Consider the following 72,089-nt stretch of genomic DNA (forward strand, 5'->3'; position numbering starts at 1 on the left):
ACTGAGAGTTGGAATTAAGTATTACAATCGTTTTTAGTTTTAAATCAGGCTGACTGCTGTGTTTTTAGAGGAAGGAGACTTACAATGACTGCATATTGGTCTTGGTGAGGTTGAATATCCAATCTGTAACATCCTTCTCCAGATCTGTCACCTTCTTGCTTTCTATGGATACCGACAGCCTGGGGAAACATCAAAAGTTAGCACCTAACGTTACAAGTGTCCAATACCCACACACACACACACGCACAAACAGAGATCATAGTGACTGAAAATTTATGATTTTTGTGATTTGGGAAAAAGGAAACTTAAACTTATATATAGCAGTATATTGCACATTCTATGGTCATGATATCATTTTAACAAACTTCTAATAACCACTCCGCTGCTTTTACGTGAATTCATTTTGTTGCACACATAAGAATTCTTCACCATTAGTGTAGTTTATCAATAATTTCCTCTTATGGTATTTTACCCAAGTTTTATACCCAAGTTATCACCCAATTTATATACCCAAGTTTATTATACCGAAGTTAATATCGACATGCATGACATATGGCTGACTTTCACACATTCAACAAGGACCCAGCTATATCTGTTGATACCACCATCAAACATGAGTAAATAGCCACAAAAATAAAGAGAATTTAGCTTGATTAAAAACCTCACCCATTCTGTTCATATTTCTTGAATGGTGGCGCCAAGCTCTCCATCGGATCATCAAGTTGATTGGCTGCATCGACAAGAACCCTTGCTGCGGCAAACTTGGCTTGCTCCTAATGTGACCAAGAGAAATCACATTATGATTAGGCATGCCTTGGTACACACCGGGTACCATTTGCTTTAGTCACGTGACGTTAGTCTAATGTATCTTTGGAAAAGTACATGTGTAGGCAAACATCAACAGTTTGTTGATGATATGGAACACTTATTTTTATTGATTGCAGTTTAATATACTGATGGGCAGTGTCTGAACGGATGCAGGGGCAAATCCAGGAATTCTGTGAAGGGGAGGCACCTTTACAAAATTGGGGGGGGGGGAATAAATGTGCCCCCCATGATTTTTCTCTTTATTTCTTTTGTTTTAACCCATTGAGGCACAGTCCCAAGTATACTTGGGCAGGAGTCTATGGGAAATGCGTCTTGTAGAAAAATCAAACCGTTCTCGATGGGTTAATGAAAAATAAAGAGGGGATGCTTGCCCAGTGCCCCCCCCCCCCCCGATCCGCCACTGTGGATGGGTACTGTCAAACGAAACCCCAAGGGATAACATGCATTGTAATTTCATGAATTTTACAAGAGCCAAGATTTGCAAAAGTGTATGCAAAAGTTCTTGTCTGCACTATACGCACTGAATGGCATTGAGTGGCAATTCACAAAACTTTCATGCCATGAAAAAGGCCATTGACTCCAATTCATGAAAATTTCACGCTGCAAAAATATCTTGCTTTACAGCATATGAAATAGAGAAATAAGTTTTTAAAAAATTGGTGCATTAAAACACTTATTCAATTTGGTGACTTGCATTAATATTCATGCATGGAACTAGCTCCATGGTTGATGAATTCCTTCCATTAGCCACTTGAAGAAAAGTCCGGTGTATACTAGCACAATGTACTCAAAGTCTCAGGCAGGTGTCTATGGGAAATGTCTGTTATAGCAATGTCTTTATGAGGTTATAACAAGCCTAAAAAGAAGGATCCAGATTTTCTTTATCTTACCTCTTTCCGCTTCTGCTTCCTCTCCTTGCCCTTTGCACTTTTACGCTGAATTTCAATAAGAAAAAAAAGAAGAAAAACAGACCACTTGATAAAAAATGATGGCTTTCTATTATTAAATGATACTGGCTGTGGGTTATATTTTGCAGGTCTCTATCTATCTAATCACCAGACAGCAAAGAAGTTATTTTTCATCATTTGAACATACATATAGGCCTATAGTCTCACCCAATGTCGGAAAAGATTAAATTTTTTACGTCACTCCAGCTTAATTTTGCCATTCCACGCTACACTACCCCATTCTTGTGTTAGCGTACGCAGGGATGCACACTGTCCAAAAGAATTGCCAAATATGTGTGCGTGTGCGCATCAGATTTGCCTAACAAGGTAAGGTTGTGTACAGTGGTATGGCAAAATTATATAGTGGATGACATATAAGAGAGTCTTTCCCAGTCAAGATTTACGATCACTGTGAGAATTAAACGAATTGAGTGGCTGTCTAATGTGTAAAGAACAAAATAAATTCTAAGTGGTTGACCCATGCCTTGTTCTTAATTTGCATCCATTCCAATACTACCATAACTGGCAAAAAACTGGCATCATTATCATGGAATCAGTTTCTCTTTTTTTTTTTTCTAGGACACTTAATATAGAAGAGAGACTGGCTGAAAGAAAGGTGGCATACTAATGAGGTTAATATTAGGCCTACTGTAGACGAAGGAATTTTTTGCAGTACTGGTACATTAATTTTTGGCAATTTGCGTATTTTGCACTAATTCTGGCCAGCACAAATGAAAAAACCCATGAAAATATCTGCACATTCTGAATGGGTTGACAATTAGCTCAGCATAACTTGCATGTTCCCTCACCATGTCTTTTGTTAATGTTAGTCACATTAATATCACAGAAACATGCAAGTTATGCTGAGTCGAGAGGAAGGTGCATTCCAATGTCTTTTGTTAAACATTTCAGTACTTTAGCAATGATTGACAGATTGACAGACATCTCAAGAATATTATTGGTTTAGAAGGATTTTTTTGTGGGCATTCCAAAGTAATCTGAAGAAAAATAGAAGAAAAAATTGTTAAAAATATATGGAATGTTTCTCGATGAAATTTATTCGTTTCACCATAAAAGTGATGTTGAGGGTATCATAATTAAATCAACACAAATCAACATACATTTGGATTTCAGGGCCCCTTTAATGCTTGCTTTCACCTACCCAAAGTGCTAACGAACTGCTGGCTCATGTGATGTGCTGTGTGAACTATACACAGCCCAGTCGCTGTATGTAGCAACACAGCGTAAATTTATTAACAGCGTCTGGTCGGGCTAGTGGCTGTAGTGCTGTGACTGTGTGACTGTGAGATATGATTTAGATTAGATTTGAATCAAATTTAAAATTTATTGTGGTTACAAAGAGGATTTCGACTACCCTAGTATACGTAATGTAACCTAGCCCTCTACTACTAACTGGTTAGGTTGATCTCTCGCTTCTCGGACTGCCGGTCTCTCAAGGCAGTCAAGCTAACCCATGATTGCTAAATTTGTTACACAATGTTGTGGTTACAAAGAGGATTTCGACTACCCTAGTATACGTAATGTAACCTAGCCCTCTACTACTAACTGGTTAGGTTGATCTCTCGCTTCTCGGACTGCCGGTCTCTCAAGGCAGTCAAGCTAACCCATGATTGCTAAATTTGTTACACAATGTTGTTAGTGAACGTCCTGGCCTGGTCGTCATTCAGCAGTCATGCACTCATGGTCATATTCATAAAAAGAGAGGAGTCGACTGGCTGTAGCAGTACTCTAACCTAGGTTAAAATTAGAGTTTTAATTCATACTTACTCCCATGTTTGATTCTTTACAGATTCGCTTCCACCTTCAGTACTACTGGAGAGAAACTGGCTCGTATCGAGTGAAAGGCGACTTCTGACTTTTTGATGTGTCTACCTCTTGTAAACTCGGACTCTGAACGCATACGTAGACGCTGGTAATGCGTGGCGACGACCCCGGCGGCGTGGCGTGGATGTATGATACGAGCTGAATATTTCCCGCAACTTGCCATTGAGTTTGACTTGAAAGAGCGCGAGAACATTATATTTATCTGGTCGTTAGATGGCAGCATTCTATCTTTGGTAGAATTTTGTGATCTACACGCTACCACCAGACCGCTGCCCACTGGAGTTTCCGGCGATCTAGACGGTGTCTTTCATTGTTTTGCTTCCTGCGTTAAGAATAAAAGTTAAATATGGTAAGTGGCAATCCCAGAGTTTACGTTTACGTGACAACTACTAGTAGTCCAATCCGACTCTATATCATAAAGTGACCTCAGAGCGAGAGTCCAGTTGTTTCCACTGGGTGCTAGTTGATGCGCTAACGCTAACAGCTGCAGTCCCATATACAGAGATTGCTGTTTGTTGATATGATCATGGCATTCATCCGATCCCGATCCCCGCATTTAGCCGCCCATGGCACGCGCATGTGGCGTGATGTGACAAATGCGAGCTGGAACAGAAGGAAATAAAGCTATGCAGTCAGTCCGCAGCACGTATGCTAGTGAGCCGATCCGGCAAGATTTATTCAGCACTCTCGTTGACGATCTTTGCGTTCTGAAGGTGTCTCTTGAGTGCGAGATTTTGCGTGAGTTTGACAGGGCTTTGGATTGGTTTTCACGGTGCGTGGATGCAGCGACATTTACATGCATTCATTATGGTTACAACTTACAAGTCACAATAAGTTGTTCCTTAGACTTTGATTTTTATTTTGATACCAAATTTGCGTATAATATCGGTTCTTGTCATGACGTTATAATCAGTTGAATTTACGTAAATTTCACCTGCTTTTCACAGAAAATGTTGTTATCTAAAGTTCATTTTTGGTTGCTGACCGGATTGAGAAACGGTTGTTTCTAATTTTGGCTTTTTGGTAGAGAGGAAACTTAGATGCTCATTATATATTGAAGTCAAGGAGATGCATCCGTTTTGAAATGTCTGTAAAATTCACTCCTAAGCCGGAAGTATGCTCCACACAAAGTGTACAGTGGCGCGAAAGAGCTCTCTCATTGGACAGCGCTTGCATTCGCGCGCGCTGTACCAAGCTTCTACCTCTAGCTTCTAAGTTCTACCTAGCTTCTGTCCGAAGCACAGAAATCTACACGCGTGCCTATGCAAGCATGCGCTCTGCAAGCATGCGCTCTGCACGCACGTGGCATGAAACCGTAGCAGCGTAATGACGTGATGCAAGCACTGAATGCAAGCGCTGTCCAATGAGAGAGCTTACTCTTGAGATTGCACAGTTTCAAGCTGACCAGCACTGACATCGATGTATATTTTACTGGTTCCTGACCGGATTAAGCAACAAATTGTCAAGATATTTACATGGATACAAAGATTAAGAGATGGGCTACCAAATAATGCATTTTCATTAAGACGCAAGGTGAATTTGGTATTCTTTTGATGTCTTGAACGTGTACTAGACTACACGAATTACTTTTTTCATCATTTTTCAAGCTCAAATTACGCTATGATATTTTTCATTTACAATAATTTGAGTAACATGTGACGATAGCTTACATATTTTCCTTGGATTTGATTCCAAATTTGTGAATATAAGGTGCATTTTTGTTGCCGAAAGCCCAAGGACAAAATCCCCTTCCGCAGCTCATTATGTATGCAAGCCTAGAGCAGGCTTGCATACGAGCTGAATAAATACGAGCGAATTATCGCGTGCTGACTGTTGATTCTATGCTCTAGATATGTGATATTCTAGGATTTGCAAGCAAAGATTAATGTCTGTAGGCCGTTAGATGCTGTAAAATTTAGTGTCTCCTTATAAGTGAAAATCACATGAAAATTACATATAAAATTTATTTACACTTCCCTACAGTAAAATTATGGTAGCTTTACTAGTATTTGTAATTGTACTAGTACTAAATGTATAATTACACATCGACCACCCTTTTTGAAACCGACCACGTTGTTTTGGCGCACAGAACACTTAGTACGCACTGCACTGCGCGCACAGCACATAAAAATGTATTGGCTTTGACCGTTGATGAGGATGTGTAGGAAAAAACGCGAAAATTCATTGTTCATTAATGGATTAATCAAGAACAAAATTTAAAATGAATATTTTTAATCGAATCGTAATGTAATGACAATGTCAATGCATTTTCATACAACACGGTGCTCAATACAACTCGGTTTGTGTGCATTGTCAATGCAGAAACAGCGGTCGATCTAAAAAGGCAAAGGAGCAGCACCGCGGGAAGCTGAAAAGAGGCCACTCAAGTTCAACAGCGATATTTTTGCACTGAAACTTCGAAGTGAAAAGGGAACAACAGCATTTGATAATGCTGAATTTTCTCAATCATGTACTAGGTCAAGTTTTTACGTGAATTTCAGTGTTAAATATTCTTATCAATCAAATAAAAATCAGGCGGTCGATGAGTAGTAGGTCCAACCATACACTACAGCCCAGGTTCAAGTAGGCCCTATAGTACACCTTTTCCTGTTAACAAGTGTTTGAATTTTTCAGTTTAGTATGATTTATTCTAGTTGATGTACGGGTAGTACAAAATTGACCAAGTTTCAAGTTTATTTAACCAATTCATTAAACATTTGACATTTTACAAAAGGATACAGCATTAAGAATAATGAATGGTTTGGGACCCCAAAAGAAGCAGAGCTTGTAAAAAAGGGGTCCCGGATAAACTTGTTTATTGAAATTATTTTTGTTTTTGTTTTTTCTTTGTAGTTGCTCAGTTCAAATCTGAAAATAAAAAGTTAAGCATCTTATTACTACTTTATTAGCAAATATCCTTTTCTTCCTCTTTCCATATTTTATGCAGGAGGAACTCAAACAAGGTGAGTTTACAGCCAGCCATCTGTGCTCTTTCAGTGTCATTCACTTTTTCCCCCTTTATATTTATTGATTTCATTCAAATCATTCATAAATCAATCCATTCTGGGTGTAACGCGAACAAAAATGGTACAAATGCAATTCAAAACACAAACAAATCCATTTGTCAATTTATACTGCAAATAGTCTCTCTCCAACAACATAGACACCAGTAACTTATTTATAAATCAACCCTACTCACAATTTCTTCACCAGAAAGTAATTGACGTACTACCAAACCTATATCCCTTGAATATATTGAATCACGTAACTCATTCTCACCTACAAGGGCATATCGGATACATCGGATCAAACTTACATTGTAACTCTTTTATATTAAGCAAGGAAATGAAATCCGCTTTTTGTCCCCGCCGAACGAGTTCGAGCAGGGGACTATGAAACGGGCTCCGTACGTGTGTGTGTCCGTCCGTGTGTCCGTGTGTCCGTGTGTCCGTCCGTGTGTCCGTCCGTGTGTGCGTCCGTGTGTGATCAAAATGTTCAAAATGCTACTCCTTCGCCATTTCTAACCCGATTTTGATTCTGTTTGCTTTATATGATAGCACTACATGGGAGCTTTGAAACTTCTATACAGAATTTCAATTGTGACCTTTGACCTTGACCTTTGACCTATATTGTACATTTTGCTTCAAAATGCTACTCCTTTGCCATTTCTAACCCGATTTTGATTCCGTTTGCTTTATATGATGGCACTAGGTGAGGGCTTCAAAACTTCTACACAGAATTTTGACCTTTGACTTCTTTGACCTTTGACCTTGATTTTTGACCTATATTGTACATTTTCCTACAAAATGCTACTCCTTCGCCATTTGTAACCCGATTTCAATTCCGTTTGCTTTAAGTGATGGCACTAGGTGAGGGCTTCAAAACTTCTACACAGAATTTTGACCTTTGACTTCTTTGACCTTTGACCTTGATTTTTGACCTATATTGTACATTGGCTACAAAATGCTACTCCTTCGCCATTTCTAACCCGATTTTGATTCCGTTTGCTTGATGTGATGGCACTAGGTGAGGGCTTCAAAACTTCTACACAGAATTTTGACCTTTGACTTCTTTGACCTTTGACCTTGATTTTTGACCTATATTGTACATTTTGCTACAAAATGCTACTCCTTTGCCATTTGTAACCCAATTTCAATTCCGTTTGCTTTAAGTGATGGCACTAGGTGAGGGCTTCAAAACTTCTACACAGAATTTTGACCTTTGACCTTGATTTTTTTACCTATATTGTACATTGGCTACAAAATGCTACTCCTTCGCCATTTCTAACCCGATTTCGATTCCGTTTGCTTTATGTGATGGCACTAGGTGAGGGCTTCAAAACTTCTACATAGAATTTTGACCTTTGACTTCTTTGACCTTTGACCTTCATCTTTTTACCTATATTGTACATTTTGCTACTAAATGCTACTTCCGGCGGGGACATATATTACGCACCACGTAATTTCTACTTTTCCTTGTTGTTTTTTTAAACACACATTATATTCTTGCAGAATGCCTGCAAAGCGGGGACATGATATATAATTTGCTCAAAACAAACGGGGCATATCCATTGCTTCTCAAAGGAAAAAAGAAATCAAGGCCATTTGCGAGAAAACACTCACGCACATGCACACACACATCCACACACACCAAATGCCAACATGCACCCCATCCGCCCATATGCCTTCAGCCCTCGGGTTTCAGATTTTAATCACATTTGAATAACTCTGACATGTAAAATTCACACACACACACATACAGTGTACACACACACACACACACATACACATGCACACACAGTATCAGTGATTTCATTGGTTCGTGTTGATTTTAAGTCCATGTAGCTTTGAAGTTGATACATTATTTTTCATGTCTTTGATCCATGGCCTGTTGGCATTATCCTGGTCACTAATGTTTCCCCTTTGTATGTTGATACTGAATTTCTTGCATGGCGATGCCTCTACATTTGTGTATGTCTAGAAGATGATGTTCATTGTGTTTCTCTGTCTGGTACTGTGTACAGAAATTTCACACCCTACGATCTACATTATGAATGCACTAAGGTGACCTTGGATTTCACTATCTTAGTGAAGAATGATGTAGAAAATAATTAAGACTATTTGATTTGTTTTGTAGGTATTTACCTCCACTAAGTTTATTTGTAACATTTCATGTTATTTTTCAGATTTATCTGAAATACCCTTTGCTGAACTGCAAAAGATTCAAGAGAGAGTTGGATCCAAAGTGTAAGTGCTAGATCTATTCTTTTTTAGTTTTGTTCACATTTAATGTCCAGCCAAATCTGTATTAGAGATTTGTTATTGTTGCTCTAGTTTCTAGGCATGTCTTTTATTTGGAAGGGGGCACTTGATGTTCAACTTATGTTCGTTTATTGTTTCCTGAAATGGGAAAATCCATTGTCTTTCAAAATAATGATGATACAGGTCATAAAGTGTTCATCTTATGACTGTGATTCTATTAAGTTGTATATGAAGGAGTAATTTGGGCATTGTTACATTTTATATAACATACAATTGCAGATTTCATTTCAAGGAATTAGAAGTAAAGGACAAAGGACACCAGACTGCCCAAGTATGATGTATTCAAACTCTAGTTTGGTATATTTCAGACAGAAGAAGAAGAAAAAAGGTACTGATGACTGAATTCACCATTACTTTTTTGTGTGTCCTAATTTCAGAATGCATGATAATACTGATTACTTAAAGATGTCATAGCCCAGTTTATATGTTCAGTTGGCATATTTGTAAAAGCATTGAAACAAACTACATATATGATGTTACTGTCACCCTGTAAGACAATGTCTTAACACAAACCAGACATCCAATGTTGAAACAGGAATGATATCAACATTTTTTTTTTCTGCACAGGTACAATGAAGCCTTGTTTGGTGCAAAACGACAGTCATCCCAAGCTACTCAGAAGCAGTTTAAACGTGCAAATAAGAACAGGTCAGTGCTTATGATGTGTGTCCATAGTAGTTAAGTTAGATCATGAATGCCTGCAGGCATGCTTTTGTGAGCACTACAATTTGTCATTTGTGGTGGTAATGATATTGAAAGATCAGCACCACACTCTATCAAGAAGTCATCTCTTGTGTAAAATAGATTGTGTGTTTTATAACGTCCAATATTCGTGTGACATATGAATTATGTAAATTAATATATATTTTGTTTTGTAATGCTACATGGTCATCATGGACTGTGTCACTGTTTTCAAATAGCATTGATGATTACGTGCATAAATTACAGTGTATACCAATAATTTTCCTGTAAATGTGACGAGTGTGGCAAAAAATAGAAATAAAAAAAAGGTATATGATGTAAATCTTTGATTTGTCATAAAACATTGCAAAACTCTCTTTTACTTGTGTTGCAGATCCTGTCATTAAACAAGAGTGGAACCATTCTGAATTGTTGTGAATTTAAACTATCTGTCAAAATGTGATATCCATTGGCCATCTAATGTATATATTTATTTATCTATCTATCTATCTGTTTATATATCTATCTGTCTATCTGTCTGTCTGTCTGTCTATGTATTTATTTTTTGCCATTTATGGTTTTACTTTAACACACAACCAACCTCAGATAAGGTTCTTGATTTACACACCAGTGACAAGTATCATTGTCCATCTGTACAGCCAAATGCAAGTTACAAATTGAGTTTTCATGGAAATGAAATTACCATTTCACATGAGACTACCTTGTGCACTTCCCTGAGAAAATTGGAAGTCATGTGTATTGTCTAATTGGTTTGCAGCCTCAGAAAGGTTTGAAATAAGGAAATCACATTGTTTTTTCTTTCAGGATTGTTATCAATAGTATTATAGTCACCATTCTCAAGTATTCTCTTAAGATTTATGTGGTGAGAAGCTCAGACTCCAATGATTTGCAGTTAACCATGGACCAGGTGTCATTTTTAGATTGTGCTCATCACAGTGGTAACAATCATGCTGTATACTGTATACGCCATATATTTCGCGAGTCTAAATTTTCACGAATCGAGACTTCCCGACGATTTCTTGAGTGGTTAGATTCGTGATCGTGGAGTCTTGTACTGAACGAAGAAATGTTTACGTGTATGTCACATTCATATCAGGTTCAGAGTCAATATTTTCGCGTGTTTTTAATTTCACGAATAGCAGCTGACTTGCAAAATTCACGAAATAAAAACCTCACGAAATATTAGGTCTATACAGTATCAAATCATTGTATCTTTACCATCATGTGTAGCTTTCATTTTGTCATCATTATCATCATCATCATCATCATCATCATCATCACCATCATCATCATCATCGTCATCAAGATCAATGGTGATGAAGGATGAAAAATTTGTGCTTCCATGTTCCTCTGTAGACCTCAAGAGGTGTCATCTAAGATCCAGGTGTCGAGGTTCAGAGAAGTCGTTCCAGTCCAGAAACCGGTATGTTATTGCCACCTGCCAAGCAGAAGATCTGTGAGTCTTGTGTGCTCGAAAAATCACAAAAATTATGGTTACATCATATGACAGAGCTTTCTAAACTGTCAGATTATCTCAAAGACCGAAATGTGATTTTGCAGTCAAAACTTCACACTTGCAGTCAAAACTTCTTCTACTGGGCAGGCAACATCAATATGACATTGTGTTAAATAAGGGTTGGTTTTTTTCTCCAAATCCATAACAATTACCCTAGAAATAAGGTTATCTGTAGACAAATTTTGACTGTAGAATACGTATGGAATTTCTGATATACAAACAACTAACAAGCAAAACAAGGAATTAGTTTTATCATATAAAGAACATGAGAATATATTCAGAAATGTTCTGGTCAAAATTATATGAATGATTTGTTTCATCTTTTACAAGCTGGCTTATGTATACACCTGTACTCCAGGGGTTATGGACAAATGTTTAATACAGCACAGTAGCTGACATGGATTAGTACTCTTTACTGCATTATGTATGAAATGAATTATATTGTCATTAGCTTTGAAATTTAGGAAAGAGCTGTTGCTAATTGGATGGATAAAAGCTCATTCACGTTTGCTTGGATAAATTTCTTCTTTTTTTGTGGTAGTCTTGTGACTTGAATGAAAAATATAAAGTGTGGTTTTATCTCTTTTTAGGGTTTATTATCTGTGTTTTTATCAAGTGATGCTTGTCTGAATTATTGTTGCAAAAATTGTTTGTATTGTCCTCGCCTTACTGGTTTCCATAAAATTTTTATTCGAGTTATGATTAACCAAAGCTCATTTTCTTCTTTCTTACTTTACATATTTTCTATAGATGTCAAGAGATCCACGTTTTGATGACCTGTCAGGGAAATTCAGAGAGAAATTGTTCGACAAGAACTACAAGTTTATTGAGGATATCAGGGAGAGAGAAAAGCAGGTACGACCAAAAGCTATATGGACATGACATTGAAAACACTGCTGAATGTGCACCAACTGTCTACAAACTATTGGATATTTATAACATTGTCCCTGCAGAACCATACATTAGGGATTACTTTTGTCAGATGTGCAGTGATATTCTGTGTCATTTCACAAAGGCAGTCCACAATTTGATTATGCTAATTTTTATAAAACTACCAAATGTGATAACTGCCTAAATGTGGAGTTTGAAAATAACTTGAGTTTCTCTATGGGACTACCTCAGTATGACAGCAGATTTGATGATTTCACAGAAAATTACAATTGCAGGGTAGCATTTATGAAGAAAAGATTTTGTCGCAATCAGCAATAATAAAGAAGGCAATGTTGAGTGTGTTATTTTCTGTGGAAGGAAAGTGTGTAATCTTAAAGGCAACTTTTCACTGTCAACCTATTAAAGATCCAGTTTACCTTTGGAAGCAGTCATTTGAAAAATGTTCAGGATATCGCCTTTCATGCATATGTGTAGATCTGTTGTACCACAAAACACCCTCCCATATAAAAGTTTTGCAATAAAGCCTAAGATATAAGGAGATGTCAGTATTTTTCTCAATAAACCGTCTCAGCAGTATACGGTTTAGTCTGGAAACATGTTTATTATAGCTATTGTTCACATTTTCTATATTTAACAATACTTGGCATCCATTGTACTGATTCAAATTTTCACAGTGGTTGTTTCTACCCCTAACTCACATTTTAGAACTATTTTAAAGCTCTAATGCTGGGTTTTTGTTTCATCTGCAAATGGTAAAATATGCCTGTAAGTTCCCTGTCAAGTTTAAACTTCACACCTGATATGACAGCATTGGAGGTATAAAGCAATTGCCAGATGAGTCATAATCCTTCAGGAACTATCAATATAGGTCATGAAAATATGAAAAGTGTTTCTAACAGTTATCTACATGAGGGCTCTGTATGTTTTATTCTTCTCATATGCAGTTATTTCTGCTTTTGTGGCTGACCAGGTTTTACTTTTTGTGAAATAAGACTCACGAGATGTGTTTCCAGACATGTTTGATTGTGCTCCTTGTGTCATTTTGAGTGTACTGTATGCATACAACATTTTGCGCTACAAAAATTCATCCAGCACTGCAACACAGGCATCTTTGATAACAAATGAAATGCTTGCTGTGATTGTGGAAGTTGAATATTAATACTTTGTTGTTATTTTCTTGTTTTTCATGTTCTTATTCAGGAACTTGAGAAGGCTGTGAAGAAAACAAAGGATTCGCAGAAGCAGCATAAGATTCAGAAGCTACTAACCAAAATGGTGAGAATATTGCCTCTTTGTTTATATATGTAAGACATGAGGACAAGATGCTGTGCCTCAGCAGTTTACCTATACCTTCCGGGGTGCGTGGGCAATTTAGCAGCTTCTTCCTTGAGGTACACATTTGACATGAGGTTGGTGTTACCCTCGAATAGATCCTTGAAAATGTCTAGCGTCATCTGCCATGTCATAGAATGTCCATGACAGGCTTTTTAATGGGGAAAATCCGGTCCAAATATAAGTTAATCTGGTAAGAAAGAGTAAAATATTACGAGTTCAGCGATGTAATTTCGATCAAATCGGATGAAAAATAAGGAAGTTATGACATTTTGAAGTTTCATTATTTTTTCGGGAAACAGTTCTTGATTGCTAAAAATGAATATATGCAAATGCAAAGTGAGCATGTCATCCCCTCGCAACTTACCGTTATGTACGTTGTACATAAAATTGGGAAATTTCCAGTTTTTCATTGAAACGCAATTATGCCTGAGGCTCAAATCCTCGTATATGTCTAACTGATTACTAAATTGTATTCTGAAGTTATTCAACCAGGAATAACATCATGTTTCAGACTTCAATGACAGAACCACTGAATTTTCATCATTTATTTTGTACACAATCAATGGAAAAATGTGAGATTATGACATGGTTAGCTCACTCATTTGCATATTCATATCCACTCTACAAGAATTGTTTTGCAGAAATCAGCAAAACTTCAAAATGTCATAACTTCCTTATTTTTTCATCCGATTCCAGTCAAATTTTTACCTTTGAACTCGTAAGATTTTACTCTTTTTTATCAGACTAACTTATTTTTGGACTGGATTTCCTCTTTAATGTTCAGACCCATGAATCCTGGTGTCTCAGTGATGCCCTTCTACTTCTGTTCTGAGTGTAAGGCATTTTGTGATCCCTCCTTCCTTCTCTCTCATTTCACGCCATTTGAGTATCTTCCTGAAAACCATGACTGTAAAATGATTCGTATGTCAAATTGAAAAAAATCATATGGCTTAAAATCTACTATTACCTCGGGGGACAATAGGACAAAAATATGTTAAATAAGTTAGTGCATCTTTACATGTTTTGACAGTTCATTGCTAAACCAACAAAAAGTTGCACAGCCCAATTTCATGTGAGGACTCAAAATAGGTGAAATGGGTCAACCTTGTCCATCTTGAGTTTTCTATATGTTCTTAATGGGCGATTCTTGTTTATGTAATTCTAGAGTGTGGAATCATGAAAAGAATGGAAAATAGTGGGGGTGGGGTTACAGCTTTTCTAGAAAACTTTATTTTGTTAGATAGTGTGAGTATGTATGTCCTGGAGGTCCTTTTTTCTTTTTAAAATTCCTTTGAATACTCTTCACTTTCAACTCTAATCATCTTTGAAGGGATAATGCTACTGCTATGAAAGTTAATACAAGTAGTAGTCATGAATAGAATGTTCTGATAGAGTTTGCCAAATTTCTGCTTAATCAGATAATCCCTTCATTGTGGTGACTCTGGAGTTTTACATTATGTTTTTGTTCCATTCATTGCACAGAGCACAGCTTAGTGAGATTAAGTACTTGAATAGACCCTAAACTTCAAAGCCTCTTCTCAGTAAATACTTTTGCAGAGTGTGTACCTTCTTTCTATTATTAAGATAGGCTAGGAAAGTCCATATGTATTGAGTTGTGGATCATTATTAAGCTTAGAGTCTGATCTTTCAGAATCTGCCCTTTACTAAAAATCCATGTCTGGGGACTGTTTGTTGGTTTGTGATGCAGGGTCACATATCTTTGTTAAATGCCCTATTTGTTGTCATATAAGTTGCAGCAAATTTGTAGTTCTCCATGAAGATGATTCAGTTTGCGAAATGCAGTAGTTAGAACAAACATGTGAACAAACGAAAAACCTCTGTCAGCATTATCTAACTGCATACATGGAGATTTGGTTATCTTTGTTATATTTTGATGTATACTTGTTGTGTATTAAATTGCTGTGCACAGAATCTAACTTATCAACAATGAATATTTGAATGGTTTAGTGCAGTGTTTGATGTCACTCAAAGAGGTCAGTACTGTTGGACAGATATATGCAAGTGCAAAGCATTTTAAATGTTATCTCCATCAACAATGATAGAAGGTACTGGCACAGATTTGTCACAAATATACCGAGTTAACAGACATGTTTGTTGCTTGTTTGCTTGCATAGTCATCTTTTGCTTGTTTTGCAGGAACAAGAAGAGAAGGCCAAAAATAAGAAGCAGAAAGTCAGGGACATAGAAAAGAAACTTGTCAAGAAAGAGAAAGATCTGGTGAAAGAAGGGAAGAAACCCTTCTTTCTTAAGAAATGTGAGTCCTAACTTTTGTTTTCTCTGTAAAGAATCAAGCCCAAAGTGGCATGTACTGACTGTGCAATTTTTTCTTTTTTTTTCAGAATCACCACGCTGAATTGTAGTGCATACTCTACTGTCTGTTGTCATATAACATTGAGAATCCTCTACTTGTTTTGGAGTGATACGTAACAGTATTCAGTCAGTCATGGGTACAGTGATGTCTCAGAGAAAAAAAAAAATTATTATTGTCCCTGAATCGTGAGTGGTGTAAGTATGTGATTATGATTACAAGTTCAAAGCCTTACGCGACCTTCCGTTTAGAATTCGTCGGGTGCCCGTGCATTGGCCGCTAACGCAATACAATTTGTATTGTGTTAGCGGCCAATGCACGGGCACCCGACGAATTGCAGTGCTAATTTGGCATTTACTGTCTTCATTTTTCAGTACTGTTTTTTTAGTGTCTAACAATGTTTGATAGTTAACTATACACGCAGCAATTTGATCTATCTTGGCAGAAGCTCATCGGGTGCCAAATGTGCTACAAACTATTCAGAGTAGTTAAGGTTTGTGGATTTTAGCATGAACATACAGGTGCTTATGTTTGTGAGTTTGATATAAATCTGAATTTTCTAAGTCACAAGCCTTTGCTTAAGGGCAGAAATCAATGAGGGATATTTTGCAATATTTTGTTGGTCTTTATGTCTTGTGTATGCAGCTGATAAGCGCAAGCTTGAGCTTGCCGAGAAGTTCCGAGCACTGAAGAGCAGTGGGAAGATGGAGAGATACCTGGCAAAGAGGCGGAAGAAAAATGCGCAGAAGGCCAGGCGGAAACTTCCCTCAGCCAGCCAGGTTGACGGCTGAAATTGGGCTTGGTGGAAATGCAGAAGTCAGAAGATCTATGGTAACCATGGACATGGAATGCTGCCCCCTCTTGTGCGTGGGTAACCAGTGTTTAGAAGCTGTGAAAGCACGACTTTGTGAACAGTGCTGCTGAGTTCTGCTGTCCTGCAGATCAATGATAATGTTGTGCGTTTCATGGATAAAGTGGTTGCCTCTTCGTAATTGATTAGCTGGACTGATTACCTCTCTGGATCATCTAGATCCCTGGACTGGCCGAATGCATTGGGAAGATGGATTATCCCAGAGGGGAAAAAAAAAACCTAGAGCATGCCAAATGACAGCATATTTTCAGCAGGTCTGGAAAATTTGTTCACTGATTAACAAGTTTAATTTCCCAATCCTTATGACACAAGGCAACAAATTTAATCTAACACTTGTTTATGTTTTACATTATTTATCTTCCCTTTTTTTTCCTCGAGTACCCAGTATGAGTTTAAAGGGGATGGCTAGTAACTGATCAGTGGGAATCAGTGGGAATGCTGGGGGATGATTGTTCCAATCCTTGTGGGATTCATTTAAAGGGGATGGCTAGTAACTGATCAGTGGGAATCAGTGGGAATGCTGAGGGATGATTGTTCCCATTTTTGTTGGATTCTTTTAAGAGAACATCATATATCTATTGTTGTGTGAAGATTACTTGTTTCAGAACGGCCTCATATTCAAGTAATGTGCAGATGAATGCCCCGTCACTGTACAGGCATGCTAATCTGGAAACATTAAACTGCACTTTACTTGAATATGAGACCATTCTGAAGCAAATAATTTTCACACAACAATAGATATATATAATGTACTCTTGAATTAATCCCAAAAGGATTGGAACAATCATCCCCCAGCATTCCCACTGATGAGTTACTAGCCATCCCCTTTAACTATTCGGTTCAACATCAGAGTTGATATCTATATTGCGAGCTGGAAACAGATGGCATGCGTTCAGCAAACAAGATAGATTTGTTTCATGATGTGAGTGGTTGGCTCTATCACATTTCCTTGTTTAAACATTAATATTTCGATTCGAGCATAGTGAAATGTCATCTGTCTACAAAACAGTCTGTCACTGTATGTGTTGAGAAAACAGTTCATATTAAAAACCATAGTTCAGTGTACTCTTGACTCCAGTGCAGATGCTTATAATTTAGAGAGTGCCATATGTTTATCCAGTGTGTGTGTGTATGTGTGTTTTAGTTCGCAATGTGCACATACAAGAACGCAATGTACTAAAGAGTTGACTTGCCGAACATATGATTGAAAATGATGATTCCAAATCCATTCCCTGAAAATAGACTGAACCCCATCTATAGAAAAAAGAATGTATTGAAAGGGGTCAGAAATAAGGTTGCCATGGTTATGCATACATTATTACAAGTGTAGTTGTTGATAGCATGAAACATATGCTTTGCCAGAATGACCTGCTCTTTTTTTTTTTTTTTTAAGAAAAAGTCCATCATGATAGTATGTTGATTTGAATGAAACCACGAAAATTAGAAGTAGGTCAAGGAAAACAAAAAGATAACATGTACCAACTGTTTAAGTTAAAAGAGCAAGACACATTGGCAAGTCTGTGTGATGTTGGTGGTGAGCAACTCTCCATTGGGTTTGTACAAAAAAAAATACCATGTTGTGTTGATTTTTCTCCCATGAAAATTTTTCTTCCATCCTTTGCTTAGTACACCTATGCCATACATTATAAGTATTATGTTTTTTGATGTCCTCCTCAGTGGGTACGTTCTGTCTCTCCCAAAACATGTATTTGAGAAAAGGTAATGAAATGTTGTGTACAAAACAAATGGAAAACTGCTCAACACAAGATTACAGATAGATGCCAATTTGCGTTTTTCTATAATGTCTGCAATTGATTTTTTTTTTTCTGTGTCTGATTTCCCCCAAAATTTTCACTGATTTACTTTTCTGATTTCTTTGTTTTCGTACAAAGCAGCATAATTTCAGAATAGAATTTTCCTCTCAATGAAGGAACTTTCAGTATACACAATTTAACTTCATGTACTCTATGTGTACATTATGTCATTGCACAGATAACCACATAGAGTTTTCATTATGCAGCTCACTCTTGCACTAATTGAACATGTTACTGAGTATACCTTCTCAACAAGAACTGTGATGGCACAATATATTTTCTTTTGCCAGCTCCATCAAAGACAATAGATAGTCACTGATACGATAAAGTCTTCCTTGTTTACATGCTCTAATGCACGTGTTTGATAGTCCGTGGATAAGAAGTCAGGGTCAATGAAATTTTCATGACCATCTATTGTGGAAATGGTCTTTGGCATTGTATTTTCTAACATGACCTATACAGTGTACGTGCACAATGCTGTACGTAGATCTGATCAGGTCCTGACCATTACCATGTCCACTCATACAAAACACTCCTTTGGACCAATGACGCAAGTTGTTTTCGGGAGACCTTGATTTACGGTATACAGTAACGGCGTTGACGGAGATGCAGCTGACGTAGAATCTTACATAACAGATGTTTTCCAATTTTCCAAAGATTTGAGATTCATAATGAACAACCTTACCAAACATAGGCATAAATTTATATATATATATATATATATATATATATATATATATATATATTTATATATATATATATATATATATATGTGTGTGTGTATATATATATATTTGTATATAATATAATATATATGCATATTTGTATATAATATATATACATATATCGTATATGATACATATATATACATACATTAAAACAGAACATTTCTTCACTGACGGATATGATTTACATTGATGTATCGACAAAAATGTACACATAAAATTGAATGTATTATTTTCAATTTGTTTTCAAACTTCAAAAAGATTCTGTTTTGGCAATACATGATACGAAGTCATTATGAGTACATATAGTGTCATTACTGTGCCTATTTCATAATGTTTTTAATTATTATACAATTAAAAACGTCTACCTGAGCAAGAGCTGTCACGTTCAGTTGACTAAAATTTGACGCAGTTGACGCAGTACATGAACGTGGTTATTGCAACTTGCTAATTACTGCAAGCTTCCTTTCAAAAATAGCCTCTGATATAATGTATGCAAAACTACAGTCTCTCTACCTATAACAGCATAAGGGTGTGTGTGTGTGTGTGTGTGTGTGTTTGTGTGTGTGTGAAACTTGCTCAATATGGGTCAGAAGTGATGATAATTAGTACTATAGGTCACTGTGTCCATCTCTGTTTTGGCACCTGAAAGGAGTCTTTTTGTTTGCAATTACATAATCGGAAATTTTCTTTCAGGAGAAGAAAGTGATCAATCAATATTTGCATCAAGTGTAAAATCCAAGCTCCGCCTGTCCAAAACAGCAATATGTATTATGAAATGTTTTCACGAGACCTCCCCGCACCTTCATCCTGAAAGGATAAAAAAAAGGAACGCATCTCAGCGTTTCAATCTCTTTCTCGAGGTCGTTTTAATTCTCTTCTTCACGCCTGGTGGTGATCCTCTCTTCATAGAATCCATTGTTGGTCTGAATTATACAGTTACAGTTATCACATCTTAGATACGAATCGCTACAGATACGCCTTAAAGTCATGTCATGTGTTAACGTTCCCACCCTCTTTTATACACACATGAGAGCATTCAAGCATCTGGTAAACCTAAGTGCTTACGACGTAGCAAAAATGTAAGTGGTTGTGCAAACGTTGTATTCTCCGAAGATTAACCAAAGGATAATCCAAGTCACGGACTATACACACCTTGTGCTCGGCCTATAAATAGAGAGAATTCTGGATACGAAAGACAGAGAGAAAAAAACGCTAGCCAACTAAGATGAAATTCTCACTGTGTCTTCTCGTGGTGGTCGCCGTCTCCTTCGGCCATGCCAGCCCGGTCCAACACGACCAGGACCAGGCACTGAAACCCCTTGGCCCGCTGTTCCGTGCTAAACTCCTCGATTCGGACCCCCTGCGAGCGAAGCGAGCAGCGAGAAACAACGGTTTGAGCGAGCAAGACCAGCAGACGATACTTGCCACCCACAATGGTCACCGCGGTGACGTGAGCCCTTCTGCTGCCAATATGGTTCCTCTCGTAAGTGTATGGCACTCTTGCCGCCTGCCAGAAATAATGCGTATACTCGTTATTTTGTTTGTCAAATGGTAATTTCGAAAGATATTTAGTACATTTGTTTTGAATATTTCAAGTCTTATCCACTTGTAATCATGCCGACCTTTTACATTTATGTATATCAGGGGCGTCACCAGCTTTTTTTCAAGGGGGGTGCGTTTTGACAGTAAATGTAACGATATTTTTTGTGGACAAACATTTGGAATATACGAAACTCTCAATCCCTATATTATACACTTTTACTATTTTTTGAGGGAAACTTACACTGATGTCATGAACGCGACCGAGCCCGAGCACGCGGAACGAGCAAGGAGGGAGGTTGTGGGAGGGGGTTGTCCCCTCCCCCCCCCCCATAAATGGATTATGGAATGACGGTGTGAAACGAAAAATTACTGGCAGCAATATCAGGAGAATGGCATAACAATTACATGCGAGCGAGCGGAGCGAGCGAGCTCGAAAATTTTGACATTTTGCAGTCCAGAAACTGCCGTTTGTAGCCGTATTTTTTTGCTTTGGAAATTAAGGGGGGGGGGGCGCACCGGGCGCAACTGCTGGCAATTACTGGCAGCTGAACATCAGATGAATGGCATAACAATTAAATGCGAGCGAGCGAAGAGAGCGAGCTCGAAAATTTTGACATTTTACAGTCCAAAAACTGCCATCTGGAGCCTTATTTTTTTGCTTTGGAAATAAAGGGGGGTAGGGGGCGCACCGGGCGCAACTGCCGGCAATTACTGACAGCAACATCAGGAGAATGGCGTTACAATTAAATACGAGCGAGCGCAGCGAGCGAGCTTGAAAATTTTGACATTTTACAGTAAAAAAAAAAATGCCGTTTGTATACTGTAACTATATTTTTTCGCTTTGGAATTTAAGGGGGCGCATCGGGCGCAACTGCTGGCAATTACTGGCAGCAATATCAGGAGAGCATAACGATTACATGCGAGCGGGCGGAGCGAGCGAGCTTGAAATTTTTACATTTTACAGGCCAAAAACTGCCGTTCTTAGCCTTAGTTTTTCGCTTTGGAAATTAATGGGGGGGGGGGGGGACGCACCGGGCGCAACTGCTGGCAATTACTGGCAGCAACATCAGGTGAATTGCATAGCGATTCAATGCGAGCGAGCGAAGAGAGCGAGCTTGAAAATTTTACAGTTTACAGTCCCAAAACTACCCTTCTTAGCCATAGTTTTTCGCTTTGGAAATCATAAGGGGGCGTACCGGGCGCAACTGCTGGCAATTACTGGCAGCAACATCAGGTGAATTGCATAAATATTCAATGCGAGCGAGCGAAGAGAGCGAGCTTGAAAATTTTGACATTTTACAGACCAAAAACTGCCGTTTGAAGCTATATCTTTTTTGCTTTCGAAATCAAGGGGGCGCACCGGGCACAACTGCTGACAATTACTAGCAGCAATATCAGGAGAATTTAAATGTGAGCGAGCGCAGCGAGCGAGCTTGAAAATTGTGACATTTTACAGTCCAAAAACTGCCGTTTGTATCTATATTTTTTCGCTTTGGAAATTAAGGGGGCGCACCGGGCGCAACTGCCGGCAATTACTGGCAGCAACTTCAGGAGAATGGCATTACGACTAAATGCCAGCGAGCGGAGCAAGCAAGCTTGAAAATTTTGACATTTTACAGTCCAAAAACTGCCGTTTGAAGCTATACTTTTTCGCTTTGGAAATTAAGGGGGGGGGGGGACGCCCGGTGCACCCCTCCCCCTGGATCCGCTACTGGTAGTCAAGGGTGTCGGTTTATGTTCATGACTGGGGGAGGTATGACCAGCGAGGTGGCGTCGAAGTGACCAAGCGGGGGAAGGATGTCCAAAATCTGCACTTCAGAGCATCCCCTAATTGTGCGTGTTTGTTTGTGTGTGTGTACTATATACATGGAACAGTTAGGAATTAGCCCAGGTCAAGTCTTTTTATTGGCAATGCAAGACATTTCTATATAGACTAGTATGTAAAGCAACACTGCAAAATCAATGATCTAGCTTTGATATAACGAAGCGTAAGGTACAAAGGTGTACATTCTACATCACATTGCGCAACATTGCATCGACTCTTTTTGCCGTTCGGATGTTCTGAGTACACTGCGTACATCCTGCTTATATGCAGAATGCCAACCAGGAATCACGTTGAATCACAATTATTTGTCAGCTCCGGGCTCTTTGAACAATGTTTCACACTATATACCTATTTAATTATGGTTAAAAGAAATCATAGAAAAATATCTTATTTCTTGATCACCCTTTCATTTAAAAGCAGTTTACTAACCCTCGAATTACTATTTTGGTAAGTCTTTTTTTTTTTTTTTAACCAGCGGATTTTTTTTTGGGGGGGGGGGCACCCCCCCCCCCCCTCCGTGGTTACGCCACTGCTTTTGGGTGAAATAATTGGACAGATTTCTAACAACAAAGCAAGAAAATCTTATGATTATGTGGGGTGGGGCAAATGATGCGCTTGCCTTCCACTATCTTTATGGGGGCAACATTTTTGTTTTCTTTCAAAAGCAAGAAAATCTCATTTCGGGAATTATTAATTATGGGGGGGGGCAAAATTATAATATGCTTGCCCCTCCAATATTTTTATGGGGCAACTTTTTTTTTTCTGTCCAAAAAAAAAGGTAAGAAAATCTTCTCGTCTCTGGAATTATGGAGGGGGGAGGGGTGGGCACAATGATATGCTTGCCCCTCCATCTTTTTTTTTTTTTTTAATGAGGCTAAGGCTCGCACTTGGGCTTGCAATATGGATTGGTCAGAAGTAACGTATAATAGACCCATACTTGAAAGTAGCACATGTACATGCAAACGTGTACGTGCTCCGCAAACCGTACGGATGTACAGTACGGTCGATAAATAGTAAACACTGTATAGAATACTAGTAGATATGTATAAAAGCAGTGCTGCCAGAACCAGGGGAGAGAATTGTTTTTGCACACGATTTTCTTTTTTTTTTTTTTTTTGTCCCTGGAGTAAAATAAAAGAATAACAAATAGAAAAGAATGATTATTTAGCGTCCGGCGTTGAGATCGCTCGCAGACTGAACGTTTTTTTTTTTTTTTTTTAAGGATCTGAAGGGGGGTACGTTCGCACCCAACGCACCCCCCCTGGTGACGCCCATGTATATTTAGGGCGAGGTTGATTACATTTGGTTCGCACAAATGATAGAACAAACGATACACCGTTTTCAAGATGTACGTTCTATGTACTTACAGATTTTCTTTTCCATGTTTAACGAATTTCAGTTGAGATGCAACATGATTTTTTTTAATGATATACATGTAGCTACAAACGCGAAAGTTTACGTGTTCTCGCTAATTCCTCTAGGTTATCTTGTTTTATGATGGAGGGCTTATAAATGGGAAAATGAAAAGGATTTCAAAATCTAGATTGGATCAAAAATAAAATACACGTAATAAACGTCTATATTCACGGAACATACAAAGATACGTGTTTACATCAATGTAAAAGAAATGACGAAATACATATAAGGCTAAGAAACGTGAGAAGCAAATCAGTTTTTAACTTTGAACTGATGGAGGCTCTTGAAGATCATAAATTTCACTCTTCGAAACACGCACTCACAGGCAGACACTCGCCCACGCATATGAATCAAAAACCGAGGGGCGACCACAACCCCAAGATTACGTATCTATTTTTTTTTTATTGTTCATAGGGGCCTGTTTTATCGGGTATCTTTGGGCACCTAGGTTTGCCGCATTTTAGGTATAAAAAGGCCGTTCATAATAATCATCCGACGTACGTAGATAAATTCATTATATAATGCACTCCCGTTATAACGAACACGACTTTAACTAAATTCCGATTACAACGAAGTAAAAATTCAGGCTGCAACATTGTCCACTCTTTGTAGTTTTATTATAGTTTTTCCCGGCCAATTTTGCACGTGTGTCAGTCCAATTCCTAATTGCTGAATTCAATTTAGCAAAATTTAGCGTAGATATATGTTCGGTATTTCAATTTCATGATCTCTTCATTCAAATTCATTTTGGAGCATTCAAATTACCTTTAGTCTCATTCTAATTAACCCTTTTTCGATTGAAATTCGTAAAACAAGCACAATTTCGTTATTCGTTCGTTCAATTTAGAATGATATAGTCACGTGATCACGAACACAGTGGTGGATCCAGAGGGGGGGCGCAACCGGCGCACGCCCCCCTTTAATTTTCGTTAAAAACAAAGAAAATAAAAAGAAAAAAATGAAATGAAACCCGGAAGTGGCACCAGAAATATTAGTCACGCCCCCCCCCCCCCCCTTTACAGAATTCCTGGATCCGCCCCTGCGGACATGCTGCACTCGTTCATTCGAATTCATTTTTGGGCATTCAATTTAACATCTTTTACAGTCAATTTAGCACGCATGTTTATGCTTTTGTTCTGTCGTTATTTTTTTTTTCAACATATTTATTGTTTTGCAACGGTCATTACATTTCATATTTTCGTATTCAGTTTAGAGATATTAGCAACAGCTTTTTTTTTTCTTCAATGTGCTTATTGAGTCTTCCAGTCCGAAGAAATAACATGAAGTTAATTTGAATGAACATGTTTGGAATTTGACTGCCCATACGCGAAATTGAATGACTGAAATACCCTTTTCGGCCAGTGCTGGCGAATTTGAATGACTGAAGAGCACGTGCCAATTTGAATGCCCGTTTTACGAATTCGAAAGGCGCATGTGCAAATTTCATTGATCGAAATGCTAAATATTGAACGAACAACTTACAGTTTTGAATGACAGAATGTGCAGTGACGAGGATTTTTGCTAAATTAAATGAACTTTCTATCAAATGGACTGACAAAAGTGCGAAATTGCCTGGGAAAACCTATATTTATTTGTTCCGTTATCACGAAATTTCGATATAACGAAAGAAAACTGCCGGTCTGGAGGACTTCGTCATATATAAACGGGAGTCCACTCTAGATGGTATTATATTTTGGATCAAAAATTTGTCTTCCATTGATTGGTTAAAAGAGCTTCACGTGATTATAGGTATTTTGAACTATTTTAGAGTGTTGGTGTGTTTGACACTCCATGAAGTACTATTTGCAAAATGACGTCACTTTTATGACGACATTTTGCAAATAGTATATACTATTTGCAAAATGATGTCACAATCACCCTTCTCTACAATCAAGTGTACGTGGTCCGTCCACGTCCGGTCCCGAATTCTAACTGCGACCAACCCCAACACGCAGTGTTGCAGTGTAACTGTGTACACGGAGCGTCCCGGGGTTAGGCTAAGCCTATGATTTTCACTTTTTATTCAAATTTTTGATCCAAAATATAAAACAAATATACTTTGCCTAGTTTCGAGTTTCTTGTTAAAACTATGGGCCTCGGTGACTCCAAACTAGTACTATTCACTGAGGGGCGCAGCCCCGAAGTGAATAGTACTAATTTGGAGTCACCTCTGCCCATAGTTTTAACAAGAAACTCTCAAGGCCAAGTATATTTGTATAATATGTTTTACAAAATAAGATATCATTACGGCAGCTATTGTTACTGTTCTTATGGATGTTGCAAATTGTAATTAAGACAATTACAGTCCCAGGAACTTGAAGAGGAGATTAAAAAGAATATCTTTTCATAACGTAATTCATGTCATTTTTGTTTCCACAATCTATCACCATCTTTACTATCATGCAGCAATGGGACGCGGAGCTGGCGGCCTCCGCCCAAGCTTGGGCCGACCAGTGTACGTTCAGCCACGACGATTCTTCGGACCGGAGAACGGACGAGTGGTGGTGGGTCGGACAGAACATCGCCTACGGTTTCGGCTACAGTATGACTAGCTACATTGACTCGTGGAACGACGAGAAGGTCGACTACGACTACGCATCGAATACGTGCGCTTCTGGTGCTGTATGCGGTCATTACACGCAGGTAAATTATTATGTGTGATCTCATTGAATTAACCATCAAGCTCGAGAAAAGAATGAACACGGAAACACTCATCCTTTCTCCCAAGCACCTTTCTCACCTATCTCTCCCTCACATACCAATACTAATTCATTTTGAATATGTTTATGATATATATCATAATTTGTATATCATATAATTATATTATAATATACCAGGGGTGTTTTATAAAGCTGTTCGTAAACTTACGCACAACTTACGAGCGACTGGTGATCAGTTGTGATGTGCTATACTTAACAGAATTTCAGTAATTCAGCACAAGAACTGATTACCAGTCGATTGCGTAACTTTACGAACAGTTATATGAAACAGGGCCCTGTATAGGTCTAGATATCATGTGCATGAGTGTGTGTATAAAATGCATACACAGAATCAAATCTGTCCCTCGGATAGGACATAGAATGGAGGTCCCGTGTGTGAGAGAGTCACAACTCATGCACGAAAAAGATCCCGCTTCATTCATTCATCGCAAAGAACAGGGTGTTTAACCCGGTGAAGTGGTCCCGCCTCACATCCAACTGGACCCCATGAAAGACCAGCTTAGTGTAGCTGAATATGGGCTATCCAGCCATCTCAGATGGAAATGAACGAACAAACAAAGCTAGCTTCTTTCTCTCGACTCAAAAAAAAAAAATCCGCTCTGATATCATGACGTATTTTGGCGAACATAGGTAAACCCAGCTCACATACCGAAATCCCTTCATGAGTTCCAGAGTACGAATCAATTGTGTCTAGAATTTAGAGGGCGTCTCATTTAATAATCGCCTAGTATGCACGGCCCGGTTGCAATGATCACAGCAGCTCGCTCGCCTGTTCGTTAGAAGTATGTTCGTCTGTTTATTGTTCTTTACAGTCCCTCTATGCAGATTAAGGGAAATGTCCATGAGAGAGGGTCTTACTGTATGTAATTCTCTTTATATAGCTGTATGTCTCTCTTCGCATCGGAATAGGCCTCTACACCTGGATGGCGTAATACAAGTGCTGTTCTATAATTAAACATTGGAGATGTGTAAACCTTTTTTTATTTTGGCTACTATCGTTTTAATACTGTAAGCCAATAGGACAACACAACATAACACAACACAACATTTTTCAATTTAGAATGGTTTGTGTTTGTCGGGGCTTTTTCTCAAACTTTACGTTACCTGTCTGGGAAAATCCTCCCAAAATAAGTAGCTCTGATTAATTTGATTTATCCGTTACTTAGGTGGTTTGGGCTGACACGACCTTCATAGGGTGTGGATGGGCCACATGTCCCTACAACTATAAGGGAGTCACGTATCCTTTCGACTACCTCGTTTGCAACTACGGCCCTGGGTGAGTAACTTGTCATCACACAACCTAATACTAGTACGTGTATCACGAATATGAATGCTTTGAATATGTAAAGGCCCGGTCACACCGCCAGAACTTTGCTGGAGCGTTCCTGGAGCGGTGGAAAAAAAATTCATTACCGCTCGTAACCGTTCACCACCGTTGAACAGAAGTTGGCCCCTGTTAAGGCAACGCCGTATACGCTCGGCCACCGCTGATGGTCCCTCCTACCGCTCCGAAAGTAAGCTGCACAAAATATTGCGAGCGGTGAGGAGCGGGTAATTTTCCGCTCCGGCAAAGTCAAAACCGCTCCAACAACGCCCAGTCAAAGTTTGGCACCGCTAGATGCAAGTTCGTGGACGCTTGGGTCCGCTAGGCCAACGCAGAAATCTTGAACGCTGGACAACCGCTGCTTCGCCAGCTTTGCCCGAGCGGTGATTAAACGTTGCACAAACTTTGGTGGAGCGGTTGTAAGCGTTTTACGAGCGGACACGGGATTGCTGGAACGGTGTCGGGCGTTGAAGCAGCGATCCATTGCGGTGATGAACTTTGGTTTGGCGTTGGTATGGAAGTGTCGGAGCGGGACCAGAATTTGGCTATAAATACGGGGAGAAATGGACCGGGAGCCCATTTGGAATCAAGCTGCCGTTGAGTGCAGACCTCATTTATATCGAATTTGCTCAAAGTTACAGTAAAACTGTATTACCATGGATGCTGAGAGACTTGCTATGATTGGAGGCTGCTGCCTTTCCTTCTCCAGCCTTCCTCTTCTTTTGTCCACGTGGCATGATGAACTTCAACTATCAACTTCTATCAAAAATCTATCAGAACTTCTGTCAAAGCGATCCGTTCAGCTCCGTATTATAGTCAAAAGCGGTATGCCGCTAAACCAACTTTAAACCCCCGCCGAGCCAACGCCTGCATGCGCAGAACGCCGCTCTATCAACGCTCGCGTCACCGCTAAACCAACGCTCGCTACCGTTAAACCAACGTCTGCTTCAGCGGTGCACCGCTAAGGCAACGCCCATGTTTTCGATTTTTTTTCCCATTTTGTGCGCGGTGACGAGCGTTGTCGAAATTCGGCCCCCTCTCCCTACCGTTCAAGGAACGCTCCAACAAAGTTCGGGCGGTGTGACCGGGCCTGAAATACCTATTTACATGCGTAGAACGTAAAAAGGGACTTTAACTTTTCATATTACTAAAGAGTAAACGATTTCACTGTTTTGCGAAAGCATCTTAAATCTTTCATATCTTATCGTTTTTATACATTTTGGTCCGATCCTATACACCATCGCGACTCTGTGTGTTCGAATTGACTTTTTGCAGTGAGATAAAATTGGACAATAAGATATCTGTCTAATGTTTTGTTGGGGTTTTTTTTGTTCGTTTGTTTGTGTTTGTTTGTTTGTTTGTTTGTTTGTTGAATGTGCTTTTTCTATTTTCCATTTGCAGAGGGAACTTCAATGGTAACAAACCCTACATCAGGGGATCGCCTTGCAGTAGCTGCCCCCAGGGCTACGGGGGAGAATGTGACTCAAACTTGTGCACCTGTGAGTGTTAGATTCTTCTCGCCTTCCTTAACCCTTTTCCTATTATACGAGATTCCAAAGTTCCCAAAGATTCTGTGTGAGCTCTGCTGGTTCTTCGTTGTCATTGAGTTAATTTGCAGTTTAATCAAAAGTTGACTGTATAATAAGCTTGACAGGTCGTCTCGCTGGTCGTAAGGTACATTATTTTTACGTCGTCACGCGGGTCGCTGTAATTATTTCATTGACTTCATTGATTTTTAAAACAATATGTGATATGTTGTGGTGACAATCAATATCATGGTTCAATTTCAACGGCGATAGTTATGAATATATAAAAAGGTAAACAAGTCCAAGTTTTACAAACACTCTTCAAGCGGCGTAGATACCACACTATCAACAGCAGTGACTATAAAATGACCACGACGATTTAGTTGACGACAATGAAAACAAAATGAGTCTCCAGGGACATGCGCAATTGCTTTACTGTCCGCTTCCATCCGGAGACACAACGGGACCGCTGATAAATCTGTTCACTCATTATGAATGAAATAAAACAAGATTCTTTTTTTTTTTCATTTCTTATGAGCTCCCTCGTGGAGATATTTCTTATGAGCTTCCTCGTGGAGACATTTCTTATGAGCTTCCTCGTGGAGACATTTCTTATGAGCTTCCTCGTGGAGACATTTCTTATGAGCTCCCTCGTGGAGACATTTCTTATGAGCTTCCTCGTGGAGACATTTCTTATGAGCTTCCTCGTGGAGACATTTCTTATGAGCTCTCTCGTCGAGACATTATCTCTTATATCTAATAGTAATGTTGCATTTGTTGAAGATTTATTATGGTCTGATTTTATGTCAGTATTGTCTGGGGCATATATATATTTCTTTTCTTTTTGGATAGGGTCCATTTTTTCTCTCTTCTTTTCTTTTTCTTTTTAAAGCAACAACATCATATTTGTTTAAATATATCTTGGCTTTCTTTAACTCTTCTGGTGGTTTGAGTGCCGATCGGCAGAGAGAAGCGTTGTACGTACTTTCCACTGTCTCTGACACAGGAAGGGTTAATATCTTGGAAAGCTTTTTATAAAACACGTGAACGTTGTTAATTGATACATTAGCTCCCCGTGTACGTTTCCTCACTTATTTCTAAGGTAGATGTTCGAGCATGGAGGATAATCTATCCTATCCTTTTGTTTTGCAGTGAGTCTCTGATTTTTACGATGCTTCCTTATTCGTCTTTATTTATTGAAAGTTTGTTTTACGCGTCATTTTGCTCTTATATTAATTATGAGATTTCTAGTTGATGACACAGGATAATTATTATGATATTGTTGTCATACACTCTAAGTCAGACTCTTATCCCGTTAAAGTATATTATTTCCTATCAACCATGAGAAAGGGGAAACATCTTCTTAATACTGTATTGATGCCAAAACATCTATGAAAAAAAGAAACAATTCAGAGTTTGAGAGCCGCTCACAACAGCTTAAAATTCTATTTTCTTTCCATTGATTTTGGCAAAGAGTAAGAGAGAGTAAAAATTATTCCCCCAATTAATACTTCTTTTGTAATCTCTCTCTCTCTCTCTCTCTCTCTTTGTTTCTTCCTCGTTTTTATTTTCTTCAGTGGGCTAGACAACGCGGAATGAGAAGAATAGAGCTCGGTGGCGATCATCCTGTCAGGCAAATAATGTTAAACGACGACTTTTTTGTCAACGACGAAAGAGTACTATTGATATAATGTAAAATCGATGTAACCGGCCTATGAAAGTTTGAGAAAATCAAATAAATTTATATAAGACAGTTTGGATGTCTTGAAGTCCATTATGTTTTCTTTTAGTAACGCAGTGAAAGGTCTCATTATTAAGGACATTCCTCATCAAATGTTATACATATTTCTTTGACTAACTCCTCTTATGTTCTATGTAAGCTGTAGAAGAAATACAGATGCCGGCGCTCTCTTACGCTGAGAGGATAATCATTATACTGTGGAGGTGGGGAGGGTGCATAATCTTTGATAAAAGAGAAAAGAAGAGATCGGATAAGGGATTGATATTGGTATATCATGTCTATTTTGTCTATTTTGTTGGCATATGCATTATTGCATGCTGCACAGATTCTTTGTGAATTAAAATGCTTCATAATAATTATCTGTCAGTGTGCACACATGGTTTTGTAAGTTTGATACATGTGTATTATTGACAAGCATGATAGATGTAATCAAAAAGCACCATATATCAATTCATGGTTAGGAGGCTTAAAGGGGAATAAAACTAAAACACGTACATAAAAATTATGTATGAGTGAATGCATCAACATTACAGGGGCGTCACCAGCTTTTTTTCAAGGGGGGTGCGTTTTGACAGTAAATGTAACGATATTTTTTGTGGACAAACATTTGGAATATACGAAACTCTCAATCCCTATATTATACACTTTTACTATTTTTTGAGGGAAACTTACACTGATGTCATGAACGCGACCGAGCCCGAGCACGCGGAACGAGCAAGGAGGGAGGTTGTGGGAGGGGGTTGTCCCCTCCCCCCCCCCCCCATAAATGGATTATGGAATGACGGTGTGAAACGAAAAATTACTGGCAGCAATATCAGGAGAATGGCATAACAATTACATGCGAGCGAGCGGAGCGAGCGAGCTCGAAAATTTTGACATTTTGCAGTCCAGAAACTGCCGTTTGTAGCCATATTTTTTTGCTTTGGAAATTAAGGGGGGGGGGGGGGCGCACCGGGCGCAACTGCTGGCAATTACTGGCAGCTGAACATCAGATGAATGGCATAACAATTAAATGCGAGCGAGCGAAGAGAGCGAGCTCGAAAATTTTGACATTTTACAGTCCAAAAACTGCCATCTGGAGCCTTATTTTTTTGCTTTGGAAATAAAGGGGGGTAGGGGGCGCACCGGGCGCAACTGCCGGCAATTACTGACAGCAACATCAGGAGAATGGCGTTACAATTAAATACGAGCGAGCGCAGCGAGCGAGCTTGAAAATTTTGACATTTTACAGTAAAAAAAAAAAATGCCGTTTGTATACTGTAGCTATATTTTTTCGCTTTGGAATTTAAGGGGGCGCATCGGGCGCAACTGCTGGCAATTACTGGCAGCAATATCAGGAGAGCATAACGATTACATGCGAGCGGGCGGAGCGAGCGAGCTTGAAATTTTTACATTTTACAGGCCAAAAACTGCCGTTCTTAGCCTTAGTTTTTCGCTTTGGAAATTAATGGGGGGGGGGGGGGACGCACCGGGCGCAACTGCTGGCAATTACTGGCAGCAACATCAGGTGAATTGCATAGCGATTCAATGCGAGCGAGCGAAGAGAGCGAGCTTGAAAATTTTACAGTTTACAGTCCCAAAACTACCCTTCTTAGCCATAGTTTTTCGCTTTGGAAATCATAAGGGGGCGTACCGGGCGCAACTGCTGGCAATTACTGGCAGCAACATCAGGTGAATTGCATAAATATTCAATGCGAGCGAGCGAAGAGAGCGAGCTTGAAAATTTTGACATTTTACAGACCAAAAACTGCCGTTTGAAGCTATATCTTTTTTGCTTTCGAAATCAAGGGGGCGCACCGGGCACAACTGCTGACAATTACTAGCAGCAATATCAGGAGAATTTAAATGTGAGCGAGCGCAGCGAGCGAGCTTGAAAATTGTGACATTTTACAGTCCAAAAACTGCCGTTTGTATCTATATTTTTTCGCTTTGGAAATTAAGGGGGCGCACCGGGCGCAACTGCCGGCAATTACTGGCAGCAACTTCAGGAGAATGGCATTACGACTAAATGCCAGCGAGCGGAGCAAGCAAGCTTGAAAATTTTGACATTTTACAGTCCAAAAACTGCCGTTTGAAGCTATACTTTTTCGCTTTGGAAATTAAGGGGGGGGGACGCCCGGTGCACCCCTCCCCCTGGATCCGCTACTGGTAGTCAAGGGTGTCGGTTTATGTTCATGACTGGGGGAGGTATGACCAGCGAGGTGGCGTCGAAGTGACCAAGCGGGGGAAGGATGTCCAAAATCTGCACTTCAGAGCATCCCCTAATTGTGCGTGTTTGTTTGTGTGTGTGTACTATATACATGGAACAGTTAGGAATTAGCCCAGGTCAAGTCTTTTTATTGGCAATGCAAGACATTTCTATATAGACTAGTATGTAAAGCAACACTGCAAAATCAATGATCTAGCTTTGATATAACGAAGCGTAAGGTACAAAGGTGTACATTCTACATCACATTGCGCAACATTGCATCGACTCTTTTTGCCGTTCGGATGTTCTGAGTACACTGCGTACATCCTGCTTATATGCAGAATGCCAACCAGGAATCACGTTGAATCACAATTATTTGTCAGCTCCGGGCTCTTTGAACAATGTTTCACACTATATACCTATTTAATTATGGTTAAAAGAAATCATAGAAAAATATCTTATTTCTTGATCACCCTTTCATTTAAAAGCAGTTTAGTAACCCTCGAATTACTATTTTGGTAAGTCTTTTTTTTTTTTTAACCAGCGGATTTTTTTTTTGGGGGGGGGGGGCACCCCCCCCCCCCTCCGTGGTTACGCCACTGCTTTTGGGTGAAATAATTGGACAGATTTCTAACAACAAAGCAAGAAAATCTTATGATTATGTGGGGTGGGGCAAATGATGCGCTTGCCTTCCACTATCTTTATGGGGGCAACATTTTTGTTTTCTTTCAAAAGCAAGAAAATCTCATTTCGGGAATTATTAATTATGGGGGGGGGGGGCAAAATTATAATATGCTTGCCCCTCCAATATTTTTATGGGGCAACTTTTTTTTTTCTGTCCAAAAAAAAAGGTAAGAAAATCTTCTCGTCTCTGGAATTATGGAGGGGGGAGGGGTGGGCACAATGATATGCTTGCCCCTCCATCTTTTTTTTTTTTTTTAATGAGGCTAAGGCTCGCACTTGGGCTTGCAATATGGATTGGTCAGAAGTAACGTATAATAGACCCATACTTGAAAGTAGCACATGTACATGCAAACGTGTACGTGCTCCGCAAACCGTACGGATGTACAGTACGGTCGATAAATAGTAAACACTGTATAGAATACTAGTAGATATGTATAAAAGCAGTGCTGCCAGAACCAGGGGAGAGAATTGTTTTTGCACACGATTTTCTTTTTTTTTTTTTTTTGTCCCTGGAGTAAAATAAAAGAATAACAAATAGAAAAGAATGATTATTTAGCGTCCGGCGTTGAGATCGCTCGCAGACTGAACGTTTTTTTTTTTTTTTTTTAAGGATCTGAAGGGGGGTGCGTTCGCACCCAACGCACCCCCCCTGGTGACGCCCATGCCATTAGTAGAACAAATCGCATTAGTAAAATTTACGAATTTTGAAAGTTTTGATGCCACCTTCTTTAACGGATTATCCGATTTTCCTCAAATTTTCACTGATGTGTATCACTAATATTGTTGCATTCACCCAAGTAACATTTTTATTTGGGTTCCATTCCTCTCTAAGTGGGAAACGATGAATGGAGAAGCGAGTACATCTTTTATAACCACTTTATAGCTGTCCGACATGACTCGGCAATCGACATAAAGTCAGCTTTGGATAGAAAAATAGAAACTGAGAGAGAATGTGTGCTTATGTGTTATGGTATGTGTGTGTGTGTGTGTGTGTGTGTGTGTGTGTGTTTATGCGTGTTTGTGTGTTTGTGTGTATGTATGTGTGTGTGTGTGTGTGTGCGATACAGAGGGGAAGAGAGAGGGGGTGGGGGAGTGGTGAGAGAGAGAGAAAAAAAATGTAAGAAGACGACTTGGTTACTTGGCCTAAGATCGTGGGTGTTACGAATGAAACAGTTTCATGGAGACTTTAGAAAATTGTTTTTTTTTTCCCTTTTCAATACTATAGTATTTGCCAGTTTTAAGGTAACTTGAACTGCTCTGTTGGTTGGCATTTTCTCTTTAATAAATTAGAGAGTTTCCCTAATCCTGGTAATAAACTCATTTTGCGGAACTCTGGGCCCGAAAAGCAGATTAATCTCGATGAACTGCGGAACTGTATGCGGACCGTTACTTTGCCAGAGGAGGGCGCCATGTCTGTAAGTAATTCAGAGCTCTTTAAAGGGCTCTGGAGCAATTGTCAAACCTTTGTATGTCCAATCTATTTGCATATTTCATTGCTAGCAAGCCTTAGCAAGACCTGTGCAATGCAAATGCATGTTGACTTTTGCTGGCGTATAATACCTTGATTATCACTTTCGTGACCAAAACAATATGTAAATACATGCATATTATATTGTTTGAGAATTATTGCTTTACTACTACTTTTATACGCCCACAAAAAAAAGTTTCCAAATCAATTTTGTTAATAAAATCATCTAGGCCCTATCAGTCCCTGCTAAAGTACTATATGATTAATAAAAATACATTGCAATGTACCCTCGGTGGGACTGATCAAGATTATAATAACTTGCAAGTTTCCATACAATGCCTTCTGTTAATCACTTGCACGTCGTAATAATGTACAGCTTAGGAGAAATCTAGTAAACTCTGCTCTGTTTCACAGCACTAAATCTTTTCATTTGTAATCAGGTGAACTTTTCACATTTAAAACAAAATTGAACTTATTAGAGAGTACATAGATAGCGCCTACATTCATCTGATGGTTGTCTCGGGTGAAAGTTTTGAAAGGTTCACACGCAAAAAAAACCCCCAACAACAATAAAATGTGATCAAAGTACTACTACTACTACTACTACTACTTCTACTATTACTATTACTTCTAATAATGATAATAATGATAATAACTTCGCGGAAATTTTTAGCATTGTGACTACCATTTTCTTTTTCAAAACGTATTTCGTTTCTTTACGGTTGTATTATTTTTCAGTGTTCTAGCATTGCGTTTACCCTCTTGTGATCGACATTTGCTGTCTTTTCACACATTCTCTAAGTGTTTCTGTCCGTTTGGCAGGTGTTTTACGTCATAATAACCAGTTCGGAGTTAGCTCATGCGCACTCAGGTACACTGACATATCTTTCTCTGTAGATGGTCCCGCCCTTCACTCGTTCACAAAGCAACATAAGGCATAGGCTGACCTGAAGTATCAATTAAAAATCCAATCAAACCAGCTATATTTAAACTAAGGATGGATTTGCGTAAACCAGGTGACCACAATGAACCGTCAATTAACGCTTGAGGAAAACATTCATTTCTATCATTGTGCATTGAATTTCTATTGATATTGCCAAGTACCACTTTTGCTGTCAGGTGGATGTACACGCAGGCACCACTATAATTATTATGATAATTACTAGAAAATCATTACATCAAAGATACTTATCTCCTTTTTCTGCTCATGCGCAAAACCCAAAAATGAAAATAAAACAAAAAAGCAAGCAAATAAACAAACAAAAACACGAACTGGCTTATGCGGGCAACCCGGATGCGGAGGGGCGCCCTCACTCAGCAGTGTCGAGATCAGAATATTATGAGTATATTATGTTCTTCAATGATACTTGGTGTCCGAAATGGCATTTCTCACTTCTGATCCTTGATAGTTCGAAAACTATATCAGATGATGCTGTCATTGATATGAGTAATAGTTGAATAGTGCCTACTTTAGTTAGAGATGATTAAAAATATGAAAGCATAAATCAGTTTCATTAAATCCATGATTAATTTCAAAGGTGATGGCTAGTAACTGATCAGTGGGAATCAATGGGAATACTGGAGGATGATTGTTCCAATCTTTGTGGGATTCATTTAAGAGTACATTATATATGTATTGTTGTTTGAAAATCATTTGCTTCAGAATAGTCTCATATTCAAGTAATGTGCAGTTTAATGTTTCCAGGTTAGCGTGCTTGGTCAGTGACGGGGCATTAATTTGCACATTACTTGAATATGAGACCGTTCTGAAGCAAATAAATTTCACACAACAGTAGATATAAAATGAACTCTTAAATGAATCCCACAAGGATTGGAACAATCATCCCTCAGCATTCCCACTGATTCCCACTGATCGGTTACTAGCCATCCCCTTTAAAGTTAGGTTCCAGATTTTGACTTGAAATATACACAGGAACCAATGTATTATAGTATGTGAGTGAGTGCTCACAATGACCCTGAACAATGGACATGAATACCACCTTTTCAGAGCTCTCCTGACTAGGCTTCTGGTCTCTTGCTCCAAGGCGCATGAATGCTTTATTAATAATTCATGATGGGTTGCCCTGGGCACTGCTGGTCTGAATTCATGGTGGAAGGTAAAATGCATGCACACACAAAAAAAAGGAAGCGTATTTTTCCATGTGGTTGCATACACTACATTTCAGGATGAATAAAGACTAAAGACTGTGATAGTGGAATTCCTCATGAAGAAATTTATAAGCCACCGAACTGTAATCATTCTGATTTTATGTCAATCCTTGAATTTATTTTAGATTCGCCCTATCTCCGCAACAAACACAGTTATATAGTGGGCGACTTTAATTTAGACTTACTCGATTATGAAAAGCCACAAACACGTGATTTTCTAAATACCATGGTATCATCCTTTTTCACTGCTTGTATTACCAAGCCAACAAGATTATGTGGAGCTTCCGCAACACTGATTGATAATGTATTCTCAAACAATCACACTTATGGTGATCAATGTATTGTTGTAACAGACATATCAGATCATTTTCCCGTTATAGTTTCTACCAATCCTGTTATACCTGAATCACAGAAACAAAAGATGTGTAATAATTCATCGCAAACAAGAATATTTTCTGATTATAATATTCAGCTGTTTAAACATAGTTTATCCTCAATGGAATGGAATGAAGTTTTTGATTCCACTGACCCGAATGATGCGTATGATATATTTATGAACACTTTGTTACCCTTATTTCACTCACATTTTCCATTGAGAAATCAAAGAGGAAATTATAAAACAGTTTCACGTTCACCTTGGATAACTAAAGCCTTACTTAGATCCATAAACAAGAAAAATACTCTGTTGTACAGATATAAATCACATAACACAGCTTTGAATAAATCAAAGTACACCCAGTATCGAAATACCCTTACATCTCTGTTACGTAAAGCGAAAAAGGATTATTTTTGTTCTTTGTTTGAACAGCATAAGTCAGATGTAAAATCTACTTGGTGTATAATTAATAATGTAATTCATAAACATGAAAATAAAAGTGTAATTGATAAGATTGTCTATGAAGGCAATAATATAATAGATGATGGAGAAATTGCGGAAGCATTTAATTCTTTTTTTGTTAACATTGGTCCAAATTTGGCACGCAACATTTCGTCTGCACACAGACCTTTCCACTCATATCTACTAAATTCCAATCCTCAGTCTTTATTTTTTCTCCCTGTATTTGAAGCAGAGGTCTTAGATATTATTAATTCTCTTTCCCCCAAGAAGAGTGCAGGTCACGATGGATTTTCTAATCATCTCAAAAAATGTATTATAAATGAAATTCTTTCACCATTAGTCCACATTTTGAATTTGTCTTTACTTACTGGCATTGTGCCCGCTCAAATGAAAATTGCCAAAGTTCTACCAATCTATAAGAAGGGTAGAGAGGATGAGTTGGGAAATTATCGACCAATATCATTACTGTCTTCTTTTTCTAAAATACTTGAGAAGGTGGTTTATAATCGTTTACTTAAATTCTTAAATGAATGTGATATTTTAGCTGATAATCAATTCGGATTCCGGAAAAAACATGCAACCACTCATGCTATATTATTATCAGTAGAGAAAGTTGCGAAAGCTATAGACTCAAAGTCGCATACAGTCGGGTTGTTTCTGGACTACTCCAAGGCCTTTGACACAATTGACCACGAAATACTTTTGTACAAATTAAATCATTACGGCATTCGTGGAAAGGCCTTGGAGTGGTTCAGAAGTTATCTTACCGAAAGAACTCAGTTTGTTACTGTGAATAACCATGACTCAGAAATAGGTTCGATTTGCTGTGGCGTTCCACAGGGCTCCCTCTTAGGTCCTCTTTTATTTATTCTTTATATTAATGACTTCCGCAACTCATCCTCTCTGCTGTCTTTTCTTTTATTTGCGGATGACACGAGTCTTTTTTATTCTCACTCAGATCCTTATGTGTTGCTTGATTCTGTGAATAACGAACTGCAACTGGTATTTGAATGGATACAGGCGAATAAATTATCGCTCAATATAAACAAGACTAATTATATGGTTTTTAGTAATACAATAAAGTTTCTTCCAGGTTCAGTTTTAGTGAATGGTTTGCAGTTAAATCAAATAGATTCAACAAAATTTTTAAGTATTTATATTGATAGTAATCTTTCTTGGAAGGTTCATGTTGATTATTTATGTAAGTTGTTGTGTAAAAACGTTGGAGTTATTCACAAATTGAAGTACCTCTTCCCCAAGCCAATATTGCATTCCCTCTATTCAACTCTATTATTACCTTACTTAAATTACGGAATATTGGCCTGGGGTAATTGCTCTAAGACTAAAATCGATTCGTTATTTTTGATTCAGAAAAAGGCCTTGCGGATTATAAATCGTGCACATTTTTTTGATCATACAGATGAATTGTTTGTTTCCAGTAAATTACTAAAAGTTTCTGATTTGTATTTGTATCACGTTGGAATTTTTATGTATAAGTTGAGTATTGGCGATCTTCCTAGTTTATTTTCCTCAATGTTTGTTAAAAACAGTGATATTCATAATTACCCTACAAGACAAAGTGGATCATATCACTTTTCCCCCGTTCGTACAGTTCTAGCCCTTAAGACAAGTACTTCTACCGGTCCTTCTTTCTGGAATGAGTTAGATTCTGTTCGGCTGCAATCAAGTTCTCTAAGTTCCTTTAAGCAAAATCTAAAAGCCAATTTTTTAAAATCTTATGTATAGTTACTTGCTGTGACCATTTTGATATATCTGTTCTTATTCTCAATGATGTCTCGCTCGGGTGTCTTTATTTGACTTCATTTGATCACATTTCTTTGACTAATAGTGCAATTTTATGGAGCATTGAATCCCTGAGTTTTACCTTGACCATCATAAACTATTTCGTACATTCTGTAGAGTTTATTATTATCTCGACATACCGATTTTCGCTTGTGTTTCGTCATCTTTCGTAATTAGCATGTTGTACTAAACGCTTATATTGTTTCTTTGGAACCTACATTCTACAAGCATTGCTTTTTAGTAGGTTCCTCATATTTACACATCATTTTATCACATGTCCTTATACATTTGTGAAATTATGTCTAAAATTGAATGTTGTGTTATACATATTTTACTCCGAAATCAAATGGAATATGAAGCCTGAATATGGAATGTGGAATATGGAACTTGAATTAAAAAAAAAAAAAATGATAAAGCTTTCAAACCTGGCCATTGTCTGAGTGTTAACCACAAACTCCCATACACACATATTGCACCCTGTGCAAAGCTGTTTTGTACAGAGGGTTGAAAATAGAACAAAATCTGAACCTCTATCTTAAAAAATAATGAATTTTGAATTTAACGAGACTGATTTATGCCTCTATTTTCAAATTACCTCCAACAAAATTGTACGCTATTCAGCTATTGTTCATATCAATTTCAATGTTATCTGATATACTACATTATAGGTACCCTATATTTTTTAATTATTAAGGATCAAAACTGGACACTCGGCTGTTTACACCGTTATCAAACTACAATGTTGGGTGATCAAATTGGATCTCATTCTCCTCCCTATGCGAATTTGAGCTGGAAAACCGGCTGGACTACCTGAAATATAGATAGCGAAAAATCCCATTATTATATCTAATTTGATAAACATCAGAGTTGCAATATGCGTCTTTCTGAGGGACAGTCTATACACAATCGTCATTCATTCCTGTGCGGGAGCTCCAGATCTGTTAAGAAAATCAACTGAAGACATTTTAGGGTGATATTTCATTTTTCACAGACACACAGACACATACATACATGCATACATACATACATACATACATACATACATACATAATAAATTATATACATACACGCATACATATACATACATACTCACGCAGAAGATTTGGTTTAAAATGTGTATCCACAAAAATCTCCTGTTTTAAGAAAATTGATTTCTTCCCAAGTGTGTTTATATCTTGTCCTCGTGTCTAGTCTCTTCATGACTTTTACTTTTCCATTTCAATGTGCAAGAATTACATTGATGTAGACAAAGAAAAACAAAACAATATATATTATATGCGTGGCAATTTTCATTGAGAAACCTGTGAAACACAAGCTCTATGTGTTTCTTTTATAAGTCCCAAGGTCGAGTGATTGTTTCCCTTGGTGTTTCAGTAAGTCTAAGGCAATTTTCTTCCGTCGCTTGTGTATTTCATAATGAAGTTTTCATCATGTCATTTAAAGGGGGGGGGGGAGAGAAACGTTAAAGTGATTACATTTAACTTGACTCAAAACAGCTGAGCAGTGCTCGGCTTGAGAACGTGTGCAAATATTTCGCGAAGGCCTTTTATTCACTTCGTACCTTTTGAAGCGTTACCGCCGCAGAAGAACGGGCACTTATATACTGACTCGCGTAATATACGTTCCCTCTTGCGGCGCCTCGTACCCATTTGAAGAGTTTTCGACTGCCTACGCGATCGCCATGTTGGAGACCCATGCTCCTTTCCTGACCGAATTCTGGTCCCATATTCTTGCTCTCGTCGTCGGTTTCGTTGTCGCTACATGCCTGAATCGAACGGGCGATGCCAGGAGACGTGATGTCGGCGATCGGGCTATGGTTAACGGTTCAGCGAGGGCTGGGAAGCCCCTCACCGTTGACTCGATGACCAGGAATGACCACGACCTCGATCAGCTAATCAAAGATCAGGTCAAACGAGAATCATGCGAACCCGACGACGCAGACGATAATACAGGTAGTATCTAGCTATGTAAAATGTTTGTGTCCGTATTGCTTGTATCTCTTTACTTTACTCGAAGTCCATTATACTTGTTGATTTTCGATAAGACGAATCTCCTAGATATAGACCTATCTAGACCTGTTCGATTTTGTGTTGTTTTTCTAATTCCGAATATCTCTGTTCATGTTGTTTCAAGCAAAGGCCTGGGACTCTATTTGACTCGTGCACTGTCATAGCAATGTACTTTGCTTGTTGCAAAACGCATTGAATCATCTTTTCATATTTTGGAAGTCCTCCTACATGTTGTATAAAAAGCCCGGTTTCACTGCGATGCCCTCCCCCCCCCCCCCCCCAAAAAAAAAGAGTGTATTATGCTGAGCAAATATCATGCTTGACAACCAGACAGAGGCTTGCCTGATGTAGCTGCAACTGTTCAACTTGACTTACAGAACAGACCAGAGTACTACATAGTACAACTGTATATTCATATTTAATGCATTCCCTCATAAGAAAACACTGTACGATGGCAACTAGAAAGTTGTTTCTCGAGGCTTACGACTAAATTAGATATACATTTATACAAAGTGCACTTAAGGGCATTCAAAGTGTTGCAATTCATTGGGTATGTACAGGTGGTTTCAATTAATAGCCTGTGACCGGTTCATTGGAGGAAAACTACCCGTACGTTTGAAAACATTACTTAACCGGTGTATTCGGGTGTGTACAGTCTAGTAACGGAGGAGTAGCTGCGCAAGACTTCCTTATGCCCTTCCCCTACCCCGCCCCCTTCATACCCCACCACTTGCTAAAATGTGTGTGAGTGCGTGTATTTGTGCGTAAGCGTAAGTAGGGTAATGATTGTGAAGTGGTACGGTAAAATTAGTGGGGGAAAAGGTGTCTTACCGAGCACTGTAACGGAGTATATGTACAGTACTAATATGATATCATCTTTTGCGGTGGGTGATCTTGAAGGATCGTGGATATCCTTTCGATTTTGAACAGTTTAATGGTGTAGTAACCTGTCCTGATTCTAAGAGATAACCTTGTGATAAAGATATACTTCCATAGGCGCATTTTAAACACACACACACATACACACACACACACACACACACACACACACACACACACACACACACACAAAGATAGATTGTAGGTCTATAAAAAGTGTTGTCAAATGGCATACTAAGTAGTTCACAAGTGGGCCCATTCACCATCGATGACGAATGTTTACAAGGGTAAGGGTTTAAAAGGGTGCGTTTTCCTGTCTTCTCTAATGTGGCTATACACATACTGTGCTGGGAACTATCAAGGCCCATTCGATGCTCTCACTTCTTTTGTGTGTTTACTTTCTTTCAAATTGATCGATTTTGTCCATTCGTAATACACACTTGCATACGCAATAATGTAAACACACCTATGGCATGTCTGGGAAGCAATATGGAGTAGCAACACACACAGTGTCATCAGGAATGCAATCAACAAGTCACACATATTGTAAGTTCAGGTTTTGTCTCTGTTGACAATGTCAATAGTTAACAATAGCACTCTCGGTCAGAAGGTCGAGGTGTGAGACACGAGACAATCGACCGCAACACTGGCGTATTCAATTCCAACGCACACGTTTTGTAATAAAGTTTATTCATGAGAACGAGACAGTTTGCCCGGGGTTGGTCTAAATATTCCATTTCTGTAATTCAATTCAATTTATGGATATTTCCTTTCCTACAGCCTAGTAATTAAGCTTATCATTCACCTGCTCCCTTCCATTTAGTACCTTAGGCGGGAATCTGCTCAGTTGTTGCTAGGTAGGGCAAGCCTCCAGCAAGCTTTGTGCCACTGGTTAAGAACAACTTTTGTGAATAAAGTATGAATACAATTTGAATATATTACAGAACCGACCAATTAACAACAACTAATGCATGCATGCAAACTTGAATCCAGGTTTTCTTTTGCTTGACTTTCAATTATTCAAGGCCGTTGCTGCTCATAGTACATTGTATGTTGTATGACCCTTTTACATCCTGCACACACCCCAAAAGTGCCGTGGTTGGATGATATAACTAAATTGCCCCCGTAGCAAAGCACATTCAATGAACCTCCAATCTGATATGCTGCGTCTCCTGCACTTTACAAGCGTGAAGGTTTATCATTCGACCCACCCCATCACCACCAACCCTAGAAATACCGGTAGTTAACAGGAGTTCATGGAGACAACACTTTTCTTTACTATAATAAAGTCGTATTTTCAATGCACAAAATAGCCCTCCTAAACCCATTTACTACAAACAGCCCTAGCGTCCATTGGAGCAACGTAGAGGTATTGCATGATTGTACATCATACTGCTATAATATAATGGTGGCGTTTAATTACGTCAGCTACGTAGGCCCTACAACGAAATTAACTCAACTTAACGATAAGAGAGCATCTGTGTAACACTCTAGGAAGGCTGTGTTTGTTATTCGATGATGCTGTTTTCAACTAAAGATCAATTTGCTATTTTTAATGCAATAAATTTTTATAAGGCTCGTGACTTGTGGCACATTAGATTTGTTCAAGGCACAATTTATAGTTATTAGATTCACGATACATACTTTACAACCAGTCATGACACATCGTTTTTCTATGAGTAGACCTTGCACTATCAATTCAAATAACAGAACCAGCCGTTAATCCCTGCATAATGTTATCCGCGTGGATCAAGAACTGTTGATATACATTGCACATCTGAATAACGCTATATTTCCATTTCTAGATACTAAATAATCGAATAAACAGAACCAGCCGTTATTCCCTGCATAATGTTATCCGCGTGGATCAAGAACTGTCGATATACATTGCACATCTGACATGACGCCATATTTCCGTTTGTAGATACTAAATGATCGCACATGTTGAATAATAATTTTACAGCTTACAATATATTTTAAAGATTCAAAGCCTTAATATCTTAGATAAATCAGGTAAAGGGATGTGGCCGTAATTAGGGTATAATAATTTCCTTTTGCAGTGTATTTGGTGAACATGGGAAGCAATAATATTGGAAAATATGCAAAAATACGGAAAGATAGTGTAGTTGGTTTATTCTAGTCAGCCCAGAATATCCATGCACAGCAGACCGAGAGATAAAGTTAAACATGAGAGTCATTTTTCACAAAGATGATTTACACACCCTTGTACAATCAAAACTCAAATAAGAATGGCAATTCCCTCTGGCGTTCCTTTACGGTCATTTGAGACGGTCATCATCTCGTGCTGTCGAAATATGGGGCTGAATATTTTTGTTTCTTTATGCCATCAGATTGATAAGGAAAAAGAAATGTTTACTTGGGTCTGTATAGATACAATCAGTGATGATCCTTGCTCGAAGCGGGCGTTCTCTGTTTGAAACAGTGGTTATCGGTCTGCCTTTCCACTTGATTCCGCTCATCATAAGGTGTAAAATGCTGATATTATCTTTAAAGGGGAGGGTTGGGGCGATGAAAGACCAGCGTGTGAAGCAAAGTCCATAATAGTCGTCACACATGATCCAAAGAGTAGAGCAACACCAAGATAAGCCATCTATACTAGTACACTATAGTTTGGACATTACTTTGTCTGCGGGTGTAAAAGAATAGAACTTGCTACCCTGTATAATGTTAAATTGATTGGTGGTGATTTTTTTTTAATGTGTCGAAACATGAAATGACACCTAGCCACATATGTATAGGTATATGTTTATTTCCTCTATAATATCTATATCTTTGTGTGTTTATACAATTATATATATATATATATATATATATATATATATATATATATATATATATATATATATAATGTGTGTGTGTGTGTGTGTGTGTGTGTTGCGTATAACCGTGTACATCAACCATCATAGGGGGCATCTCGACATTAAGATCGGGGTATGTTAACGTACTTTACGATGATGTTTGTAGTCCTAAGTTGATCCTTGCTTGTTATGCCAGTCAGTGCGTTGGTTCTAATTGTTACGGGTAAATGATGTACGTATCACATTTCATTCAGGATTTAAGAAAAAAAAATCTACCCGTAAGTTACGCGCCATTAATTCACATTCATTGCCAGACTCCCTTATGGCAGTAAACATCACACTAGGAAGACGACCGAATAGCAACTTTTTGTCATAACGTGATTGCCTACAGTGCATGATCAAAAAAAATAGATATTCTTTGCCGCCCACACGTCAAGAGTTTCTATTCGACAGTAAACAAAAGCCTCTTATCGCTCCACTCACTTCAGTGCACGCAGATACCATTGGTGGCACAAAGGAATATCTTTCTGAGTTCATCGAAAAGTTTATTCACTAGATATTAGAGCTATAGATAACGTTAGCTTATGCCAATAGCCCTGTTAATGGAGTAATAAACCAGTTCGGTGTTGCAGTTTGCGCAGGGGGAAAAAACCCGTCATTTTTATACCAACAGGCTTATGTTGGTGTATAAATACACTCAGAAAAGCATATTCGATATGATGATTGTTTATATAATCCCTTTAAATGGTGCTTGCCAGTACTTCTACCTGATAGCAAGCCCGATATTTGGCAATTATTACCTTTCTCTCTTTTTTACAAAGTTTATCAATGCATTTTTCAAGCAAAACAATGAAGTGGGTTTTTCCCCTAGTGTTGTTTCTGGCCACTTGGTCAACGCAGGCTCATTCATTGTTTGAACATGAATTCCATAATGTTCACGTCGGGCAAGCTTATGCACCGTACTGTTTTGAAAATGAGTGAAGTGCCTAACCAACCAAATTTGTTTTTGTTTTGTTTTTTACATTCTTTTTTTAAAAGAAGGTCATTTGTAACAACATGTAGATGAGCGAACTCCGAACTGGTTTATTGCAGCGGGGTGAACTATTGGAAAAGTCCAAGGCAAGTGTAGCCTTTTGCCAAGGCCTTCTCGCTGTATGGTTGTTATCGAATGGGGGCAAACGAAGCGAGCTCTGCTGAGTAAGCCAGTTCGGAGATAGCTCATGTGCACATGGGTACAAATGACCTTTCATTTTTCTCAGTTGGTTAGGCACTTCACTCAATTCAAAGCGACATAATGCAGCAAGCTTGCCCAACATAGCAATTTATGAAACTCGTATTCTAACAAAGAATGAACCTGTGTAGATGAAGTGACCAGAATGGTTCGTCAATCAACACTTTGGGAAGCATCCATTTCATTGTGCTGTTTTGAATACATTAACAAACTTTTTCTGTTAAACATTGCCAAATACCAGGCTTTCTGTCAGGTGGATGTACTGGCAGGCACCATTTATATGGATTACATGAATAATCATAACATCACTAATGCTTAGCTCAGTGAAATTAAAAACCAACCTGTCTCTCGGTACAAATGACCTTTTTCTGCTCATGCTCAAACTGGAACCCCGAACTGGCTTGTTGGACTGTCGCTCTCGGCTGGGCTCGCTTCGCTCGCCCGTTATAGTCATCATGCAGCGAGAGGGCCTTGACAAAAGGCTAAAGCAAGTGCAGAGCAGACGCCAAATAAATGTAAATAACAACAACAACAGATGACAGTTGTTGCCTTCAGTCCATATGCTATTTTTACAAACCTACCCGCATGTCTCTGCACGCTTACGTAAAGATCAGTCGCATCCTGGACGACTTCCAACTCCACAATCACAACTGCTCTAAAACATTAATAACTTTGGTTGTTTGTGTTCGTGCGCGCGTGTCTGTATTAACAATAAAATGCCGATCATCGGTGGCACCGTTGCTTGCCGCAGCAAGACGAATAATCTTCGAAAGAGTGTATGGGGTACAAATTTCAATTTTTCAATTTCAATTTATTCGGCAACTGATTGATACAACATAAAAAAGTGCACATTATAAAAGACATAACATTCAAAGGCCGGGACCCCTTGTAAGCAACTAGTGCTTGTTATGGGGCCCCTTTGCAGCAATCAAACAATCAATAACAAAAATGCAATTAAGCATATATCGAAATTTCTGTCATAAGTAGTAAATTAGAAAATACAGAATTACGTTACAATATACACATAGACATACGCAAGCATACACTCAGTAAAAAATGCCGATGGCAAGGTAAAGCCATAGTTAATAAACTGCATTAATGTACTAGCTATCCCTTGAAGGCATTTTAGAGTGACAGTTAGAGTGCTGATAACGGTATAGTTGAAATTGCGATTGAGCTTAAAAATCCTGTTTGTAGCGTTGTGTTGAAGGCTATGGGTACTCGCAATAAATTATGGTTATTCATCATGACGTCTTTCCGGGATAGGCATGCATTTATTTATGACATTTTCAAATCTTTCCTTTTTCTTTTAATTTTCTGCTCTTCATGAAACTTTAATCTTCGTGTTATTACATTCTGCTCATTGTAACAACTGTGACATCACTTTGACAATGCCAGAAAACATAATTTGATAAAATATGTGACATGCATTTATATCCAGCTTTGGTGAGACATTGCTATATTGGCAATATCAGAAATAAAGCATGCGATTGAATGGGATATGATATAAAATATAGTTAACAACGTTATAAGGAAACACAAATTATCTCCCTATAACAGAAGATGTTGTGTCTCCCAAGAGTAATTATGAGCATAATATAAGCTGGATCCGTAGTTTTGTATTACATATAACATTTTTTGTTCGTTTTGCAGAGGATGCGCTCCAACTGGACTGGGAGAACCGGGCGTCATCCGGGAGACACATCCCGTACTCTTTGGAGCGGTTCGCCGAGGAGGAAATGGTCCGGAGGTCCCAGGAGTTCTACCGCGAGATGAACCGGAGGCGGTCGGTCAGGTTCTTCTCGCAGGATCCCGTGCCCGAAGCGGTCGTCGAAAATCTCATCAGGACGGCGGGTTAGTTCCCAAGTAATCGATTGTCCGTGTTACCCGCCTGCCATGTTCGTCAGCATCGGCACTTTGACATTCCTCAACTTGCTGTTTCATCGCAGCTTTCGTCTAACCTCTTTCATATACTAGTACTGTAATGAGCTTTAGAATCTCTGCAATCTGATTGGTCAATAATTATCATGCATTGATTTTTACTGATCCACACTGAGCCATGCGTCTGGTACATTTCGAATGCATGGCCATGCGTCCTGTAAAATCCGAACGCATGGCTCACACCTTGCAGACCTTTAGTGTTGTGGGTGTACCGGACGCACGGTGGGGAGAAAAACAACAAATTAATTTCGTGAATTTACGGGCCTATCTTTTTTTAATAAAACGAATGATGCCCAGGCCTATTTCGTGAATCAGTGAGAATTGGATGCTGTCGTTTAACTTTTGAAACAGTCGAAAACCCACAAGCGCAGTGGGTAGAATATTCTCACCGATCCAGTCTGTCCTGTGCATCATTAATGTATATTAACGATGGTCACATTGATTCAGACTTTTGACCAGACGAGAAACACTTTAAAAATAACATTTTTACGTTACTCTTTGCGAGCTCTTTATTCTATTCCTCCTTTACCATTCATCCACTTCCAGTGGATTATATTCTATCTATTTCTTTATTTCTTCTTCTTTTTATTTTCTTTCTTCCCCTCTTGTTATGATTACAACACTATAACAACCAATGAAAGTGTCCTATCATCATGATCATTATCGAAACTGTCATAATCATTCTTTTCAGAGTTGGTGTCACTATGGTATCAGTATTCGTTCCCAAAAATATGCATGTCCGTACTGACATGCTGACTGATGGTGCTTCAGCTGATTCATTATTTTATCTCTGTATTTGCCATGAAGCTCCTTGGTTCTACGAAGGAGCATTATCGCAACTATTATCATCATTCTCTGAAGCGTTTGTTTCACTTCTGATATCGATACTTGTTGTAGTTTGCCTAATTTCCCCTAGAAATCTATATACACGCCCGTAATATTAGTGCTTCAGCTAATCCATTCATTCCCGTAATTGTCATGAAGCTGCATGGTTTTAATACGAAGATAACTTGGTGCCGAGAAAGAGGAATACCGTCCGATGCGAGAGAATGATGAGGTTCTCGTAGTATTCAATATCATTCTCTTCAACTCTGGTCAATATGTATCATTTATTTATTTGTTCACAATATTATAAAGTATATATTTAAGGCGAAGAGTAATATACAGGAACTGCTCCATTAGGTCGACATCAAGCAAAATGAACCTGACCACCTTATTAGCTTTTCTTCAAATAGTGTAGATAACTACAATTTCGACACTTCGACACACTCAAATCTCCACCCGTTGTATCCAATGAACCTTTTTCCTATCATTATAGGAACAGGACCAAGCGGGGCACACACCGAGCCATGGACATTCGTAGCAGTCAAGGACCCGGAAGTTAAAAAGCACATCCGTGAAATCATAGAAGCCGAGGAGAAGGTCAACTACGAGAAGAGGATGGGCAAGACGTGGGTGGACGACCTCAAGGTGGTGGGAACCACCTGGCGGAAACCCTACCTAGAGATGGCGCCCTACCTCATTATCGTCTTCAAACAGGTTGTTACATGATAGTAAAATGACAAACAGTCGTAGTACAGTGCATTGTTATGATTATTTACCATTCTTGGTAAATAAACTAAATGCTGGTTAGATTAGTTATCACAATGACCGATATGTATATTGCAGTGTGTTTCATTTACAATTTTCTTCTCGCCATAATAATGTTCATCATTTTGAATGTAGAAAAAAACGTTTCTTTAATGCAATGGTACAGTATCCTGGAAGTACCACCATGGTGGAAGCTACTGGACCTGTCAGTAGTGTCTATCTTAGATGACGCGAAGATCTTCCTCCTCCCCCTTCCCCAAGACTTTCTTTATGGCAATCATTTTGCCAGACTTACAAGATAATCTTCCGAGCAACCAAATAATGACTGAAAATTTGGGTTAATACGTGACAGAGCCTTCTATTACACGTGAATGTGCATTGCGCCATCTATTGAATAGATTGAGACAGTTGAGCGAGCACTGAGTTGGAAAATGAATCTTGCTGTCGCAGTCGCAGCGACTTGAAAACGGCTGACGCCTTGCATGTTCGTTATCAGTAATATTATCAATATTATTGATATTTAATTAAATATTATTGTTATCATTATTATTATTGTTATTATTATTATTATTATCATTATTATTATTATTATTATTATTATTATTATTATTATTATTATTATTATTATTATTAATTATTATTTTCAGCAGCAGCAGCATTACATTAATATCACCATCATCACTACGATCATTATTTCGATTATTACAATGATTATTATAATGTTATTATCATTGATACTATCATTATTATCATCATTGTAGTCGATATCATTAAAATCGCTATTCCCTAAATATCTGCAAAAACATCTCTACCTATCTTTTGTTTTATTGCCAGACCTATGGTCAGCGGCCTGACGGCAGGAGACAGACACACTATTACCACGAGATAAGTACCTCAATCTCCGTGGGTCTTCTCCTGGCAGCTATACAGGTATATACTAATTCCTCTTGCTCTACCAGAGGGGTGTTTCATAAAGCTGTTCTTAAAGTTACGAACAACTTATGAGCGACTGGTGATCAGTTGTGATGTGCTAGACTTATCAGAAGTTCAATAATTCAGCACAACATGTATATGTATGTATGTATATATATATATATATATATATATATATATATATATATATATGTACATATATGTATATACATATGTATGTATATATATATATATATATATATATATATATATATATATATATATATATATACACACAAATTGTGACAATAAAGACAAGATGTCGTACGATGCCAGCTGGGTCTACAGTACGAGATTCCGACCTTTATTATCTCTTATCCAAACATGGATGGACTAGAAGTCTTGACCACGATTTTATAGTCATGTCCATTTTTTTTAATGTTACTAACGGGCCTTATACGTTACAAAGGAAACTCCAACACTTGTTCAATGTATTCAGATTTTTTTGAAATACTCTACATCTGGGAAGGATGAACATGTTGTAACTTGATTTTGATTTGGATAGATTGGGATTTAATAGCAAAAGCAAGATATGAAATTTGCGTAAATGTAACGTTACTAGCCACGGAATTGCCCATGTCCATTATTATTATTATCATTACTATCATCATCATCATTATTATCATAATTATCATTTTTGTTATCATTACCATGAATGCCAATAGCATTCTTACCAATACTATCAGTACATCTATATTTCATAATAATGGAATAAAAAAAAAATCGGACAGTCCGCAAATCATGATATCAGCAATGTATTATGATTGGTCATTCCTGCCGAGGAAACTAGAAACTGGTGGTAAATTTTTGGTGGTTTTTTTTTTTCCATATTTTCAGAAAATGTGCAGGTTTTATTCCCGACGAGTTTAAGATATGACTTCATATAACTTTTTACATATATGTGGAATAAATTACGTCTACAGATATGAAGTTTGAGGCACGAGATGAAAAGAAAAAGCACCTCGGCTCGCGGGCTAAAACAAGTGCGGTCTATATAACTTTACATGCACAATGTTTGTATTTTGATGCCTCCTGTCACCCCACCCCACCCCCAGAACGCCGGTCTCGTGACTCTGACGAGCACGCCAATGAACGCAGGACCGAAGCTCCGAACCCTACTAGACCGTCCAGCCAACGAGAAGGTGCTGCTTCTTCTGCCGCTGGGTTTCCCGGCCGACGAGGCCACCGTCCCGGACTTCAAGCGGAAGCCGCTGGACCAAATACTCATGGTCAAATAGACCGACCAAACTTTGATAGTCTGTTGGTTTCTTATGACAGCGGCATGTCAGTAGAGCGAACTGTGTTTGATGGTGGGGTACAGAGCTGCGTGTAAATTTGTTGTGCTGAAATAACTATGTTTAGTATTACGGGACACTATGTCTACTCTGACGACAGTGATGTACTGTATATACATATTTTAGCTCGTGTACTGCTCGAGTTAAAGAAAAGCACATTATGTACGTGTGTGTGTATGCTTGTGTTTCATGTGAATTAGGTGGTATAGTAACTTTGGCTTTGGAAACACTGAATGTCCATAGCAAGATCGACTGCTTTAGATCACCCTCCCCCCCCCCCCCCCCCATCTCCCCGCCTAGGGACTGATGATAACTGTCTAGCCTTGCGTTGCCTATAAAAGCACTTCGGGACATGTGCGCTGCTGCTGGCTGACTTGAACTACGTACCTCTTGATTGAAGGTCTATTGGCCTGTCCACTGAACCACGACTTTTCAGTAGCAGAAACTGTTAGAATGGTACATTCTTCAATCGAAAGCTTATTTAGGGTTTGCTAATAAAAATATATCGAATTCTGCCAAAAGCTGTTGATAAAATTGAGTCGGACAAGATATCAATTGTGTGTTGAAGTCAACGCTTTCACGAAAGGATTTAGAAATCGAATGTCTGTATAGTTTAATGTGTAACAAGGTGTAAATGCTAGCTTTTTTTATATAGTAAGAAATAAGAACGTAAGAAGTAATGATTTTTATTCATGAGCTTCGATGTATATATTACCAAGTTGATAGGATTAAAACGATATGTTTTTAAGCGCTGTTTAATAGTTATGTTTAAACTGAGTTCATTGCAATTAATCTGGTATATTGTGAAAAAAATGCTGAAAGTCTTTGACCGCCAGTATCGTGACAGTACCTTGTCAATTTGTCACTTGCTTCTATTTGTTACTATACCATCGAAAATTGAGATCAACATACAGGGTTCAATGCGTTATGTAACGGGATCCGTCTACATGCAGTCATTATATAGTCAGAGTCCTCTATTTATATGCGCAGACCTAAGAGTCACAGATACGCGCCATGCCGCATCATGGTGACCCTGAGGGATGGTCACGTGTGTGCGTCGAGCTCCTTCAACTTTTTTGTTGTTGTAAAGAGAAACCAGTTCGCGCAGTTTTACACTATGCCACCTCATTTGCGTTTTGATTGTAAACCTGGTTGAACATGGTACTCTATCAATTCGATTCTGATGTGAGAAGGGATTCTACAGCTGTAATTATCGAAATACTTTCAGAATTTACATTAACAAAGAACAGATTTCATTAATCAGAAGTAATCGTTCAAGATAATAAATTTCTGTGCCAGCGTAAGAAAATTATTTTCGTAATCCCTCCAAAAAAAAAATGTTATCGTTTAATGTGAAATTGATAAAGGCTATATACAAGTCTGGGTCATCTCTGATTGGAATGGGCATGAAGGCGGAGCCCATGTAGGGGATAATTGTAGCCCCGTCAAAAGACGAATGATCGTTACTGTTTTGTGTTCTTGCTTGTAAAATTATCCACAGCAAGTACAATCAATTTGTATCGTTTACGAATAAGTAGATATCTTTATTTGAATATTCGGCTGAAAGAATTGTCCTTACAATACAAGTATACGTCCGGTATTTGGTAACATCTAACTGACACCGTCCATGTGCTTTCATATGTGTGTGTCATTGAATAAAATTTCCAAAAGCTCATGCTCACAGCTGGTAATAAATTTGTGCTGCTTAGATTACAAATAATTCACTGAGCGATTCATTTTCCTTGGTATTGATTCTTTTTGCATTGCACATGATATGTTGTATGATCTTCTACTATTTGAAGCATGTGCAGTTTGACAGACGTAAGAGAATAATGAAAATTTGTGTGAAATCGGTTCACAGAAAATGACCGAGTTGTGTGACGTCATGCAGTCTGGAGTTTGAATGAAATGAGAAATATGAAGTCCTGTGAAAAGCAACCGTTTTGCCTATATGTAAGGTTGAATTTGTTTGATAGGTTTTATTTCTGTATTTTTCAACATTTCAGAACAAAATAACATCATTGGTAATCATTTTTCAACATAACTGACAACAGGGCGCAATGTTAAAAGAACTTGCGAATTTGTTATCAACTAAGACTAATCAATGTGAAATAATAGGAATATTGACGAAGGGAAAAACAGCAGACCTAACATCGTAAGCCTATATGCTTGAAATAATGCTGGCTTGGGAATGGGGTTTTGAAAGGAGGGGAAAGGAGAAACGAAAGTGGAAAATATGTGGGTAATTGTGCAAAGTGCATCGTGCAGTGTCTGAATGTGATTGGGCCCCTCAATGGTACTTAACTATTCAAAAATTTTGTATCATTATTTGTTAAATCTATACTGATTAGAAATAACATTTCGGGTATAATCACTGAAAGAGAATGAAATATTTTATATCCAAATTCTTATGTCATACATTATCAATGTATAGTATGTATAGGCCTATGTAATATTTAGACAGAAAATATTTGTTAGTAATTGCCTTGAAAGAGTGTTCATTGAAGAAGGAACACTCATTTAACTTTAGGTTTAGTTCTCAATAAGAATTTTCCATCATTATTCTCAAATCACATCGCAATCCAGCATTCCTTGATTCTTGAAAATGAGGGGCTTGAAAAGAAGTAAAACACACGCATTTTTTCTTTTTTTTTTAATATGCTCCTCGTTGCCACAAGAGATAAGGACATGGCATGATTATTTCATTCCAATTCAGTGAATATGCTAAAACAGCGAAACACTTGGAATGTAAACTAAAATAATGCATTATGTAATACACGCAGGATGCGATGACATTAGTGAACCCAGAGTGGTAAAAATACGGTAGCCTATGCACATTATGTAGGTGCGTCAAATAAATAGCGACACGACACGTCACTGGAAGGTGCGGAGGTTTGAGAATACTCCCCCAGCTTTCCGGTAGGGTGTCACATCCCGTGTCCGCTGGACGACATGTCCTGCGGACTTCGGGGGTTTTGGATAATTTTTTTATTTTTATTTTTTTGCGATTAAAATTAATGTGTAGTAGTACGGAATATATATAGTGGTCAGCAAGAAGAACGTTTCCCTACAGGTAGAATGAAGTTTAAAGAGTATACAGTTGGAACATACCTTTAAAGAGACACTCGGATTTTTTATGACTATCTTAAATGTAAGGCAGTTCGCGGTGTCACTTAGCGCATGAGCAGAAAAAGGTCACTAATTTGTACCAGCAGACATGATTGTTCTTTAATTTATCAAGATAAGCATCTATGATACGATGATTCATGACAGTAATAAATGATGCTTGTCAGCGCACCAACCTGACAGCAAGCCTGGTATTTGGCAATATGAAGAAAATTAAATTTATTAATACAATCAATGCAAAGGATGCTTCTCCCGGTGTTATTGACGGACCATTCTGGTCACCTGCATGGTTTACGCAAGTTCAATTTGCGTTTGAGCATGATTGATAAAAAAAGCCATACATTGTTAAGTCGGGTAAGCTTATACATGGTTTGAAAACGAGTGAAGTACCTAACAAACTGAGAAAAAAAGAAAGGTCAAATAGGTTTTGTACAAACATGAGCAAATTCCGAACTGGCATAGTCCTCATGTAGGCCTTACTTAATATGACTTATGGGTCTTTCCGGACCGATCAATATCAGTCAATCTAACATGTTCTTTGCAGCAACGTAGATACGGTTATAACAGCATCCACTACACAAACGTTGATCGAAACTTTTATAGTATTGCGGGGGATTGATTGTGCAAACTCATCGAAAAGTGACATTCAATAGTGGTTGCCAATAATATTATGTGCCATTGCCGTCGACTCTATAAAAGCAATATTGCAGGAGATGAAATTCGAGTGGCTCATCCTTCCACCTATATAGCAGGGCCTGCCCGGTGTGAGGGTCGGGGTGGGGGTGTGTGATTCTTGGTTGTCTAAACAACATGACAGACTCAAATTATTCAATTTTCTTATTCGTATCGCAACATTTTGTATAAACGCTAACACCATTATTCATCAGCTCCCTCTATTTCGACGCTGGCCGGGCTATTCGAGAGCGGGACACATCGGCGCCTGTTTCTAAAGCCAGCTTAATAATCGTCAGGAAATCTTTTCACTTTTGGACATCCCCCCCCCCCAAAAAAAAAGAGGTATCAATGAGTCCATTTGATGTACATGTTTTGAGAGAGATAGGGAAAAGGAGGGAGAGAAAAAGCAAAGAAAAATACCAGGTAATTCTTAAATGGGTACATTGCAAAGATGATTCATCAAATCCAAGCCCACCTCCCCCCCCCCCCAAGAAAAATAAATAAAATACATTGAATAGTGTAGCTTTCTGAGTATGTTTTTGAAATGATGAGAAAGCGCTGGGGGAAAGAAGCATCGAAGGACTTTCACACCTTGCAGTCATTGATAGGGAATGGATAGCTGAATTAATGCCTGCCTTGCTGCACCATCTTAACTGGTTCGGAACCAGGAGCGTGAAGGGGGTGTGGGATCACCCCCGAGGGTAAAGGTAACAGTCAGAGCTATGTAATCCTTAACGTTCTTCGATGATATAGGTGGGGCTATTTGGATCTCATTTCGTTTCCTCTGATGTCAAAGAGATACAATTAATCTATGTATACCCAGTCCTGACAGTTTTTTTTTTTCCATTCCTCATAAGTTCCTTTTTCCGGGCAATCTTCTGCATTATGTATGGCTCAAAGCCTTAATCTGAAATTAAGCAGATGCCTGTAACGGAGCAAGTCTCTTTTCATTCCTGTTCCTCCTCTTTCTTCATCTTCTTCTTATTCTTTAGAATCCTAATGGGAGACGTTCGTTTCGTCTGGCAGTTTGACGAGTTGACAATAAAATAAATGATAGCTAGAATGGCATCACGTATTATAGGCCTACAGGCTCTGATCGGTTTTAATTCCTTGAGCGACCGCTGTCACAATGTTATTTACATTGTATCACTTTCCGTCTAATGACTCTGTCTGTTAGCGTCTCCAAGTTTCACGCCTCCCCGTCCAGTTCTGATGGAAGTCGTTTATAAAACGGTAGACGGAATCTTCTGCTCACCTTCCTGTCAACCAGTTTAGATGTGCGGCTTATTCTTTCTTGTATCATTGATGAGAAAGAAAGTTGGATTGCTGAGTTCGTTTTTATTCGGCGACTTTAATGACACCAAATTACCGGTTGACAAGAGGGATGGCCCAAAAACAACGATTATCCTTTCTCCCCATTTTGCCTGTGGTTAGCTAACCAGATAATAACTGGAGCCAAATGAAGACCCCACACCGAAGTTTTGCTCATCACAATGGCGTTGGTCAGAGGATATTGACAGGTGAAATGGGGAGTTAAGATTGACATCGCGCGAGCCTTAACTCCGGGGGCCCCAGGAGGAGCTGATGACAAAGGGCCGGTCGAAGGAGATAGCATCATTCTTTAACGGCATCACCTCCCAATTGCCCTGCCCCCAAATGATTGTGCCGTCTCCGCTTTCTTAGGCAGTGTAATTCCTTCCTGGCCTTTCTCCCTCCTGCGATTTTTCGTTTTCTATAGGAGACTAAACATAGTTGATTTCTTCCCCCTCCCCTCAAAACCAAAGCCAAGCCTTTGCTCGAAGCTGCAAATCGATTACGTATTGTTAACTCCGAACGGCGAGGTGTATTTAAGCGAGGTCCAGGTAGCTGCATCAATGGTCCGGGTTCGGAAGGTGAATGGGCGTGGGGAGAAAAAGAAAAAAAGAACTGTGGCAAAAGGTATCGTTTGGTTATTAGCGCTGTGGCTGGATCCTATTCAGGGTCTTATGATTCGAGTATAGGCCAGGCATTATCTGTGAATTTACACACAGTGAGAGGCCCATTCAACATCCTACGTCCATCACTCCAGCTTTAATTAGCTCTTGCTCTAAATTGCTGGGGATAAAATTTGTCCATTTGCAGCCCGGCAGCCTGCCAGCTTGTAGCTGGATGAAAAGTGTTTCTTTTGAGGAGAACGTCTCCAGCGACAGTCACAGATTACGTTTGAGTGACGGGCGTGATGTCTGCCCGAGTCTATAGGAACCCATGCAGTCCATCCCAAAACATAATTGCAAGAAGCTTTCCGAAATTCCCAGACATGTGGACATTTTGAAGCAAATTATGGAAATGCCTGTGATGGGCAAAAGCGGACTCTTACAGAAGCAACAAACTTTGACCCGGTCCGAAATATTAGGCCAATGAAAACAACGCCAACAAGAACAAATTGACAATCTTTACAGCTTTGGTGTCGGAATACTTTTCTTTACCCAGTTAAAATGTAAGATGTAAGCAGTTTAACAGTCACACACTTTTTTTTTTTCAATGATATTTTATTGATTTCATTCAAATCAATCATAAATCAACCCATTCTGGGTGTAACATGAACATAAAAACGGTACAAATGCCATTCAAAAGACAAATCCATTACCAACTTATACTGCCCATCATCTCCCTTCAAACATAACAACTCGATTATAAATCAATCCTACTGACCATTTCTTCACGAGAAAGTATTGACATGTACACCAAAAAAAAAATGTATATATATATGTATCTTTGACTACGGTATACTTATACTGCCAATCATCTCTCTTCAACATAACAACTCGATTATAAATCGAGTATGTAAGGGTATATATATATACAAGGGTATATACATAAAAAAGCAACAAAAATACGTTATACAAAACTAGAATGAAATCATTTCATTGAAAATCAAATCTCCATCCCCACCAACCCCGATGCACTCAAACCTATCCCACACCCCCACCACAACCCCAAACACATACATCCACAACCACCACACACATACACACCAACACCAAAAACGCACATACACACATACACCCCACACACAAAACACACCCGAAGCGATACCACCTTCCTTCCTAATGAAAACGACTTCCAAATGTTGATTGATACATACAACATACAAGCGTGTAATGGCCGTATGCAGAAAAGCATCGTCCGCCCGCACCCAAATACCCATTCAAATTCACCAAACAAAACTCATCAAACTCCTAGCTGCGGACAAAATCCTATAACTTTTACACCACCAAAAACTTATCCCTCCCCGCGCGCGGCCAATGACACATTATATTGCCTTCACCACTGATAACTACACTGTACTAATAAAAAGAAAAAGAAAACAAAACAATACTTAAACTCTCGTTTCAGAAACATTTTCCCATTTCAGCAAATGTAATCCCAACTTATTTCTTTTTATAGCAATTTCTTTTTCTTCATCCCGAAAACTTATTATTCTTTTACAAATTTCCTCCAAAGTAGGAATTTTTCCCTCCGACCTAGATCTAAAAATGATATATTTCAAAATAAAAATTATTGTATTATAGAATTTTACTTTTGGATCCCTTCCCGTAACACCAAAATGAACGTCTCTCCACTCTATATTTCGAAGATCTGCCATCTCAAACCTATCTATCACTTCCTGCCACAAATTCTTAACATACACACAATCCCAAAATAAATGTTTATATGTTTCTACCGATTGCTCACAAAAAGAACACCGGTTATTTGCAACGAAACCAAACTCAAAAAGATTTTCCTTTGTATAAACAACTCCATATAATAATTTATACTGAAATTCCCTAAGTTTTGTTAGAAGTGTTGTCATTCTTGGTCTTAAAAATATATGTGTAATTTCCTTTTTCGAAAACAAATAATCATTTTGGCCATCTTTCATTCGTAAAACATACAATTGCTGTAAATTTGTAACAAAGAGTTCATACACCTTTCTAAATGAAACATCTTTCAATAAAATTACATTCTCAAAAATTTTCAAAGAAATATTATATTCCTCTTTATCAACAGAATAAAAATCATATATATTTCCCTCAAATTTCTGGCTTCTTACAACAACCTCCCCTATTTCCCAAACTTTAACTATATTTTCACTATCTAATCCTAACCTGTGAAAATATACTGCTGATCTCATACGATCTTTTTCCAAAATTTGCTTCACTAAATAAATATTCTTCCTATATAAATTTTCACAAAAAATCATTTTCCCTTTACACAAATAATCCTTATTATTAAAAAAAATTGGATTAATCTTGCCTTCTTGATAATTCCGGTTATTCTCCATTTCTTGCCATGCCCTCAAAATTTCTAAATAAAACAATGGTACATAAAACTTTAGAAATCGTATATCATAATTGCACAAAAATATGAATCTTCCTCCCGCAGTCCTAAAAATATAATAAAAAAAAAAGTTCCATCCCATGAGCTTCTCACCATATAACAATCGCTTCAACCACATAATTCGTTGACTCTTAACAAACAATTCAAAATTTGTCATTCTAAGACCGCCCTCACTATAATCCTGATAACAAATAACCCTTTTAATTCGATCTTTACCATTCCATATAAATTCAAAACAAATTTTATTGATATCTGCCACTACCCACTTTGGAACCTCTATTGATGAAGATACATAATATAATTTAGACAGAGCATATGTTTTGAGCAAAAATATTTTTCCCATTACAGTCAAATCTCTTTGTCTCCACCATCCCAAAAGTCTTTTAATCTTACTCAGTATCTCTTTATAATTCATTTCTTCTCTGACCTTAATATCCAATACAAAATACACTCCTAAAATCTTTATTTCAGTTACAACATTACCCATGGGTAATCTTTCATGTTCTCCCTTTTTCTTCCCTATACTCATTACCTTTGTTTTATCAATATTAACCTTCAAACCACATAATTCATAAAAATCCTTAGATATTTCCTGTATTCTGATAATTGATGACCTATGTCTAACAAATAAAGTCATATCATCAGCATATAAAACTTGTCGAACCTCAAAATTCTCAAACTGAATACCTCTAATCCCATTATCCCTTCTCACCGCCTGCGCCAGAATTTCCATTACCAATAAAAACAAATATGATGATAATGGGTCGCCTTGCCTCACCCCTCGCTTTATATCAAAATAACCTGTCGAAACACCTCCGTTCATTACACAACTACTTATTCCATTATACATGATTTTCACCCAAGAACAAAACGACTCACCAAACCCAAATAATTCTAACACCTTAAATAAGAATTTGTGCGAAACTGAATCAAACGCTTTTTCAAAATCAACTGCTATCAAATATGCCTCTTCTTCGCAGTAATTATTACAATAGAAAATCATATCGTCTATCAAACGCAAAGCCTCACCAATATACCTGTTTTCTATATAACCAACTTGATCCAGATGAACAATCTCATATAAAACTCCCTTTATTCGCTTTGCCATTATCTTAGAAAGCATCTTATAATCCGTGTTCAACAAAGTAATCGGTCTATAATTCTTTATAAATAATGGATCTTTGCCCTCTTTTTCAATCAATGTTATTACACCTTGTTTTTGAGACGTTGCTAAACAACCTTTCTCAAAAGCTTCATTGAAAACTTCAACCAATAAACTTCCTATTTGTGGCCAAAATGTAAGATAAAATTCAACTGTAAATCCATCATTCCCAGGTGATTTATTTAATTTCATACTTTTTAAACACTCCCAACATTCCTCCTTAATAATTTTTCCTTCACAAAAATTCTTACTGTCATCACTTAATTGAGGAATGTCTTTACAAAATACACTTTCTCTGAAATCATCACACACTGATTCATCTTCTGAATACAGATTTCTATAAAAATTTCTAATCAATCGCATTATTACATCCTTCTCTTTAATCACATCTCCCTTATCATTGCACATTTCCCGTATAACCGTTTTCTGTTTATTCGACTTGAGCAACTGCTCAAAATACTCTTGATTCTGTTCACCCTCTTCATACCAGACCACTCTTGACCTAACTTTTAATCCATCCGTATACACATTATACAATTTCTTCAATTCTGTTTTTTTACTCTCTATATGCTTTAAAATTCCACCACTATCAGGAGACGACAGAAGATTTTTCTCCAAAATATCTATTTCATATTCCAATTGCTGTATACTTAATCTTCTCTCCTTTGATTTTTTCTTCGAAAATTTCATTGCAAAATTTCTCATTTTCATCTTTAAAAAATCCCAGAAAGAAGATTTAGTATCAAACTCCGTCAACCACTGTAATTCAATACTTTTTATTTCTTCATTCATTCCCTGTACAAATTCCTTATCAAAACACAAACTATTATTAAATTTCCAATAAGACCTCCCATAACTTTCATTATATCGAATAGATTTCAGTTGTAAAAAAATCCCAGAATGATCAGGTGCTACTGATGATATAATCTCACATGTTCTTACTGAACTTTCCAAATCCTTTGATATAAACCAGTAGTCTAAACGACACACACATACACATACACACACACACACACACACACACACACACACACACACACACACGCACGTACACACACAAACAGTGTCTGGTTGCCATGTTTGCAGGTAATCAGAGGGTAATCAAAGCTAATCGAATATTTTATGAAATTCTTGTGAAAATATAATGAAAATAAAAATGTTGTATCCATCCCATGATACATAGCGTCGGATGATTAAATACCGGTACTTAGAGTCGAGAATCGGGAAAAGAGAAAATTATTCATGAGGTGAGAAGGAAAAAGAAGAGACAGAGAGAAAGAGAGGGAGAAATATTTCATTAGTCCGAGTTACATGAATACATTTTACGTCAATTTAAATTAATTAATTCACTGACTACTGTATAATTGGAAGTGTGCGGCGTTATAATCACAAATGTGATAACGAGAAAATCTGAAGAAAAAAAAACTACCGTCAGTGTTAGTGTCGCAACTTTTCGAGAAAAGTGAAATAGTGGGGACGGTCAATGCGAAGTATACAGAAACCTTGTTCATTGACACCAGAAAAAAAACCAGCTCTCTCAAATGACAAATCCAGTTTGATCTGCGTGGAAAGGGTTATCTTTGAAGAGGTTATCTCACCCTCTCTAATTCATATAAATTCTACATCTATTTCGTTCTCATGGATGCGGAATTTGTAAATAATTTATATCAGTGGCGAGACTAGACCAATCAAGAAACGCAATCCGAAAGCGAGATGACTTAAACTCTTCAGTAAGGAGTTGATTCAGTATTTAATTTAGTATTGCAAAGTGACTTAAGCCGTGTATGATATCTAAGGCAAGTCCAAAGAGACTGCAATTCGTACTTTCAAGTACACTCAAACATCCCCCTCTAAAAGTTCAATATGTGAAAACAGAAAACACACCAAATACACAAACAAATATTGATACTTGTTCCATGAAGCACGTTCTTCTGACTTCGAACAGTGTCCAATCTGTCATGGATCTTTCTCTTTCTCTCTCTCTCTCTCTCTCTCTCTCTCTCTCAAAACAAATTTTAAAAAAAGCTTTCATAAAAATTGCAGAATATTAAACAAGTCTTTTGGGAACGCCCCTAAAAATCTGCCTTCGCGTAAGAACACGACGCAAAGGTGACGTCGCGTCAATAGAATGTGAAGGCACGCATTGTTGATTCTACAATCGTGATTGTCAGAATCAAGACTGCGTGACGTCACATCCAGAATCTTGGAACCTAGCTGTACCCTGTATACGCTGGTATATCTGCATTTCTGCATTTTCGCAGCAAGTGGTTGCATGTTTTCGTCCTCATTATAGGATATCAATTTATACGTCTGTCATTTGTGACGTTGCTAGAACCTGAAACAATCCCATGTTCATTTTCGAAAAGTTCTGTACTTGGAGCACTGTCGAAGTAAAGCAACCAACATGATTGTATTTACATACGTCCGTCAATACTCTTCTTAAGACAATCGTTCTGGGTGTGAAGTCACGGGAAGTTACGAGTTGATCGCGTGGTAATTTTGATATCCTTTTTTTCTAAGCTTTGACCTCTTTCACAGAATCACTCAAGAAGAACATATGTTTTACCGAGTGTCTATAGATAGACAGCAATGTAAGATGGGTTGAAAAAAAGTGGATAGCTCTTCCATGTCATATCTCGGCTCACGAATTGAGTCCTTCTGTGTGAGGTGATGGTTATAGTAACACTCCGATACACATTCACACACATATATGTCACACACACACACGCACACACACGCATATCCCCGCACATTCACATCCACACACATACGGACATGCCAAATCAATAAAGACCAGGCAAAGGTGATTGTTTTGAGTTCCGTTTACAATTGCGGTGATTACTATGTACATATAAACAAGCACAATTCCGTCGTTTGCACAAATAATTACAGCCATCGGCTTATGTCCACTCGGTGACATATATGAAAATCAAAAAGAGATTTATAAAATTGTAACGTTTTATTTTTGGTCTGTTTCGAAAGGAAAGATATGGAACTTGGGTGTAGAAAAGAGTTTTGCTCATCAAATGTACTGCCGTCGAAGCCGAGAATGCAATGATACCAAATCGGTAAAGGGCTTTCTTTTCGTCACTGTAAAGACCCTACAGACACTGATCACGTCTGTATGACACAAGTAACAGTCACTCAATTTTCTTTGTTCATCTTTTCACGAAATATTTGCCACCACAGTGATAAGCAGGAGGTATGTTTGTATATACTTTGTAACATTGAGAGTATTTCCTTTATTTTTCACGTATTATCATTTTCATAATTTTCATCATTTTGGTAAGAATGAGTATTTATTCTGCTTTTAACATTGTTAAAAAAAGAGGAAGAAAAAGTAAAAGAAGAGCGACAGAGGAGAAGAAGAAGGCCTTGATCTGTCACGACGTGACATACGTGTTGTTGAGGGAGTCGGTTCATAGGCCTATAGCTTTACAATCGTCGTGTATAGTGGGTTTCGGATCAGTTGATCTTCTCGTATTTGCAACCTCCGTAAAAAGACAGCACACACCACACGTTCATGAATGTCATGAATGTATGCATATGCCTATGCAGCATTACAGTCAAACGTCAAACATCACTAGAGACAACATCGCGCTCTTGACTTTAGAATATGAAAGAAATAATCGGGAGTCATCAAATTTGCAGAGTTGATACTGTACACTCTTTATTCGATTTTTCGGAGTATTCACATCAAGTTTCTCAAAAAGTGTTTTTGAAACAGAATGTGCACAATTCAATATTATTTTGCTTTTTTGCCTACTCATCTTTGTCTCTATAAATCAAAAACATTAAAAGTTAATCTTGAACCGTTTTGCGGCTGGAATAGTTTGGATCTAACGTATCTTTATGAAATAGATTACTGCATGACCTTCCTCAGAGACCTTAGAATATTGAACATAGCATTGACATGAAAATGATAGTAATGATTATACACTAGGAACACTATATTATTTCTTTGTCGGTCATAAAAATCATTATATAGCCTCGAGCATCGATCCCCTTGTTTTAGAACGAAATGTTGATGGGCACAAACGCCATCCACATGTAACGAGGAGATTCAAATGCGTCATACGAATAAAATATAGATATGTAATCTACATATTGATTTGATTATATCAAAACCTTGTGCGTGATCTTTGGAATGTCTGTTGGTGTTTTGCTTTATTGTCATTAAAAGAAACAACAACAAACAAACAAACAAACAAACAAAACTTCATATACAGATGATCATCTATTTACATTCTATGTAAAATGCAAGTGGGTGAAGCAGAATTTTTATTTGCCTGATTTTCTCAAACAACATTCCATGAGAATTGAGGTCGTTGGTTCTGAATTTGGAATGATTCTCAGATGATAATTGCAGAAACACAATTCAAAGGGATGGTATAGTATTGGCGGAGATGAGGAATGGTTGAGACATCCAAAACAAAATAAAACAAAGCGATCCTAATAAAAGGTTTGTCCCATCTTTTATTTGGGTTGTTCTGTTTTGGATATCCAGCCATTTCAAAGCCAATTTTTCTTCAAATAAACGTTGAATCCCTCTTGGAATTACACGCTCTTTTATATTTCATAAAAGGTTTCTCATTATCTCACCAAAATTTTTTTAGAAATCTGAAGTTAGGTCTCAACCAAAACTATATCCCTTTAAAGTAATGCTGTTTCTTTGAAGAGAGTTATCTTTGTTGTAATAATTGTCAATGATCTCTCAAGTAAAACACATCATCTATGGTGTTTCACTTCAATATTATCAAAATCAGTGCACAGTATGAAACATGATTGTAAACTGCCAGCGGAAAGGCAGAGTAGTATACCCGGCGCAAATCTGCAACAATGTGGAGTTATGTTTAAAATATTTCACTTGTGCCGGGAAATGTACACGATATCGTAAATTCCATGACATATGACCGGCTGAAGCACCAATGAAGAAGTCTACACAAAGTTATTTAGCATTTTTGTTTCGCGTTTTGATTAAGAATATCACCGGTATTCATTTTATATTCAGTAAAATGTTGCATCAGATTAATTGACCCTTGTAGTTGGAGGTGAAGAAAGTAAACTCACATATTTACAATATTGTGACATGAAATCGCTGAATTAAATCCTGCATATATACTATTGGTTTGGGGTAGCGAACGAACGCATATTTTCGACAGATTCAATATCGCAAGACATGCAAATTTACGCAATATTCTCGGGACAGTCCGACACAAATATCGAGTAATCTCGAATGAGATATTTTCTTTGTCCCAGTTTTTCCTCTTCTTGAACTCACGGAATGTATTGCCTCGTTTAGGTTCATGTCCTTATATTATCGTTGCTAATGTTATGGCAGTAACTGAAGAAATAAAACAGGGTCGTAAATGATAATTTGATAGAATTTCATCCTGAAATTTTGATTAAATCATTATTTTTGTGGATTCGTTTGTTTTTCTGTGCAAGTTCCTGATTACAGTATATAGCCCAAGCCTTTGTCAAAATCACTCCATTTCCATTGTACTCTAATAGTAGCATGTGTCATAATCAGTTCAAAGTTATGTACAGGTAGAGACATAAGAACAGAAGAGGAATGAAAATCTTTCAATCTGATTTCCCTTCCTGATGCTACTGAATGATTTCATGAAACAGGAAAATACCACACACAAAAAAAAATCTTTCTTGCAGCCATTCAGACATGCATCTCAGAGACTAAACAAACGCGAGTCTCCTCTTTCAACAGAAATGGCAATTGATAGTGCATGCCTTCAACATGAAGGTTAAGATAGTTTGTCTCATGTCTTACTTCATAATCGATTACCGATCACGAGAATATTGCAATCTAGGCAAATCTATATCTATAACGAATGAAATCAAGAGATTAAAATGTTCGTTGGGCTGAAGCTCAAAGGAATAGAATACGTAGGGGCTCCACGGCAAGAGGTTCAGGACGATATGATGATGTGAGCATCATTTTACGGAGGGCGATACAGGTGTGAACGCCGACACGGCTTCGGGGTCCGTTGATGATGCCAGCGAGAGGAGATGGTGCGGCTGATGCATTAAGGGTCTCGGAGAACTCTCCCCGATCAGCACGCTTTGGTGCGACGACGATATTGACGTCGACGTCGAAGACAAGGAGCCTGACGATGAGATGAGATGATGGGAGGGCGACGCGTTTTCGATCGACGAACGAGGCGATGGCATACGCGGCAACATAATCGGCGTGGTCAATGACGTCGTCGAAGGTGCAGCGAAAGGCGATAGCGTGGAGAGAGACGATGATGGCGAGGACGACGACATGGGACTAATAGGCGCGTGCGGGGAGTGCGCCATTGCTGCCGGCGACGACGGGAGAAGGTTCGGCTGGGCTGATGGCTGTGCCTTGGAGTCGATTCCCTCCTTGTCTCGTCGTTCTCGAGCTCGGCGATTCTGAAACCAAATCTTTACCTGGAAGAAGGGAAAAAAGGAAAAGGGACAATTTAATAAAAAAATAAGAATGAAACGACTCTAATCATGTACGCCTTAACAGTATACAATAACTGTACTCAGTCTCTCGCATTATGTTGTGATAAATTAATCTCTTAGGTCTCTCACAAGTTTGAGTCTCCGTGTCAGGTGGATACAGTTCGACCTTCGAATTCCTCTATACAGTTTAGTGGAATTTCTCATTCTGCCTGGTTTAGCACATTTTGAAGTAGTAAACTAATTAATTTAGGTTCATTCCTTTTTCAAAAGCTGACTGGTAAGTCCAGCTCGTTTGCTGCCCTTATGTGGAATGATAGCCTTCCTACTTTAAAAAAAAAAGAAAGATATCGGTATTCCAATAAGAAACTTATTCCAAACGGTTCATTGTTGAGTAAGTTGTACATGTCAAGATGTCGAGTTATATGATCTTACTCTCTGCCCTTTGTTAAAAGAGCATTTCCATTTCTCCGTAATTTTACATTTTAACATTGGATTTGGTTTGTTGGGACAACGGTTAAGACAGCGATGTCGAATATCTACAATCCTGTGCAGGAGTTGAAGGAAAACAAATACTGGTAAGATGACATGAGACGAAAAGAGACAAAGTGTATTCCTTTTTAATGGGATAAGATAAGTTGAATGATTAACGAGTAGCGAGAAAGAGATGCTAGTTCACTGAGCGGCGTGGAAGAGGTCTCAAGGAAATACTCAAAAGGTTGTCTTCAGGCGGACAAAAGAGCAATATCCTAAGTCGGATTTCTCTTCGCTGCCGAATGTCATGTCAGTTTTTCCGTTGCCTATCAACCCAATAGATTCCTCGCCTGTACACGATGTACTGGACTTCGCCAAAGTCAGTTTGAACAAAACGAAGTTGCGTAACTGCGTTGCTTGCCTGTCTGCCAAATGAAAGTCGAGGATGTTATACATTTCTGCGGCGGAACACCACATCATTATCATCCCTTTTGGGAGATATTCAACAATGCCTGATCACCTATTAAACAAGTCATTTCGAGCGTTCTTTTTCCTCAGCTAGGTCACATCATTACTTGTCATGATTACGTAGAAATCCATCGAAGTGGAAAGTGGAAATGTCATACATGGTGACATCCTTTATTGGAAATCAATCGTCGGCAGGAGAATGAGACTATAAATGTCACTCCAGTTGTGTACAGCGTCTCAATGGACCAGGGACGAATAGTGATCATGTAAAGTTGCGGAGTTTGCATTTGCCACATACACGTACTCTAAAACCTAATTAATCGATACTTGCGTAAGTCACTTTTTCAGAAACCTTGTTTCACGAACAATCCTTAAAAAAAAAAAAAAAAAAAAAACATCGCCAGCAAGTTCCCGAAATATGTGTTACATTACCCCATGCCACGACAGTAAGAAAAATATAGCAACAACAACAACAAAACAACAACAAACAAATAGAAAGAAAAAATATACGTATAATTATCTGTGAAGGAAATTGTTCGCAGTTAGGTATAGACGCCAAATGATAAGTCTGAAACACTTAAAAAACAGAAAGTGTATAATTCATATTCCTTTTGTCATATTCAACTGTTCAATCAGGACACCTTTTACAGTATAGAAATCGAATACTAAGTAGGCCTAAAATTATATAGTTTGATTTGATTTGATTTGATTTGATTTGATTTGATTTATTCACAAAATGCATATACATAAATTATTCACAAATATGCACCTAGTTTGTACATGAAACATATTACACATTTTGTCTGGATCGTCATAAGTTATGAAAAGTTTGACTGGGACGTCCAGTATGGATAACATACACATATTATGTACATGACATTTGTTATCATTAGGATTATACAATTCTAACAAAATAAAAAATAATGTACTAAACATTTCATGCTGATGAAAACAACAAAATGCTTATTTGAATTATGTCAAAATACGATGAATAATAATACAATAGGTTGTAGAGCAAATATGCATGAATTAATGTGTTTGTGTAAATGTGCGTGCCAATAGTTTTGAATGTCAAGGGAGATGTTCCTCGACTTCCGACAAATCTATCTAAAGTTCTACGAAACTGGACGAAAGGTGTCACAAAATTCTCGCCGATTCCCTGCCGAAAGCAGCCACATTAGTCATGCGCATTAGTCATTCATTGTAGTGGAGGCAAATGTAATTTGGTGTACTTTTCGTGGCGGACGACCGTTGCCTGACCCGATTCATTTTCATTTCACTTCTCATGTATGTTTAATCACGAGAAAAAGCGAACAGAGAGTGTCCCTTTTTGCATTCGAGAGGGAAGAGATAGTGGAGTTTAGATTAGCCCACTTTTGATTACTCTACAAATGTCATCACTTCAATCTTGGGGAGATAGGGAACTTACGTCAACACGCGCACCGCGCAAAACAACTTTATAGGAAGAGGATGATAAAAGAGACAGATTTAGGGACACACAGACGGACAGACAAACGGAGAAAGCCTGGAAAAATAGAGGGAGAGGAACCTTCTTTTTTTTTTGTCCGTTAAAAAAAGTCAGCCAATCGACTGACATACCTGACTTTAATCAACGGCAACTGATGAAGACGAGTTAATAAAAAGGATTCTTCGTTCGGTTTTAATTAGTCACTCGCTGAGTTTGCGTCCAGACGCTGATACCAGTTAGGTGTTATCGTTATTGGATAATTACGGTGCGTTGAGGCTAATGAGCCCGGACCAGGCAGAGTCCGAGCACATTGAACAGTCAACAGATGTAATCTGAAGTTGATTTGAAAATGCCTCCACAGCCAAAGACTAACTAGTCGAGGCAGTCGATAAAAGAGAGGGAGAGAGAAGCTAAACATCAACAAAAACTGCACGTCGAATCAAGATTGACAGCCATGAATATATTTGGGGGCAATATCCTATGGCCAACACTCCTCTCATAGCCACTTCCGAAAACGGAAGCATTGATTTGAAGAGGGGTTCCTTTGCTTGGCATTTGTTTGTTTGTACATTTTGTTTGTTTGAACCGTTTGTACTTTTGTACGGTATCGCTCTCGTCCTAAAGTTCGATCACGTAACATTCTGTTGTTCCTGGTCGCTTCTTAATAGTTGTTGCTTTTTTTATGGTAGTGACAACAAAGTGATGATGCCGCAGTTCACTGAAGAGAACGTAGAATTTTGAATTTTGTCGGAGCTAGGTAACATCATACTCTGATGGGATACCGAGTGCGCCAAAATATTATA

At 38.2% G+C, this 72,089-nt stretch overlaps 5 protein-coding genes across 5 annotated transcripts in view; 3 read left to right on the forward strand and 2 right to left on the reverse strand.

The window, feature by feature from the left end:
• LOC139739666 (N-alpha-acetyltransferase 40-like) overlaps window positions 1–1,552 on the reverse strand; it is an 8,592-nt gene extending 7,040 nt beyond the window's left edge. The window contains exons 1-3 of the mRNA XM_071650281.1: window positions 1,544–1,552; window positions 667–773; window positions 84–179 (exon numbers count right to left, since the gene is read on the reverse strand). Of these exons, the coding sequence (XP_071506382.1) occupies window positions 84–179; window positions 667–773; window positions 1,544–1,552 (212 nt within the window). The remainder of the gene's footprint in view (window positions 1–83; window positions 180–666; window positions 774–1,543) is intronic.
• A 4,937-nt stretch (window positions 1,553–6,489) lies between these two features.
• Window positions 6,490–16,505, forward strand: LOC139739678 (ribosomal RNA processing protein 36 homolog). Its single transcript, XM_071650291.1, has 8 exons — window positions 6,490–6,583; window positions 8,806–8,866; window positions 9,509–9,589; window positions 11,000–11,066; window positions 11,910–12,014; window positions 13,251–13,325; window positions 15,543–15,660; window positions 16,360–16,505. Exons 1-8 carry the CDS (start codon window positions 6,562–6,564, stop codon window positions 16,503–16,505), a joined length of 675 nt encoding a protein of 224 aa, XP_071506392.1. The 5' UTR covers window positions 6,490–6,561.
• Window positions 16,506–20,352: 3,847 nt separating this feature from the next.
• Window positions 20,353–29,464, forward strand: LOC139739689 (peptidase inhibitor R3HDML-like). The gene is made up of 4 exons (XM_071650301.1): window positions 20,353–20,610; window positions 26,317–26,553; window positions 27,797–27,906; window positions 29,356–29,464. Exons 1-4 carry the CDS (start codon window positions 20,353–20,355, stop codon window positions 29,462–29,464), a joined length of 714 nt encoding a protein of 237 aa, XP_071506402.1.
• Window positions 29,465–42,048: 12,584 nt separating this feature from the next.
• LOC139738182 (iodotyrosine deiodinase-like) lies at window positions 42,049–53,249 on the forward strand. Its single transcript, XM_071648844.1, has 5 exons — window positions 42,049–42,323; window positions 48,963–49,163; window positions 50,569–50,789; window positions 51,675–51,770; window positions 52,868–53,249. The coding sequence occupies exons 1-5, from the start codon at window positions 42,053–42,055 to the stop codon at window positions 53,048–53,050; spliced, it is 972 nt and encodes a 323-aa protein (XP_071504945.1). The 5' UTR covers window positions 42,049–42,052; the 3' UTR covers window positions 53,051–53,249.
• A 15,132-nt stretch (window positions 53,250–68,381) lies between these two features.
• Window positions 68,382–72,089, reverse strand: part of LOC139738192 (uncharacterized) — a 16,642-nt gene continuing 12,934 nt past the window's right edge. Inside the window, exon 3 of the mRNA XM_071648856.1 lies at window positions 68,382–68,861. Coding sequence (XP_071504957.1) covers window positions 68,382–68,861 — 480 coding nt within the window. The remainder of the gene's footprint in view (window positions 68,862–72,089) is intronic.

This window comes from Diadema antillarum, unplaced genomic scaffold (assembly GCF_040938485.1).
Source record: "Diadema antillarum isolate AM-2024a unplaced genomic scaffold, OU_Dant_1.0 scf00000029, whole genome shotgun sequence".
Classification (NCBI taxonomy): Eukaryota; Metazoa; Echinodermata; class Echinoidea; order Diadematoida; family Diadematidae; genus Diadema; species Diadema antillarum.

Coding starts and splice junctions, on each gene's coding strand:
- LOC139739678 (XM_071650291.1), top strand. CDS start 6,562: ATGCAGGAGGAACTCAAACAAG. Junction 11,067..11,909: donor TCGTTCCAGTCCAGAAACCG/GTATGTTATTGC, acceptor TATTTTCTATAG/ATGTCAAGAGATCCACGTTT. Junction 13,326..15,542: donor AGAAGCTACTAACCAAAATG/GTGAGAATATTG, acceptor CTTGTTTTGCAG/GAACAAGAAGAGAAGGCCAA.
- LOC139739689 (XM_071650301.1), top strand. CDS start 20,353: ATGAAATTCTCACTGTGTCTTCTCGTGGTGGTCGCCGTCTCCTTCGGC. Junction 20,611..26,316: donor CTGCCAATATGGTTCCTCTC/GTAAGTGTATGG, acceptor ACTATCATGCAG/CAATGGGACGCGGAGCTGGC. Junction 27,907..29,355: donor GTTTGCAACTACGGCCCTGG/GTGAGTAACTTG, acceptor TTCCATTTGCAG/AGGGAACTTCAATGGTAACA.
- LOC139738182 (XM_071648844.1), top strand. CDS start 42,053: ATGTTGGAGACCCATGCTCCTTTCCTGACCGAATTCTGGTCCCATATT. Junction 42,324..48,962: donor CGACGCAGACGATAATACAG/GTAGTATCTAGC, acceptor TTCGTTTTGCAG/AGGATGCGCTCCAACTGGAC. Junction 50,790..51,674: donor TCATTATCGTCTTCAAACAG/GTTGTTACATGA, acceptor TTTTATTGCCAG/ACCTATGGTCAGCGGCCTGA.